The sequence below is a fragment of the Bos grunniens genome, chromosome 8 (genome assembly GCF_055505025.1).
Source record: "Bos grunniens cultivar Pamir isolate PY7600 chromosome 8, Bosgru_T2T1.0, whole genome shotgun sequence".
Lineage (NCBI taxonomy): Eukaryota > Metazoa > Chordata > Mammalia > Artiodactyla > Bovidae > Bos > Bos grunniens.
The window spans coordinates 65,394,548-65,466,636 of record NC_141172.1 but is presented as its reverse complement, the minus strand read 5'-3'; the positions used below and the strand labels follow the sequence as shown (position 1 = coordinate 65,466,636).

The 72,089-nt window shown below is 40.8% G+C and overlaps 1 protein-coding gene across 3 annotated transcripts; it reads right to left on the bottom strand.

Annotated features, from left to right (window-relative positions):
• Positions 1 to 15,161: 15,161 nt before the first annotated feature.
• LOC147367284 (spermatogenesis-associated protein 31E1-like) lies at positions 15,162 to 55,333 on the bottom strand. Of its 3 annotated transcripts, none has more exons than XM_086414392.1 (4): positions 55,203 to 55,333; positions 21,747 to 21,804; positions 21,086 to 21,146; positions 15,162 to 20,811 (listed from the first exon to the last, which is right to left on the bottom strand). In XM_086414392.1, the coding sequence occupies exons 2-4, from the start codon at positions 21,796 to 21,798 to the stop codon at positions 15,234 to 15,236; spliced, it is 5,691 nt and encodes a 1,896-aa protein (XP_086270518.1). In that variant the 5' UTR covers positions 21,799 to 21,804; positions 55,203 to 55,333; the 3' UTR covers positions 15,162 to 15,233. The 3 variants fall into 3 exon arrangements, with proteins under 3 accessions (XP_086270518.1, XP_086270519.1, XP_086270520.1); XM_086414393.1 differs by lacking the exon at positions 55,203 to 55,333 and adding an exon at positions 47,048 to 47,163; XM_086414394.1 differs by lacking the exon at positions 55,203 to 55,333 and adding an exon at positions 24,467 to 24,652.
• Between the last annotated feature and the right edge of the window lie 16,756 nt (positions 55,334 to 72,089).

Below are 72,089 nucleotides of genomic sequence, written 5' to 3'. Positions count from 1 at the left end.
GTACTCTTGCCTGGAAAATCCCATGGACGGAGGGGCCTGGTGGGCTGCAGTCCATGAGGTCGCTAGGAGTTGGACACGACTGAGCGACTTCACTTTATTTTTTCACTTTCATGCATTGGAGAAGGAAATGGCAACCCACTCCAGTGTTCTTGCCTGGAGAATCCCAGGGATGGTGGAGCCTGGTGGACTGCCATCTATGGGGTCACACAGAGTTGGACACGACTGAAGCGACTTAGCAGCAGCAGCAGAGCACAGGGATATGTGCTGAGCAAAAATTACAATCTAATACAGTGAGAGAAATGAAACAATCACACATCTGAGCAGAATCACAACAGTGATAACTACTTGACAGAAGCAATTTGATTCTAGAAGGACTTCAGGACTTGGAGGAGTGATTGGCAATATTATATTTTGAGCCCCAGATAATATTACACTAAGGAATTTGGGTTTTGTCTTTTAGACAATGAAAAACCACTGAAAATTCTGGATCAGAAGCCAAGATTAAGAAAGTAGCCTTTCTCCTGGTCAGTGTGATCTATCTAGAGTTGGAGAATCACATTATATAATACACCATGAAATTCTGGAAACAATCAGAGATGGTAACATCCTACATATGCCTCTACTATCCTGAGTTTATATTCAGTGGTCATTCAATCAAATTCTTTTTTAAAAAATGTTTCTGTTAAAATTTCAATAATTCACCCAGAACAGTATAGATACATACTGTACTTATACTATAGTGCCCTGGATAATTAATGAATTCTACCTTTGCAAATTATGTTGTTTAATTTTCTTGAATTACTATTGGGCATAACTGGTTATATTTTCTCAGGTTGACATAAAGTCAAAATGAAGAGGCATAGTAACCTTAAAAAGTATAACTTTAAAAACTACTCCCATGAATCTTATGAAACTTCTATCAAGTATTTTTATCTATTATGTTTATAACATTTTTACTGTATAGGTCCAATTTAAACACTTTCCTTAAAAGTCATTGTCAATTAACCTATATTTGTATATTTTTTTTCTAAAAGCTAGTGTTCCCACTTATTTTATATAAACCTCAAACAAATTGAAGATGTTTTCTTTATGGTAGTAAAATATACATACCATAATATTTATCATTTTAACTGTTCCGAGCTGTATAATTCAGTTCTCAATGTTGTGTAACCATCACTACTATGTCTGCTGCTGCTGCTGCTGCTAAGTTGCGTCAGTCGTGTCCGACTCTGTGTGACCCCATAGACAGCAGCCCACCAGGCTCCCCTGTCCCTGGGATTCTCCAGGCAAGAACACTGGAGCGGGTTGCCATTTCCTTCTCCAATGTATGAAAGTGAAAAGTGAAAGTGAAGTCGCTCAGTCGTGTCCAACTCTTAGTGACCCCATGGACTGCAGCCTACCAGGCTCCTCCGTCCATGGGATTTTCCAGGCAAGAGTGCTGGAGTGGGGGTTCCATTGCCTTCTCCGACTACTATATCTAAAACTTTGTAATTCCCCCCAGAAACTTTGTATCAGTTAAACAGTAATCCCTCTTCTCCTTTCCCCTCAGTTCTTAGTAACCTCTATTCTACTTTCTGTCTCTGTGAATCATCAAATGATTGTTGTTTTTTTGTCTGCACAATTTCACTTAGCCTGTTGTAGTATATATAAAAATTTCATTTCTTTTTATGGTTGAACAATATTCTTTTGTATGTTAATATCACAATTTGTTTGCACATTAATTTGCTTGTGAACTCTTAGGTTATTTATACCTTTTGGTTATTGAAAATAACGTGGCTATGAAATTGTTATACACACATATGTTCAATTCCCTGCTTTTAATTCTTTTGAATGTATACCTTGGAATGAAATTGCTGGGTCGTATAGTAGTTTCATGTTTAGTCTTCTGAAAAATTAACACTATTTTCAACAGCAGCTGCACCATTTTACATTCCCCCTAGCAATGCAGAAGAGTACCACTTTCTCTATATCCTTGTCATCTGTTTTCTTTTCTTTTAAATATCAATTTTATACATATAAAATGATATTTCATTGTAGCTATGATTTGCATTCTCCTACTGACTAATGATTGTGGAGAAGGCAATGGCACCCCACTCCAGTACTCTTGCCTGGAAAATCCTATGGACGGAGGAGTCTGGTAGGCTGCAGTCCATGGGGTCGCTAAGAGTTGGACACGACTGAATGACTTCCCTTTCACTTTTCACTTTCATGCATTGGAGAAGTAAACGGCAACCCACTCTAGTGTTCTTGCCTGGAGAATCCCAGGGACGGGGGAGCCTAGTGAGCTGCTGTCTATGGGGTCGCTATGATATTGAGCACCTTTTCATGTACTTATTCAGTTCAGTTCATTTGCTCAGTCGTGTCCAACTCTGCAATCCCATGAACTGAAGCATGCCAGGCTTCCCTATCCATCACCAACTCCCAGAGCCTGCTCAAACTCATGTCCATCAAATTGGTGATGCCATCCAACCATTTCATCCTCTGTCAGCCCCTTCTCCCCCAGCCTTCAATCTTTCCCAGCATCAGGGTCTTTTCCAATGAGTCAGTTCTTCACATCTGGTAGCCAAAGCTGAAACTGGAGTTTCAGCTTCAGCATCAGTCCTTCCAATGAACACTAGGGACTGATCTCCTTTAGGATGGACTAATTGGATCTCCTTGCAGTCCAAGGGACTCTCAAGAGTCTTCTCCAACACCAAAGTTCAAAAGCATCAATTCTTTGGCATTCATCTTTCTTTATAGTTGAACTCCCACATCCATACATGACTACTGGAAAAACCATAGCTTTGACAAGACAGACCTTTTTTGGCAAAATAAAGTCTCTGCTTTTTAATATGCTGTCTAGGTTGGTCATAACTTTTCTTCAAAGGAGCAAGATTCTTTAATAGCAATTTGTATATCTTCTTTGAGAAATGTCTATTCAAGTCTTTTGCTCATTTTTGAACTGGATTACTTGGTTTGTGGAGTTGTGGGAATTTTTTATTTTTCTGGATATTAATCCCCTATCAGACCAAACTTGCAAGTATTTTACTCCATTCTATATGCTATTAAGTAATTTTGATATTTTGATAGTATCCTTTGGTGCACAAAATTTAATTTTGATCAAATCCAGTTTATCATATTTTCTTTAGTTGCCTGTGCTTTGGTGTCATATTTCATTGTCATCACTAAATCCAATGTAATGAAGATTAAAAAAAATTTTCCCCTGAGTTTTATGTAGCTTGAGTTCTTAAATTTAGATATAAAATTTAGATCTTTGATTAATTTTGAATTGACTTTTGCGTTGAATATAAGGTAAGGGTCCAACTTCTTCTGTGTGCAGATATCCAGTTTTCCTAGCACTGCTGGTTGAAAATACTTTTTACCATTGAATAGTCTTGGCACTTTTGTCAAAAATCAATTTACCATACATGTGAGCGCTTATTTCTGAGCTCTCTGTTCTGTGCCATTGGTCTACATGCCTGTCCTCATGCAAATACCATACTGTTTTAGCTACTACAGCTTTGTAGTAAGCTTCAAAGTCAGTAAGTGTGAGACTTACAGTTTTTTCTCCTTTTTGGACTTTTTAAACCCTTCTAAAGTCCCATTTTTGTGAAAAGAACTATTTGTATTTTGATAGAGATTACATTGAATCTGTAGCTTGCTTTGGGTAGTATTAACGTCCTAACAATTAAGTCTTCCTAGCCATGGATATAAATATCTTTCCATTTATTTGTGTCTTCTTTAGTTTTTTCGACAACATTTTGTTGTTTTCAATATACAACTCTTTTACCTGCTTGGTTATAATGTACTAAAGTATTAAATACAAAATATTAAAATTTTTTACAAAGAAAATAGGGCTTCCCAGGTGGCAATAGTGGTAAAGAACCCATCTGTCAATGCAGGAGATGTGAGAGATATGGATTTGATTCCTGGATTGGGTAGATCCCCTGGAGGAGGGCATGGTAACCCACTCCAGCATTTTTGCCTGGAGAATCCCATGGACAGAGGAGCCTGGCAGGCTACAGTCCATTGAGTAACAAAGAGTTGGACAAACTGAAATGACTTAGCATGCACAAAGAAAATAAAAATCTTTACTTTCAGTTTTTATGTTTCATTTTTTTTCACTTTACTAATTTTTTTCTGAGAGAGTAAGTCTAGACTTTTTAACAGATGATACTAGAGAAAATGGATATCCACAGACTAAATAGATTCAATCCATACTTCACCCTTCTCAAACTAATTAAGTATAAAAGAAGCACACAATGAAATATAAAATAGAAGTAAGCCATAAAGAAAAACACCAATACAGTATACTAACACATATATATGGAATTTATAAAGATGGTAACTATAACCCTGTATGCAAGACAGCAAAAGAGACACAGATGTATAGAACAGTCTTTTGAACTCTGTGGGAGAGGGTGAGGGTGGGATGATTTGGGAGAATGGCATTGAAACATGTATAATATCATATGCGAAACCAATTGCCAGTCCAGGTTTGATGCATGATGCAGGATGCTTGGGGCTGGTGCACTGGGATGACCCAGAGGGATGGTATGGGGAGGGAGGTAGGAGTGGGATTCAGGATGGGGAACACGTGTACACCCGTGGTGGATTCATGTTGATGTATGGCAAAACCAATACAATATTGTAAAGTGATTAGCCTCCAATTAAAATAAATAAATAAATAAATATATATATATATATGTAAAATACTAGAAAACTTATAGAAAAAAAATTTCTGGAAGAAAAGCCTCTGGGATCTAGAGTAGGCAAATAGTTCTTATTTTTAAGCATATTTTAATGAAATTTTATTTTCAATAATTGATGTGTACCTTCACTGATTCAGAGAAAAAATGAAAAGCTATTCAATTTGCCCTTCAAGTTTGATAGGCAAATCACATGAACTGATCATTTATTTCAAACCCATAGTTACAGTAGAGCCATCCAGTGTTTTCCTAAGGAGAAAACTTTCTTTATGTTCCTGAAAGTTTGGAGGATATGGCTAGAACTAGAGGGTCAGAGGTGAGCTGGGGATGCTGCCAGAGGAGGTTCAGGGTAGACAGGGAATTCCCCAAACTCAAGGACAGGCAGACCTGTCAGAAACTGCTGGAGAGAGAGGACAGTTACTTGGGCTTCAAACCTGATGATCAACTTGTGGGCCATGTTTTGCAGAAAAATAATAGTACTTTCCAACAATAACTGGAATAGGTGATGCAAATTTAAAATCGCTAAAACACACATATGTATGTGTATGTATGTATGTGTGCATGTTCAGTTGTGTCCTACTCTTTTGTGACCCCATGGTCTGTAGCCCACCAGACTCCCCTGCCCATGGGATTCTCCAGGTAAGAATACTGGAGTGGATTGCCATTTCCTTCTGCAGGAGATCTTCCTGACCCAGGGATCGAACCTGAGTCTCCTGCATTAGCAGGCAAGTTCTCCACGCTGAGCCACCTAGGAAGCATACACAAAACAGATACGTGTGTGTGTGTGTGTGTGTGTGATAAACAACTGAGTGACTTAGCACATATGCACTGGCAATGTGGTCAGACATGCTTCACTCCTCACTCTTGCCTGCAAACAGCTTTCAGTGAAATTATAGAAACACTTCAGGATATGCAGTGTTGTCACAGAGGAAAACTGCAAAGGGGTCTAGAAACACAGCATGGGTGACCAGCCCTCATTGAAGGGGTAGAGAAGGCCTTCTGGGGTGAGCAGTGTTTAGGAAAAGGGCTGAAGAATGGGGGTCCTCTCCGTGAGATGCCAGAGTCAGCTGGTTAGGGTGAGATCATTCCAATGTCCATGTTCTCCAGCAAAAACCACCAGGAACACACCTGTGGACAAGTTTAACCTAGAACAAGTTGGGTTTATTACTCATGGCACTGAGGGAAGACACACATCATGGGGAACCCTTGGGTGTCTCAGTAAGGGGGTGTTAGAAATTAAAGCTCTATAAGATTTGGGCTTTAGCTGGTAAACTCAGGGAGGCTCTAAAAGGGATGGGTCACTTTAGATTAGATGCTGAAAGCCAAGGCAATTCTATGATTTATCTCTCAATAAATCTTACGTTTATTAGGAAGATTATAGTCAGAAAGTAAGAGTCACTCAGTTATGTCCAACTCCATGGACTGTAGCCCTCCAGGCTCTTCTGTCCATGAAATTTTCCAGGCAAGAATACTGGAGTGGGTTGACATTCCCTTCTCCAGGGGATCTTCCCAACTCAGGAATCGAACCCATGCCTCCTACATTGCAGGAAGATTCTTTACCGTCTGAGCCACCAGGGAAGCTGGAATAAAGCCATTACTGGAAACAACTTGGAAGTCACTCATTTTAACCAAGAGAATAGAATGCTTGGTATTTTGGGAAGTGGCACAATGACATTTTTCTGTACTTTGAGAAACACTGAATAATCTTCACTTTATCTCACTTTATCATGATCTCAGAGTTATCTCACTTTGTGTTGGTATTCTGTGATACTTTGGTAATATTTATGTTCAGGCTTACTTCTAGACATTAGCAGGGCTGTTGTTGTTTTTGCCTTTTTCTTCACAAGAAAAATGAAGCATGGGGGAGGTTTTAACTTCAATTGGAAGACATCATTCTAGAATTTTAGAAATCAATGGATATGTACAAGTTTTCTAGCCAAATTCATTCAATGCATGAAGGACAGATTAACAGAGGAAGTGCATTGCTAGCTTGAATGTATTTTTAAAAATTTGCTTAACTCCCGTATTCCCATGCTTTATATTTGTTATATTTTATATAGTAAAAACTTGTAAATGTTAAAATCATCAGTAAGATTTCAGTCCATCTATCCTCCCTTAAATACTGGGTTTCCCAGGTGGTGTTGGTGGTAAAGAACCCTCCTGCTAATGCAGGAGATGTAAGAGACACAAGTTCGATCCCTGGGTGGGGAAGATCCCCTAGAGGAGGACATGGAAACCCACTCCAGTATTCTTGTCTGGAGAGTCCCATGGACAGAGAAGCCTGGCAGGTTGCAGTCCATAGGGTTGCAAAGAATTGGACATAACTAAAGTGACTTAGCACACATGCATCCTTAAATCGTGTCTCATCCCGGCCATGTCGATTCCCTTTGCTTAGGATTTAAACGTGGCTCAGACGGTAAAGCGTCTGTCTACAATGCGAGCGACGAGGGTTCGATCCCTGGGTCGGGAAGATCCTCTGGAGAAGGAAATGGCAATCCACTCCAGTACTATTGCTTAGAAAATCCCATGGACAGAGGAGCCTGGTAGGCTACAGTCCATGGGATCACAAAGAGTCGGACATGACTGAGCGACTTCACTTCACTTCAATAGGCCTCCTCAGCTCTATTCAGTAGGAAGCTGGTGAAATGATATCAAGAGTCATATGACATAAAACAAAGAAGACGTCTACAAAAAAGTCTGCTCATAATTTGAATACAAAGTGTTTTAATAAACACGAATTTAATCACTGCTAAATTATCCACTTGCTGAGTAAAAGCAAAAATGTTACCCTAATGAAAAGAATGTAGACATGACAGCCTATGAAGCCAGATCAGATCAGATCAGTCGCTCAGTCGTGTCCGACTCTTTGCGACCCCATGAATTGCAGCACGCCAGGCCTCCCTGTCCATCACCAACTCCCAGAGTTTACTCAGACTCACGTCCATCGAGTCAGTGATGCCATCCAGCCATCTCATCCTCTGTCGTCCCCTTCTCCTCCTGCCCCCAATCCCTCCCAGCATCACAGTCTTTTCCAATGAGTCAACTCTTCGCATAAGGTGGCCAAATACTGGAGTTTCAGCTTTAGCATCATTCCTTCCAAAGAAATCCCAGGGCTGATCTCCTTCAGAATGGACTGGTTGGATCTCCTTGCAGTCCAAGGGACTCTCAAGAGTCTTCTCCAACACCGCAGGTCAAAAGCATCAATTCTTCAGTGCTCAGCCTTCTTCACAGTCCAACTCTCACATCCGTACATGACCACAGGAAAAACCATAGCCTTGACTTGATGAAGCTTTGTTGGCAAAGTAATGTCTCTGCTTTTGAATATGCTGTCTAGGTTGGTCATAACTTTCCTTCCAAGGAGTAAGCGTCTTTTAATTTCATGGCTGCAGTCAAGTGGCATGAAATTAAAAATAGAGTACGTCTCCAGAGACTATCAAGTAATGCTTTTTTTAAGTTTGTAATGTCCTTTTTTTTTTTACCGTTCCTTTTTGTATTGAAACATCAATCATGTCACATCATGTCACATATATTTTACATAATTCCCTTGCATATTGATACATCATTATTTCATATCATATATTATATATCATATATGTATGCATGTATGGTGAAACTGATACTCTATTATATATCAGTATTTTATCATTCCTTTGTTTGTTGATATAGTAATCATGTCATGTCATATTATATATCATTTATTATACATCATATCATGAAATGTTTCATTTAATGGTCATCTACCTGAGAGCAAATTGCAAGAATTTCATACTTTCACTGAGTCTTTCACTGACATCCAACCTGACCTTGACAAGTATATCTGACCTCTCCACTGTGGTAGAGACCACAGAGGGTGTGAAATAAGGACGATCCTACTGAAGATTACTGGGTAACATAAGCAGTGTGCAGTGGATCGACCAGTATAGACTCTTAATTCAGTCCATTTTCTACATGTAATATGTGTTCAAGTGGTTGATTTTGCCATCAAAACTGAAACAGTTCTCTTTTTCAACTTGCCATTCACACGTCACCTTCCAATGACAAGTGCTGACAATTACAGATGCTGCTTTCACCAAAACTTGATTATTGACTAAACTCCCCTCATCTTAGGTTACAACCCCTGCATTGGGAGAAAGTGTTCCAGATCTGTCATTGCTCAAACTGGATCACAGCATTTGCTTGGCCTCAAAGCTGGGACCCTTTCTAAATATGCCAGCTTGTGAGTGTGATCAGTGCTTGCTCACCCTCGGTATACTGATCTGATGTTTAATTTTGTCCAATATTTTTACTCTCTTGCTTCCTAGTCAACTCATTATATCCATAAATTTGACTTAATGAGTTCAATTTTCTTCTCTCTCTCAACTGCTTACCCGAACCAAAACACCTTCCATATGTAAAACCTGTTTTTTAAATGAGTAAATAAACTGTTGTCTTCAGAATTTTGCCTCAAAAACAACAGGATACTTCCAAACAATCTAATGTAATGTAAACCACTGCATTCTTAACTGGGAAAGCCATTCTCCTGGGTATGGTGCATACAGCTGTTCATCAATCTCTGCTAGATGCTGCCTGAGGTCCCCGTCGCTTCTACACTTGCACACACACTTCCCCTGCAGCTCTGATGGTGCTGTAAGGTCCAAGAGTTCCTGCACTCTCTTCTAACTGGATCTGTGCTGTCAGTACAGACTTGGAGTCCCTACCTGTTCACATCTGCATGTTGCTTGCAAGCGAATTGAGAGGAGTATGGACACGACTGAGCAACTGATCTGATCTGATCTGATGGTTCACTTACATCTGTGCTACCTGCCCTCAGCCTCCAAGGTGGAACTCAGGGCTGGCAGTGTCCCTCTGAGTTTCAGAGTTTGGTAAAACTGATACTTTAGAGTTTATTCACAGTTCTTGTTCTCTCTGGACAGTCCACACAATGCTTTGCCTGACAGAACCCAGAGCCCATGCTGCTTTGGAAAAGACCAGAAATCTGGATCATGTCAGTGTTCTCCAAGGTTTCTATCCTTCTCCTACTCAGTAAAAAGTTTTTTGAGCATGAAGATCCAGAGTATATATTTATGTATATGTAAATTAAAAGTATGTACTAAGATTGAAGGCAAAAGGAGGAGTGGGTGGCAAATGAGATGAGATGGTTGGTTAGCATCACCGATTCAATGGACATGAATTTGAGCAGACTCTGGGAGTTAGTGGAGGACAGGGGAGCCTGGTGTGCTGCAGTCCATGGGGTCACAAAGAGTTAGACATGATTTAGTGACTGAACAACAACATGATTCTAATGCAAATGGGGATTCTAATATTTTCTCCTGCATCTTAGTGTACTGTCTTGTCCACTCTAACTGGTGGGCTTCCCCATTGGCAAGTCTTATTGCTAGTGAACCTCCATGCCTCTCTTGTCAGTGTGTGCATGGGAAGGTGGGAGGAAAGCAGGGGTGGTATCTCCAGGACCTAGATGTTGTGTACTTTTGCTTTCAGCCTTCAAAATCTGCATGGACAACCTTGAATTCCAGGTAGATTGAAGATTTGGAGAAAGGTACGGTTCTCATGATGGCATTCCATCCAGAGAGAGAAGTGGCTCATACTACATTGCCTTATTTTTTATGTTTCCTTCTCTTGTTCTTTTCCTTTTAGACCATGCTATAATGAAAAGTAACAGACTGCTATCGAAGAAGTGTTCAGTTCAGTCGCTCAGTCGTGTCCAACTCTTTGTGACCCCATGAACCGCACTCAGCACACCAGGCCTCCCTGTCCATCACCAACTACCAGAGTCTACCCAAACCCATATCCATTGAGTTGGTGATGCCATCCAAACATCTCATCCTCTGTCGTCCCCTTCTCCTCCCACCTTCAATCTTTCCCAGAATCAGGGTCTTTTCCAATGAGTCAGCTCTTTGCATCAGGTGGCCAAAGTATTGGAGTTTCAGCTTCAACATCAGTCCTTCCAATGAACACCCAGGACTGATCTCCTTTAGGATGGACTGATTGGATCTCCTTTCAGTCCAAGGGACTCTCAAGAGTCTTCTCCAACACCACAATTCAAAAGCATCAGTTTTTTGGCGCTCAGCTTTCTTTATAGTCCAACTCTCACATCCATACCTGTATCATAGTCTAAATACTTTAAGTGGAAAAAATGACCTTTTTTTTTCTTTTGCTGAAACAGTAATATGTGCCATAACCTGGTGGTGGTGGAAATAATTTATACTGCGGACATCATCTGGATGACCAATGAAAAAGATTCTTTCACACAGGTTATATGTTGTAACATAACAGAGGAAGCATTTAGTCTGCATTGGTTGTGGAGAGCAAGTATCTGTGTGGTTTGGGAAATACCTCTCCGCCTCCAGGTCCTCATTTGTTAATTAGGTGACCAGTCTACAGAAGAGGCCACAGTCAGTTTTTGGTAATGGCTCTTCTTTATTGTCCTCCTTCTCCTGTTCCCTCCCCACTCCTGCTTCTTTCTCCTTCTCTTTTTTTCTTTCTGTCTTCATCTATTTCATCTAAAGTCCCCAGTAAATCCCTAGAAAATGAGGGCAGGCTATCGGGTGTGGGGACGGTGAAGAGCAGTGTCATCTCTGATTAAAGAATGAAGGAGAGACACCCATTGCTTTGGCCAAGTTGTGGCTTCTCCTTAAATGATGGACAAATCTTTTAGATGATGTCCTGGCTATGGGTAACAGACACTAGACCTGCCTGTGCTTCGTGATCTGCTCCCTTTCAATCCTTTCATCAAAACATCTTGGGAGAATCCTTCCTGTTTTATTAAACTAAAACTTACATAATTATTTGTGGAATAAGCATATCTCAGCTGCTAACCTGAAGGATCCATCTTTCTTTTCCCTCTGCTTGGAATGGTCAAGAAAATGTAAATTATTCTTCCAGGAAATGTTTGTGCTGGTTATTCTATTTGCCCTCATGTTCCATTATAAGAGGGTTAAGAATGACTATAGCAACTTAACTCCTAAACCACATATCCTATGTATCACTTATGTAAAAATATTCTGACTCACAAATCTTAAAAGAAAAATATTTATACAGCCAATCTACAGGATCAGCTAAAGCACACATACGAATATTTAGACCAAAGAGCCGTGTCACCCACATTTCTTGTTATCAGGATGAGATGAAGCGATCGTGTTTTCTTATGAGAGATACCAGTATTTCCTAAATCCTCATCTATTTTCTTGGGAATTACATATTTTATAGTGCCTCTTACTAGAATTTAGTTTTATGTCAAACACACAGTTTAAAAATATTGGCTTAAACTCTCAAAAAGAAAGTATCATTTTCGTGATTGTGAGATGTTGTAGGTGTGGGTATATATAGGAAAATGAGCAACTCTAGTTACTAAATACTATTCATTGGCTATTAGAGGACATCTGTGGCCATTTTCCATAGTTCTGTGATTCAGCAACATAAAATATCACAAAGGGAGCAAATCTCAAAAATTTAATAGCTATGATTTTGCAAAACGTTTTACAGCCTGAACTTTTTTCTTACTTAAAAAAATACAGAAGCCTCACATTAACTCATTCCTCTCTTTTGAGAGAAAGGACAATGACATTATCACCCCAAAGTGTGACCTGAGAGACTTAAGCAGATATATACTTGACATTTGTTCATTATTTAGATTTTACCATGTCAAGGGCAACATAATTTTTATGACTAATGAGAAACATGTAGTCTTAACTGAGTGCACAATTTGGAAAGTATTATGCTTACAGTGAGACCTCTATTATTCTTGCTATAGTAGAAATGTTTATTAAAGATATGCTTCCTTTAACAATTGTCAAAATGTCAAATCTTAAGTAATTTGATGTAATATATATTTCAAACACCAATTAAGTGACATATTTTCTAAGATTTCAAGATTCTTTTAAGCAATGCATCCTTTTCATAGCCCTATAACAAATATAAATTTCCTGATATTGGAAAATTCACATTTCTTACAATTATGTAAAATATGAATCCTTCTAAATGGTTGAGACGTTTAAGCCATCACAGATAAACACTAGGATTTTTTTCATATTCTAGAGGCGTGTGTACCATACAACTACCTGACTGTACTCCTATATTTTAAGAGTAAAATAAACAGCATCATTTAATATTAAGCAGTAAGTACAAATATACCAGAGGATGTAATAGAGATATTACCCAAAATCTCTCATTTGTGAATAAGCTTCATGTGTTTGATAAGATGGCTTGTTTCATTGAAAACTACAGCAAACCTCACAAGCCTAACACAAGCTAGTCCGTGTGAAACCACGTGCCATCTGCACAGCTAGCAAACAGGTGTCAGATGCCTCTTGGCTGGTTCATTTCATCCTGGATCCCACTTGCTGTAGGCCTCTCTACATCATGCGTCCAAAGGAAAGAAGTCACTCTGAGTTCAGGAAGTTGTCCCCAACACAACCAAGCATGTGACCCCCTGATGCCATTTGACTGAATAATAACTAAAACTGGACATGGATTCTCACTCATTAGATGCTGGAAGAGTTTTGCTTCTTTTCGAAGTTTGTCATTCTCTGAATTGTGAGTCAGTGCTCAAGCCAATGAAAACCCGTGAAGGGAAGGATTTTGCACATTTTCATGGGGAAACTCTAACTCTTTTTTCCAGTAGTAATTAAAAAATATCCAAGAAGAAAACAAATACAAAAGAATTTTCTCTGGAGGACACTGGTACTGATCTCCTCCTGCACCTTCAGTTTGCTTCATGGCTTAGGATCCACTTGGAGGGCCTGTCCCTGGCTGGCTGCTCAGGCTCCTGTGAGTGGATGTGGGGTCTCTGTTTGTGAGGGCTCTGTGGTCTGGGTGAGGCACTGGGTCCCTCTGTGTGTGGGTCTGTATGTGGGGTCAGTGTGGGTCTTTGTGTGGGGACACCAAGTGGGGGGCCCTCTATTTCTGTCTGTTCTGCACTTTGGGGCAGGAGAAGGGCTCAGGGACTTGCTACTTCTTATTTCTTGCTTTTCTGTCATTGTTCCTCTGTATCACTTCTCCCCACAGAGTGTGGGTTTCAACTCCCCTCGCCCCCAGCACTCACCTCTCAGCACCTCTAAGAGAACCAGCCGCAGCCAAGTTCAGGGTCCATGCTCTGTGTCCTCTCTCCTGAGCTCTGAAGGCCACTCTGTGGCCTGGGTCCCAGTCCTTCCCTCAGATCCTGGCTGAGCCCCTACTGCTGTGCCCACCCTGCAGGATGGGGCCCAGGCAGAACCTGGCTCCAGGAAGAACCCACAGCACAAGCAGACCTGTGCCCTCTGCCTCACACCAACCCAGTCCTGGTCTCACATATTGGGGTCTTTATAGGCATGTGGGCAGCCTGTAAGGACCTAGGACCTGATGCAATCTCCTGGATCAGGGACCTCTCCTGGACCAGGTCTCTCTACTCAGTAGTGACTATGACACAGAGCCCTGAATCACTCTAGAGAACTGCTCCTGTCTCTCTGGTTTCTTGTGTGGATGGGCCTGGGTACGAAAGCTGACAGCACCCTTCTCCACAGGCCACTTCCCACCTGCTGCGTGACACATCCTGTCTGCTGGTCTCTTCCCTCTCTGGGCTCTGGGATGAGCAAGGCTGAGAGAAGGTGAGACTTGCTATGACCCCTGCACAGTCCCTGGGCCTGTTAAGTCCCACCTGTCCACTGGGAGCCTCCTTGGGCCCTACACATGTGTAGGTAGAGGGCCCTACCTCTACCTACACATATAGGTAGAGGTCACAGACCACAGGTCTGTCCCAAGCTCCTGGTCCTGTGAAATCTGATTATTTACATTGTGGAGAAGTGAAGCTTTCCTTCTCAGAGGCTCTCCTGACTCTGGGAGCCTGGCCCTGGTGACTGCATACACAGTCACTCCCCTGCTCGTTCACCCGGCGAGGGTGGGTACTATGATCAGGGCTGTTCTCTCCTCCGGGGAAGGAGCTGAGAGTGTGGTCCTCATCCTCACATCTGCTCCAGAGCACGAGAAAGACAGGAAGGGTGACAGCCCTGGCCCATCTCAATCCCAGCTCCATCAGAGAGAGAAGGGGCTTCTAAGACAGATGTCATCTAATCCCACCAAGATGTGGGGATGAAGTTTCTCCCACCCTGGACTTGGGGCCAGCACTCCCCCCAAACTCCCCTCCTTATTCTGACATGTGAGCTTATGTCTGACACTTTCTGAGCCAGAGGGAAATTTCAGCCTCTGCAAATCCCTCCCCTACAGCCCCACAAGTTCAAGGTAGAGAGAGAGGTGAAGAGGACTGAGCTGGATCCTGAGAAGGGAGAAGTCTTTAGGTTTAGTTCACCTGAATGCTGTTGCTTGTTTCTGTAATGCTGTGATTATGGAAACATTCAAGTGCAGTGAGGGAATTGGGGTGCACATTGGGGTCACCCTCTCTCCATAGCCCCCTCCCATCTGGATGTCAAAGCAGGCAGCTGGCAAGAGTGGACCCTGAGCCCTTCCTTTCCCCCCATCAGGGCACAGATGGAGGCCACCATCTTTCATGAGAAAAAAAAAAAAAAACATTTATTTTGGGGAAATAATAAAAAAAGTTGTGGTAGGAAGGAGACTTTAGCACATAGATGATGTGTTAACATGAGAAAAAACAGGTTTTCTCTGCAGGTACTGAATTTTTTCTTGTACAAACATTTTCCTACCAGGAGAGGCATGAGGAGCACGCTCTTGTTGACCAGAGGAAACACATTTTTGAAGCCAGCATATTGAGCAATGGTGCAGGTCCCCTGGACCATGCTGGCAGGGTCTGACTGTGGACTCTGGCTCCCTGGGTGAGAAGGTCCGCCTGTCGCCCCTGTCTCTGGTATGCCTGCTCTTGCTAAGATGGCTGTGGTCCTTGGGATTGGCTTGGTGACTGTGTGCTGAAGTTTTCAACATTTTTCTCTGTTCCGAGGAACAGAGAGTCCTGTGGTGGTGGGAATGCCCACCCACTAGGGCCTGAAGCTGTTCTCTGTGGTGATTTACTTCTGAGGCGTGGGTTCCTTGTTGAAACCCCAATTTCTCTGCCAGGACCTGTCCAACAACTGTTCCAATCATCTCAGGATCAATAATCCTGCCATCTACAATGAATTTGTCTTTGATTTGTTCCTGGCACTGAGCAGCCGCTGATGCAGGCCTGCCTTTTTGAAAGGTTTCTTCTATTTGTTTGTCTTTTTTATTGGCGCTAAGACACTGCAGAAAGTGCCTCATCCTTTTTTTCAAGTAGCTTTCTGGTAAAAGTTGTTCCTTTTCTGGTGAGAACTGGAGGTATTTGCCCCCAAGAGACTCTGTTTCTCTCGCCTGAGGAGACTGGCTCATCACTCTGGTATGAGAAGCCCTTCGTCCTGAATTCCTTTCTTCATACTTTCCCAATTTGGGCCTCCAATTGCCCTTCCTCTCATCAGTTGGGGCCAACATCCTGCTTTGGCTATGCATTTCTTCATCGTCTTCTGGTTTGGGCCTCTCACAGATCTCGCCCTCATCAACTGAGGCAAACGGGCCCTTGCATGGGTCCCTAGCTTTTGTTTTCCTGGGTTTCTGTTGTCGTTGACTACATGTTTTTTCATGTTCTCCTGGTTGGAGCCTCCTAACACTCTTCCACTCCGCAGCTGGGGTTATCACCTCCCTCTGGCCCTTCACTTCTTCAGACTCTCTGGGTAGGGGCCTCTTAAAAGCCCTGCCGTCCTCAGGTGAGGTGAGCATCTCGCTCCTGCTTTTGGTTTCTTCATGTCCTTTTGGTGGAGGCTTCTTAAAACCCCTCCACTCCTCAGCTGGGGGACACACCTCGGTTTGGCTGTTCATTTCTTCATCCTCTTCTGGTTCAAGGTTCTCACAGATCTCCCCCTCATCAAGTGAGGCAAACGGGCCCTTACAAGGGTCCCTAACTTTTGGTTTCCTGGGTTTCTGTTCTTTCTGTTGTCGTCGACTACTCCCCATTTCTTGTTCTCCTGCTTGGAGCTTCCCAATACTCCTCAACTCTTCAGTTGAGGTGAGCATCTTGCTCTGACTTTTTGTTTTTTCATGATCTTCTCGTGGGGGCCGCTTAAAAGCCTTCCACTCATCAGCTGGGACGAGCATCTTGTTCTGACTATTAGTTTCTTCAGACTCTCTGGGTAGGGGCCTCTTAAAAGCCCTGCCGTCCTCAGGTGAGGTGAGCATCTTGCTCCTGCTTTTGGTTTCTTCATGTCCTTTTGGTGGAGGCTTCTTAAAACCCCTCCACTCCCCAGCTGGGGGACACACCTCGGTTTGGCTGTTCATTTCTTCACTCTCTTCTGGTTCAAGGTACTCACAGATCTCCCCTTCATCAAGTGAGGAAAATGTGCCCTTACATGAGCCCCTGACTTCTGGTTTCCTGGGTTTCTGTTGTCGTTGGCTACTCTCTGCTTTTTCATGTTCTCCTGGTTGGAGCCTCCTAATACTCTCCCACTCTTCAGTTGGGGTAAGCCTCTCCCTCTGGCTCTTCATTTCTTCAGGCTCTCCTGGTTGGAATCTCTTAAAAGCCCTACAGGCCTCAGTTGAGGTGAGTATCTTGCTCTGGCTTTCAGTTTTTTGAAGTCTTCTTGGTAGGGGTTTGTTAAAACCCCACCACTCCCCAGCTGGGGGACACATCTCAATTTGGCTGTTTATTTCTTCATCCTCTTCTGATTCGAGGTTTTCACAGATCCCCTCCTCCTGAATTGAGGGAAATGGGCCCTTACAAGGATCCCTAACATTTGGTTTCTGCTGTCTTCTTGATTGGAGCCTCCTAGCCTTCCTCCACTCATCAACTACGGCAAGCATCTCCCTCTTGCTCTTCATGTCTTCATCCTCTTCTTGTTGGAGTCTCTTACAATCCCTCCTCTCCTCAGTTGGAGCAAACATCTTGCCTTGGCTGATGATTTCTCTATCTTCTGGCTCGAGCTTCTCACAAATCTCTCCTTCATCAGCTGAGGCAAACTGGCCCTTACATGGGTCCCTCACTTTTGGTTTCCTGTGTTTCTGTTGTCTCTGGATACTCATTTCTTCATGTTCTCCTGGTTGGAAACTCTGAAAGTCCCTCCACTCTTCAGTTGGAGCAAGCATCTCTCTCTGGCTCTTAAATGCGTCCTTCAGTTTTGGTTTTTGAAATTTCTGCTGTTCCTGGGTGCTCTGTGCACTCACTTTGAGGTCATATGGCACCTGTGAAGCTGGTGTGTCCCCACTAGCATATTCCATCTGGGAACTTGACCTGTGAGAAGCCAAGATGTCTGCAGCAAGGAGCACGTCAGTGTGAGGGTCTTGAAGGAGCAGGTTGGTGGCAAAGTCCTGGAGGAGCATGCCAGTGGTATAGTCTTGAAGGAGGACATCAGTGTGAGACTGTTGCAGGAGGTCACCAGTGGCACGGCCTTGAAGCTGGTTCTCTGATTCTAACTTGCTTCCCAACTCAAATTTACTAGCCACCTGTGTTTTAAAATGTGGCTCCGCTGAATATTGGCCAACTGAGTTTGTGGGTGGTGGCAGAGTTTTCTTGGTGACTGGCTCATCTGATCTCCTCAGATTCATGTTGCTGGTTTGGGAGTTGACTGGCACAGTGGGACCCAAGAAGACTTCCCAGGCAGGGTCCTCCTTGGCCTTCTGTTTGGCCCTTGAAGATTGGGACTTTAAGCCCATGTCCAGTATTAATGCATTATGGCAGGGATATTTTGAGAGCCAACCCCAACTCTCTTCCATTTTGAGACTGGGGTTTAGGCTGCTTTTCCTGGCCCTCAGGACAGTCCCACTCTGCCGGGTTCTACCCTTGAAGTTGGGTGCAGGCATCTGACAAGGTGGCCTGCCCTTCTGTCCAGTCAGTGGGGCCTCTGAGGGCCCACAACTGTCACCAGGTGAAATCTTTCCCATGGCCCTCTGGATATCCCACCTTACAGGTATGGGAGCTGGGAGGGGACTCCCCAGGGAGGGAACTGATGCTTTTGTTATCATTTGCTTTCCCTGACGGGGCTGAGGTTTTCCCAAGAACTTAGAAACGTTGGTTTTTGACTGTGGCCCAGGTTGCCAGATGGCTGAGAGGGAAAATGTGGATGTTGGAAGGGATGAGGGTTGAGCTTCAGATGGTTTGAGATTTACAGGCTCAGAGCCCTGTTTGGATGTGTCCCACCTGTGCCTTACCCGAAACCTTATGATATGTGCTTCCAGCATTTGTTGAATGCTTGGATTGAGGAAAGAAAGCTCATGGGAGATATTTATACGGGGTTTCCAATGCTTCAGTGATGCTAGAGTTCTGGTTTCCTTGTGAAGGTGGGTCTTAGAAGCATGGGTGGCGGCAAGCCAGGATCGACGCACTGTCACAGGGAACAAACCCTGATCAATCTGCCTCAACTTTTTGTCTAAATGGGCTTTTAAGACTTTTTCTAGATGTTTCTTATCTGGGCCACCGAGTAAGTAATCTCTGGAGTCACTCTTTGATGGCCTCAGCAAATCACTCTTTGAGGGCCTCAGCAAGTATCTTTCTGACTCCTTCTCAGAGTTCGTTTGCAGAAACTTCTTGGGGAAGCTGGACCTGGAGGGATCTTTCGAGATACCCTTCAGACACGGCCTTAGACCCTCGCTAAAATCTGTTTCTAGCTGGAACTTCATCTGACTCCTTCGATGGGATCTCCTAGGGCACCTGCACCTTGTCTTCTGGGTGTTCTGGCTCCTTTTGCCTCTAAAAGCAGACAGCTGCCAGGATCCTTGCTTGCCCTGGGCCTGATAAGTCACTAGGAATTGGCACTGAGATGAACTCAGTTGTAGAGACAGGTGGATGCTGCGGAGCCGGCTCCCCTTGAGTTGATCTTCTATGGGCTTCTTTTGAAGATGTTGCTTCTGGAGATCAGATTTGATTAAGTCTCCATGAGGACCAGGGACTAACCTTTGGGCCTGGGGCTCCCCAGTGTCCTGGGGACAGTTGGGAATGAGTTGGCTAAAGACTTCCTGTGATCTCTTGTTCACAGAGGGTAAAAGCATCTCAGTTTTCAGTTGCTTCTGCAACAAGGGGTACTCCAGACTTTGAGTTTCAGTTGGGATAAAATATAGTGGGTTGTTCTGAAATGGAAGATAGTAGAGCCCACAGGTACTCATCTGGGGTGAAGAATAAGTTGGTCTGAAGAGGAGAGGCGATGGGAGATAGGGCTGGCCTTGGATCTGAACCATAGGTGGGGGCTGGTACACAGTCAAGTTTTGAGTGAAAGGCTGGGGTTGGGTCCCAGCACAGGGCAAGAGTGGGTCCTGGGAAAGACTTAAAGGTATTTCAGGTTGAATTGAGACTGGAAAGACAGTAGAGATTCCATTGAATAAAACAAAGGGTGCCTGTGATTGAGAGGAGCTCCCAGGGACAAGGGCAGCTGCCACCAGGGACTCACTGTGCAGAGAGGGGAGACCCCAAAAGAGCTGGCTGTATTTCTGCTCTATGTGATCCCTCAGACTCTCAGGATGTAAAAGCTGCTGTGGCTCAGGTAGCTGCTCTGGTTTGTCTTTCACGTTCCAGAAAGATTGAGGGGTTGTGATGTCCTGCTCAGTACCCAGTGATTTCCACATATTCCCTGAAGTGTTCAGATGGTAGTCTGGGCTCATTTGCTCTGAGAATGACCTGTCCTTTTTTCCCTCCTTACAAATCCTCAGCTCTGCTCTCTTGGTGATTAGGATCTCCAGCAGCTTTTGGACATCAGGGTTGATAAATGAGGGGCTACCAATCTCTACATGCTTGTCTATATTGCGCCCCCAGGATGGGGCCTTTGTTGGGTGGGGGGACAGGTCTTCTTTCCAGGACTTGCTCTGTGACGAGGTGGGAAAGAACAAGGCCTTGGTAGTGTCCCACCAGCAGGACAGGAAAGAAATGGGGTAGCTTGTGAAGAGGCCAAGGTTTGCCATGGCCGAGATGGTAGATGCCGAAAAAGAGTTACCTGGAGGGGAGCTTTTTGCAACAGTACTGAATGGGATTTTCTCCAAGTTGGATCTGTCTTGAGGTTCTGCTGATAAGGTGGAGGCCAAAGGCACAGGGTCCTGGGTCAGAGGAGCTGGGGATATGGTGGAAACAGCCTCCTCCAAAGGCTCCATGCTAGGCTGGTGGGCTCCAGCAGGAGCTGCTTCCTGTCCCACACCAGGAGGATCTTGCCAGGAGAGCTGATGAAAACTCTTTTTATCAAGGAGACTTCCCACATGGCTGCAGGGAACACAAGGCACAAGCTGCAGCCAGGAACCCCCAGGGCCAGGAGGGCATGTGAGGCAAGGCAGGGGTGGGCACCTGCAGCCACAGCCCTGCATGGTCCCCATGGCGACTTCACAGTGCTCCTGCTTCCCACACCCCAGGACGTTAGCCATATCCCACTCCCAAGGCTTCCCCTCCCAGCTCAGTCCCAGGCTGCCTGCAGTCCTGGGGTCACACCAGATATTTTGGGAGGAAGAGCAACCAAGGAGAGAAGATGAAGATTCTTTACCTCTGAAGAAGTAAAACCAGGTTGCGGATCCCTTCCAGCTCTTCCAGGCAATCTCTGCAAACTGAAAATCAGCAGACTGGGTCACGGTGAGGAAGCGGGGGCCCCTTCCTAGGGTTCTTACAGGAGGCTGAGTGCACCATCTCTTTAAGGGGCCACCACTGGGATATTGGAGCCCAAGCACTAGTGTCCAAGGCCACTTTATCATTCACAGTGACGGTGAAGCTCATGAAAAGGTTTCTCATTTACAAAGTGTTTCCGTATCCTTTACCCCTTGCTGCCTTCACAACCTGCAGTGTTCACCTGCCTCTGCAGGGCAGGGGTCACTGCACAGACAAATCTGTGCAAAGATAAACAATGTGTCCATGGTCAAACCTGGAGTCCCACCTCCCAATCTAGGCGCTGTTGGTCCAATGCAACCCACAGGCACCTGGTTATAAGCAGGGCCACAGTTATATCCAGGCCCTTCGCAGCTTCATTCTGTACATGGAATCTGGGTAGTATCTGGGTTCTGCTCTCCTTTCCAGAAGCCTCCCTGGGGGGTTCGGTTTCCCAAGGGAAAGACCTTCCACTGGTCTCCTCAGAACCAGAGGCTCTGGGCCCTCCGGGCTGGATGCATGGGAGCTAACATCCGGGGCACACAGAGCTGAATGGCAGAACTCACCTTTCAAAGCTCCGCTTCTCTTCCTACTCCTGCTTCTCTCTCTCAGATCCATTCGATGCTGAGAGAAAAAAATGAGAACCTGTGACCCAAATCTCAGTCTCCCGTCTCTAGACAAGCATCAGACACTCAGTGTCAATATATAATATGACTTTCTTCATTTCACTAACAGAGCTCTATGGTTTTATTTCCTTTTACTCATTTTTAAAGCAGATAAAAATATTTTCTGTTTTTCTTCTTTGAAGAGCATAAAGAAGGATTCTCCCTTTTTAAAAAGAATTGCAACACTTTTATGTATCTGGTTTATAAATATTTATATTATCTGTCCTTTCTTATTCAGCCTGTAGTTTAAAATGAAAAAAAAATCATAAATTACCTGCATAATTTCATTTGCTGGAAATTAGTCAATTTAATTTCTACCATATGCAGAATATTCTTTTCATGTGGCAGACATTAAGAATAATTTAAAAGAAAACTAGTTGAAAAGTTAATACAAAACAAAGTAGTTGAACCATATACAAAATAGACAAACAACAAGAACCCACTGTATAGTACAGGGAACTATACCGAATATCTTGTAATAACACATAACGAAAAAGAATCCAAAAGAGAATATATATGTATATCTGAAAAAGAACAATTCAGTTCAGTTCAGTCGCTCAGTCGTGTCCGACTCTTTGTGACCCCATGAATCGCAGCACGCCAGGCCTCCCTGTCCATCACCAACTCCTGGAGTTTACTCAGACTCACGTCCATCGAGTCAGTGATGCCATCCAGCCATCTCATCCTCTGTCGTCCCCTCCTCCTCCTGCTCCCAATCCCTCCCAGCATCAGAGTCTTTTCCAATGAGTCAATTCTTCGCATGAGGTGGCCAAAGTACTGGAGTTTCAGCTTTAGCATCATTCCTTCCAAAGAAATCCCAGGGCTGATCTCCTTCAGAATGGACCGGTTGGATCTCCTTGCAGTCCAAGGGACTCTCAAGAGTCTTCTCCAACACCACAGGTCAAAAGCATCAATTCTTTGGCACTCAGCTTTCTTCACAGTCCAACTCTCACATCCATACAAGACCACTGGAAAAACCATAGCCTTGACTAGATGGACCTTTGTTGGCAAAGTAATGTCTCTGCTTTTCAATATGCTATCTAGGTTCATCATAACTTTTCTTCCAAGGAGTAAGAGTCTTTTAATTTCATGGCTGCAGTCACCATCTGCAGTGATTTTAGAGCCCCCCAAAATAAAGTCTGACACTGTTTCCACTGTTTCCCCATCTATTTCCCATGAAGTGATGGGACCAGATGCCATGATCTTAGTTTTCTGAATGTTGAGTTTTAAGCCAACTTTTTCACTCTCCTCTTTCAGCTTCATCAAGAGGCTTTTTAGTTCCTCTTCACTTTCTGCCATAAGGGTGGTGTCATCTGCATATCTGAGGTTATTGATATTTCTCCCAGCAATCTTGATTCCAGCTTGTGCTTCTTCCAGCCCAGTGTTTCTCATGATGTACTCTGCATATAAGTTAAATAAGCAAGGTGACAATATACAGCCTTGATGTACTCCTTTCCCTATTTGGAACCAGTCTGTTCCATGTCCAGTTCTAACTGTTGCTTCCTGACCTGCATACAGATTTCTCAAGAGGCAGGTCAGGTAGTCTGGTATTCCCATCTGTTTCAGAATTTTCCACAGTTTCTTGTGATCCACACAGTCAAAGGTTTTGGCATAGTCAATAAAGCAGAAATAGATGTTTTTCTGGAACTCTCTTGCTTTTTCGATGATCCAGCGGATGTTGGCAATTTGGTCTCTTGTTCCTCTGACTTTTCTAAAAGCAGCTATAAATCACTTTTCTGTGCATCCAAAACTAATGCAACATTGTAGGTCAACTCTAATTCAATAATTCACAGAGATACACACACACACCCCAACAACAACATTGTTAACTAAGGGAGAAAACAGGTTTTATTGATCCTTGTGTTAGTATTCTAAAGTAAATGAAAATTTTAATGAGGGAGTCATATTCCAACACCAGGTGTTGAAGCACCAAGTGCTGAAGTCCCGATTAATATACATAAATGCGCCTATATATATTTGTGCAGATATATTTCCAGGTTTCCTCTTTGATTATTGGGAGAGCTAATTCCTAGAAAATATTTCCTAGATGTGAGAAGGATTTTCTATGTGAGACCCACCCTGGATTTCATTCGTCACTGTTCCTCTGCTGAAGAAACACGCATGTTCTCAGACGTATTGGAGAATCTTAGCTCCATTAGGTAGGTCTTGGCTTCCCAAGCCAGGGCCCCACTCTAGCCCCTGCTCTTAGGCTCAGGGCCTCAGCACTGTCCTCAGATCAGCCCTTGTGTGAGACACCCGTTCACAGCTGGGGAACTGGTTGTATTCACAGGCTTCTCCTGGCTGAGAATGAACTCAGTATCCAGTTCTTGGCTCCTGGTCACTGTGTCAGGGATTTGCCCTGGAGACCCAACCATACCTGAACTACTGACCTGAAACCTTTGGATAGAAATCCTAGTGTTCATGCTAGGATTCACAATTAGTTTTCACTGATCCCCTGTCCAGCCTAGTTTGTCCCTAGAGGGATGATGATCTATTCTTTCTTGAGAATAGATGTCCTGTTCTTTCCCATCTCAGGAGTCTCTTGAGTTGGTTCAGAAAAGTAGACATAATAATAGAAAAGAGAATCATGTGCTTGTGGGTCTGGGCCAAAGGTTCCTTACCTTCCTGCTAGTTCCACGTTTCCTAGGACGAGGAAAAGATGGATTATTCTGGTGGCAGGGAAGGAACAGGAAAAAGAGACCCAGTCCACACAGAACGGCAAGGATGATTTCAATTGTCCAGGCAGTGTAACTGGAGTTCAACCAAGTGTCAAAAGTGCTTTTTGGAGAAAAGAGAAGATACTCCATTGCCTGAACCCTACTGCTGCCTTCAGGTAACTGAGCACAGGGTTTGTACTTGGGGACTAAAGCCCCAGGCCTGGCATCACAGAGCCTGCAGCCTTGTCACAAAGGGCTCCTGTGGGTGGGGGAGGGGACAGGAGAGGAGAAGGCTAGGCCACAGCCCCTCCCCCACCATCCAGCACCACAACTCTACCCCTTCACCCTCAAGGGCCTTCTAGACATTAGTCAATTTTCTATTCATCCCACCAGGAGACCAGATATTTCCTGTTTCCTAAGATCTGTTGGAGATCTTGGCTTGAACCAACCAATTTCATGGCTTTTGAAACTCAAATTCTCCCAGTATTTTGGTTGTTTTCCAAGGATTTACACTCTTCGAATCTCCTCTGTCCACAATCTCATCATTTTTTTTTCATCTCATATATTTACATTGAAGTTGTACTTCCTCAGCAAATTTCAGTCATACAATATAGTGCTATCAACTCTAGTCACCATTAGATCCTGAGACCTTTGTCTCATAGCAAAAGGTCAAAACCCTGTTACCCGCCTCTCCCTATTTCCCTCAACCCCAGCCCCTGCCAACCGCTTCTCTTTTTCTATAAGTTTGACTTCTTTTGTAGATTCTGCACATAATTGATAAGAAGAAATATATGCCTTTCTCTGTCTGGCTTTCACTTAACATGATGTCCACTAGATTCATTCCCATTGTTTCACGTTACCACTATTTTCCCCATATGATAAGTCTTTTACTTTCATTAACCCAGAAATAGACATTTATTTTATATTTAATTTTGCATAAATAATCTGTTGTAGTTTCCATTCACCTTTGCCAGCTTCACTCAGAGTAATTGATATAAAAATTCAAATTAGTGATTATTTAAAATTTATAAAACTTAAGTATAATAAAAAGGTAAGTAATTGAATCTCTAAATGATATGTTTTGTGCTAGTAGCATTTATAGTAATGAAGTTGGAAAAAAATTCACAAAAATCTATGGGCCATGCTGTATACACACACACACACACACACACACATGCACACACACTTTTGACAGATCAATATTTCCAAATCCAAAACATGTTCTTATTTTCTTTAAATTTTTTGTATAATTTCTTGATCACATTGCTTTTTACTCTGCCCAAAATAGACAGTCTCCATTTTCCAGAGTTTAGAAACATGTGTGGAACAGCCTGAAGCCAAGAATGGGCTGGGTGAGCTTAAGCCATAATCTTTAGAGTGGATGTTGGGACTGGGGAGCCAAGGCCTGAGTTAAAGTCATCTTATAGTGATAGTGATAGCGATAGTGAAGTCGCTCAGTCGTGTCCGACTCTCTGAGACCCCATGGACAGTAGCCAACCAAGCTCCTCCGTCCATGGGATTTTTCCAGGCAAGAATACTGGAGTGGGTTGCCATTTCCTTCTCCAGGGGATCTTCCCAACCCAGGGATCGAACTTGTGTCTCCCGCATTGTAGGCAGACGCTTTACTGTCTGAGCCACCAGGAAAGGCCAAAGTCATCTTAAGTAGCCTATTATCATATTCCTGTGTGTTCTATACATATTCTCTTTTTCAGTGTACACTTGCTTGCCCCCTCCTACCCCTTCCAGATCCCTGGAGCTTTGAGTCTTTCCTGTACCTTATAGAGAAGGCACTTTTGAGCCTTATAGTAAAATCCCTTGTGACATCATTGGACATCCTTTTTGGCAGATGGAATTGGATATTCACTTAGGGAATTGTATTTTTTAATCACTACCTGGTTAATTTTTCTTAATATATGAAATATGTATTTGGTTATACTGTCATGAATGTACATGTTCAAGAACGTATCTTTGGCATCTGTTGTTGCTTTTATTACAGCCTCTTCACTCTTTATGATATTGTCACTGGGGTATGACAGTCCACAGTGTGAACAATTAAGGTACCTGAGGAGCATGGAGGGTCCTAACTTGGAATCAGTGGAAGTCATGGTGGGTCCTGATTTCTGCTTCTTTGCAGGGGGACTTTTGACTGAGATGTAAGTTTCATCATGACCTGGAAAATCAGGCTTGGGCACCTTCTAATATGATTCTGTGAGAGAGTGAAAAATATATATTGATCTCTGCCACCAGTGCCTGAGAGTTAGCTACTGAAACCTTGTAATTTCCCTTTAATTATCACTCTGGGTGTCAGGAGTGTCTTTTGTTCTCATAATATGACTTTGGGTGGGCCCCTAGATACCTCCTGGGTGAGGGCTGGCCCCCAGAAAGACCAAGCCATGATGAAGGCTTGATGTTTTTAGCTCCACTCCACCATTCTCTTGAGAAGGAAGAAGAGCTGAAAGTGGAGTTAATGACTGATCATGCCTATATGAGGTAGTCTCCATAAAAATCCCCAAAGTATAGAATTCAGAGAGTTTCCAGGTGTCCAAATGGACAGAATTCCCTGAACTTGAGACCCTATCAGATATCAACCTATGTATCGCTTCATCAGGATGTTCATATGTATATATATATATATATATCTTTTTTCATACTGCTACTGTTGCTAGTGCTAAGTTGCTTTAGTTGTGTCAGACTCTTTGTGACCCCATGGCTATAGCCCACCAGGCTCCTCTGTCCATGGGGATTCTTCAAGCAAGAGTACTGGAAGGGGTTGCTGTGCCCACCTCCAGGGGATCTTCCTTACCCAGGAATCGAACCCGTGTCTCTTATGTCTCCAGCACTGGCAGGCAGGTCCTGGGAAGCCCATCTTTTATCATATTCTTCAATAAAGTGGTGGAAATAACTATTTTCCTGAATTCTGCAAGCCTCTTTAGCAAGATAATGAAACCTGAAGAGGGGGTCTTAAGCATCATTTCTTGAGTACAAATTATTAATTCTATGAACCCTTTGGTACAAATGAAAGAAAGAAAGTGAAGTCACTTAGTCATGTCCGACTCTTGGAACCCCATGGACTGTAGCCTACCAGGCTACTCTGTCCATGGGATTTTCCAGGCAAGAATACTGGAATGGGTTGCCATCTCCTTCTCCAGGAGATCTTCCCGACCCAGGGACTGAACCTGCATCTCCCACCTTGAAAGTAGACGCTTTACTGTCTGAGCCACCAGGGAAGTCATGGTGCACATGAGTCCTTAGATATTCAACTTTGTAGTTACTGGGAAATTTTACATACTACACATATAGATAATCTTCTACCTGATTAAAAGATGATCTTAGTTATACCCAAAGAAGTCATTTGTAAGTTGCTCTTATTACCTCAAGCTAACATAGGTAGCTGGCATGTTGCAGTCCATGGGGTTGCAAAGACATGCCTGAGTAACTGAATAGCAACAGCATATTTATTTCCAATTTATGCATATTTTTGATCACAGAATAACTTGCTGCCTAGTTAACTCTCTTCATAGTCACCAAAGTCATGTTTAATGTCTTCCTCAACAAATAAGACTACTTTATGCTTAACAAGTCAAACAAAGGCCTTTTTCTGGGGCTGGGACTCAAATTCAAGTCTGCTAGTTTATTGACATCATCAAACGATTAGGAACAAATTAAGAAATATATGGAAGACTATCAAATAAGGTGGTGGACATACTGTGAAGTTATTTTATTTACTTTCAATTTAAAAACAGTTATGCAACAAAGTGTCAGGCATGATTTGATTTAAAAGACTGACCATTTAATAGTTTAATAGCTCATATGTGTCCTAAATATCTGTGAGCTCTGACACACACACAAAAAGAGCATCATAAGCAGGTCTGAAAATAGAATTACTGTTAGCAATGAGCCAAGCCATAACTCTGCACTTTGTCAAGGTGTTCTTACTAGCAAATTCCCAGCATATCACCTCTCACCTAAACATTTTGCAGGTTCACCACTTCTGATGTTCTGCATTTCAAGACTGCTTTGCTATTTTGGTAAAGGGTTTCCTACTCTCTGCATTTTTCCAACAGTACTGTAACATCTTAAACATGATTCAAAGTATAGTTCTATGAAAGCCTCCTTTAAGAGAATTTTAGATTCCTTCCATCACACACAAGCACTGACTCCTTGACCTTCATACCTGCTAAAAATCAGTGGTTCTGGACCTCCTTCCACTATAAATAAAGAGACTTCTGCTTGTATCTCCACCCTGATCCTGGACTACTGTTTTCAGCTGAATGTGTGTGTTAGTCATTCAGTCACATCCTGCTCTTTGTGATCCAGTGAACTGTAACCCACCAGGCTCTTCTGTCTGAATACTGGAGTGAGTTGCCATTCCCTTCTACAGGGGATCTTCCCAACCCAGGGATCAAACCTGGGTCTCCTGCCCTGCAAGAAGATTCTTTCCTGTCTGCATCACTAGGAAAGTCCCTATCAGGTGAATAGTGGCCCTTCAAATATGTCCTAATCCCCAGCCCCTTTGTTACATTATATGGCAGAAGGAACATTATTGATATGATTAAACTAAGGTTCTAGAAATGGGGAGATAATCCTGCATCATCCATATGGGCTCAATGTAATTGTAAAGGTCCTGATGAGAGAGAGGCAGGAGGATCACAGTCAAGAAGGGAGAAGGCAGTGAAAGTGGAGACTGGAGTGATGAGGCCAAGGGAAGTCAGCAGCCTCAAGCTGAAAACAGCAAGGAAATGGATTATCCACTCAGAGACTCTAGAAAAAAATCTGCCCTTCTGACACTTTGACTTCATCCCACTGAACCTCATTTCAGACTTCTGACCTCCAAAACTATAGAGGAATATAGTTTTGAGTCTCTTAAGAAAAGAGAATTTTCAAAAATCCTGCAGATTTTCAATTTCTCCACATGTATCATTCTACTTCTTTCAAACCAGTTAGTATTTGCTTGATAGCAGATTTATCTATGGATATGTTTGGCTTTTCTCCTAGATAGCAAATTTCTGGAAAGTAGGAACCATTTGGGGCAGATTCAAGGTAATATGTCTAGTTTGTGGCAGAGATAGGTCTATCATGCAGTCCCTTGACCAAGTCCTTCTTTATATCACAGAGCTTGAGCCAATTCTGACCTGATTGTCTTTGCATAATGAGGGTGGCCTTCAAATAAACCAATAAGGAGATATTGGGCATTAAAATATGCCTAGCATAGCAGCTTGGGACTAAAGAGAAAATAAGAGACAACTAATAAGAATCATCATGTATTTATCATTATGCCACCAAATAGAATTTTCTAGCTTCATCCTTATAATAAAGTAGAAGTTTGGGGAAATACCCCACTACTTTTACTCATTTATGCATTGCAATGATATGGATTGTCATTGGATTGGAAGACAGGGTGTATGTTTACATTAGTATCATAAATCTTTTCATCTTCACTGTGCTATATTTTGCTTATGATTTGTTTATGAATTATGCATCTATGTTTATGAAGGAGATTGTGGTTTTTCCTGAAATGCAAGGTTTTTGGTTTTGTCAACAGCTATGCCATGACATCCACCATAGTCTTCTAGTTTATCTGTTTCTTTGATCTCATAATTCTATCAGACAGTGCTGATGTCTGGATTGCAATGCATGTGAATTTCAGCAAAGTAGTGGGCATACTGAGAAGTTATTTACTTTGTATTTAAAAAGAGTTATATAACACTTTTGAAGGGTCAGATACGATTCCATCTAAAATACTGAAGAATTTAGCATAATCCAATGAGCGCCGAAGAATTGATGCTTTTGAACTGTGGTGTTGGAGAAGACTCTTGAGAGTCCCTTGGACTGCAAGGAGATCCTACCAGTCCATTCTGAAGGAGATCAGCCCTGGGATTTCTTTGGAAGGAATGATGCTAAAGCTGAAACTCCAGTACTTTGGCCACCTCATGCAAAGAGTTAACTCATTGGAAAAGACTCTGATGCTGGGAGGAGTTGGGGGCAGGAGGAGAAGGGGACGACAGAGGATGAGATGGCTGGATGGCATCACTGACTCAATGGATGTGAATCTGGGTGAACTCTGGGAGTTGGTGATGGACAGGGAGGCCTGGCGTGCTGCGATTCATGGGGTCGCAAAGAGTCGGACACGACTGAGCGACTGAACTGAACTGAATATATTTTTCAAAGACATTTTATTTTATATTGAAGTATAGATGATTAACAATGTTCTAACAGTTTCAATATGTCAGCAAATTTGGAAAACTCAGCAGTGACCACAGGACTGGAAAAGGTCAGTTTTCATTTCAATTCCCAAAGAAAGGCAATGCCAAAGAATGCTCAAACTACCATGCAATTGTACTCATCTCACATGCTAATAAAGTAATGCTCAAAATTCTCCAAGCCAGGCTTCAGCAATATGTGAACCATGAACTTCCAGATGTTCAAGATGGTTTTAGAAAAGGCAGAGGAACCAGAGATAAAATTGCCAACATCCATCAGATCATTGAAAAAGCAGGAGAGTTCCAAAAAAACATCTATTTCTGCTTTCTTGACTATGTCAAAGCCTTTGTATGGATCACAATAAACTGTGGAAAGTTCTGAAAGAGATGGGAATACCAGACCACCTGATCTGCCTCTTGAGAAACCTGTATGCAGGTCAGGAAGCAACAGTTAGAACTGGACATAGAACAACAGACCGGTTCCAAATAGGAAAAGGAGTATATCAAGGCTGTATATTGTCACCTTGCTTATTTAACTTATATGCAGAATACATCATGAGAAACCCTGGGCTGGAAGAAGCACAAGCTGGAATCAAGATTGCCGGGAGAAATATCAATAACCTCAGATATGCAGATGACACCACCCTTATGGCAGAAGTGAAGAAGAACTCAAGAGCCTCTTGATGAAAGTGAAAGAGGAGAGTGAAAACATTGGCTTAAAGCTCAACATTCAGAAAACTAAAATCATGGCATCTGGTCCTATCACTTCATGGCAAATAGATAGGGAAACAGTAGAAACAGTGGCTGCCTTTATTTTTGGGGGCTCCAGAATCACTGAAGAAGGTGACTGCAGCCATGAAATTAAAAGACTCTTACTCCTTGGAAGGAAAATTGTGGCCAACCTAGACAGCATATTAAAACCAGAGACATTACTTTATCAACAAAGGTCTATCTAGTGAAGGCTATGGTTTTTCCAGTAGTCATGTATGGATGTGAGAGTTGGACTATAAAGAAAGCTGAGCGCCAAAGAATTGATGTGTTTGAACTGTGGTGTTGGAGAAGACTCTTGAGAGTCCCTTGGACTGCAAGGAAATCCAACCAGTCCATCCTAAAGATCAGTCCTGGGTGTTCATTGGAAGCACTGATGTTGAAGCTGAAGCTCCAATATTTTGGCCACCTGATGCGAAGAGCTGACTCATTTGAAAAGACCCTGATGCTGGGAAAGATTGAGGGCAGGAGGAGAAGGGGATGACAGAGGATGAGATGGTTGGATGGCATCACTGACTTAATGGGCATGAGTTTGGGTAAACTCTGGGAGTTGGTGATGGACACTAGCATGCTGCGGTTAATGGCGTTGCAAAGAGTTGGACATGAATGAGCTACTGAACTGAGCTGAACTGAACAGTTCCAGGTGGATTGCAAAGGGACTCAGCCACACATATACATGTATCCATTCTCCGCCAAACTCCCCTCCTATCCAGGCTACTACATAACATTGAGCAGAGTTGCCTGTGCTGTATAGTCAGACTTTGTTGGTTATCTATTTTAAATATGGCAGTATGCACCTGTCCATCCTATATTCTGTAACTATTCCTCGCCCTCATCCTTTGGCAATCATTAATTTACTCTCTTAAGTCTGTGAATCTGTTTTTGTTTCATAAATATGTTCATTTGCATAATTTGTTTTTAGATTCCACATATAAATGAGGTCATATGATATTTTTACTTTTCTGTCTGATATAATCCAGTATCCTAAAGGACTTGTTTTTCTATTGCATCACTTTCTTGACAACCCTAATTTTGTTTCTTGTGTTTAACAAACTCTAAAACCTAATCCTGCTCAGTGCTTATTTTAGGCTGATAATGTCCATTTCTTACGAAATCCTTAAGGCACATATTTTAATGTAAATCAATAAGAAAGCTCTTTCAGAAAATCTAATCTCACTAGAATAGTGTGCACAGAGAAGAACCCGAGTATTAAATACAGACCCTTCCTGTAAAAAATTAATCAATATTACATTGGATTATTTCCTTGACATATATCATGATCTCTATCTCTGTAATGAAAGAAGGCATAAGTATGGAAAGTGCCTGCTCCTCAGTTATTAAGGCAAATTTCAGAAAGATCCCCTTTCTCTCCTATTGAGTCATTATTTATTTCAGTAGAATCTGGAGAAGTATTAATAATAGGAAGGCCACTAATATACATCACATCTGTAGCTTTCCTTACCAGTTCTAGTGATTCTGGAGTCATCCTTTAATGTTGTGCTAATATTCAACTGAGAAACTTAATTTTTCTGTTTTCTGACAAATAATTTGAGTACTCAGCAACCAAAAGTTTTAACTAATTCAAGTGGTATACAGATTCTCTCATTCATTTAGATAAGACCTTCTGTAGGCATGGATCTCTTTCTAATTAATGTTTTCTGGAGAGGAAGATGAAAACAGCTTTTCACAATTTAAATGTCATTGGTCTCCCATAGGAATACATTTTTATAGTGTTTTATCGTAGATGGTACATTTACATACTACTTCCTCAGCATCTGTCAAGTATATTAAAGTAGTGGATTTTTCCTCAAGTAATTTCAAATCTATAATACAGTATTAGATCTACTCCCTCTGATCTGTTTTGACCTTTAAACCTCTTTGAGTCCTAGATGCATGTTGCATTTCTTTCTTAGATCCTGGGAACTATGGCCATTTGAAAATCTTTTTTTTTTTTTTTATCACCACTGATATTTACTGTTGTACCTCTCTGTGAGGGCTGACTGATAGGGGTGTTACATGAACATTCCCCCTGCTTGTTTTCTATGCTTTATGGGAGTAATGTGAGCTTTCTGTTTTAGATAATTTATTGTGTTCTACAGTGCGGACAAAGCAGGGAGTGAACATATTGCTGTAAGGCAAGAAAGCATGATTGATATGGTGGGTATAAAACAAGCCAAGAGTCATGGTCCTCACGGTGTAATAGGTATGTCAAGTGAGATCCAAATGGAAGTTATACAATGAGAGAGAATGGAAATGAAAACTAAGAAATAATCTCTCTATTTTTATTTTCTTTAATGTCACCAACCTGGATCAAAAGACTTCAAACCACATAGAACCAAAGAGCCAAAAATTATATTGTAATTATACACCCATTATTTTCATGTGAATCTTTGGATCATGTTTTACAGGACATTTTCCTAAGACATTTTTATGAATACATGGAAAGGTGTTCCTGGCAGATATGAACATTTTACAACTGACTTCCATGATACAGAGAGCTGTAAAGTATGTTGCTGCAATTTAATGACTTTTTTCAAACCTTTCTGAACAATGACGTTACAGGACAAACAACCAACAGCAACTCCAGCAAGTGACATGCACCCCGCAGCAACTTGACATTCATTTACTTAAAACAGACAGGCTGAATAAATTATAAGCCCAAACAAAGATTAAACCAGACACTTTTAACAAAATGAGCAACAAAGCAAACAATCAAATACTGGATTATAAGCCAAAGTATAAAATAAATGTCCATGAGTCCATATGAATATAAAGAACCTATTGACCATAAAAATAAATTTCAGAAAAATTACAAAAAATATATGAAGAAATAGATAAATTTCTGCCTACAAGAGGTGAAGTTTGATTTCCCTCTCCTTGAGCATACACTGGATTTAGTGATTGATTTCTAGCTAACAGATACTTGAGAGAGAAAAGGAGTAACTTCACAGTGGAGAAAACTGGCAGGTACTGCCCATCCTCAATTGTAAGTTATATTGATATCATATATCCTCTGATATGGTGCATAAAAAAGCACTCACCTCTGAACTATGTTTTCCCCAAACCCATGATTCTGAAGTTGCTCAGTCGTGTCCGAATCTTTGCAACCAGGCTCCTCCGTCCATGGGATTTTCCAGGCAAGAGTACTGGAATGGGTTGCCATTTCCTTCTCCAGAGGATCTTCCCAACCCAGAGATTGATCCCGGGTCTCCCGTGTTGTAGGCAGATGCTTTACCGTCTGAGCCACCAGGGAAGTATTCCTCTTTGCATCACATTTATTCAGAAGGTAGATATAACTAAGATTTCTGGATGGCAATGCCAGAAAGTCTGGGGTGGGGCTAAGAAATTGCATTTCTAAGCATTTCCAACTGCTGTTGATGCTGCTAGAACAGACACCATACTAAATCCTGGGGCCCAAGTCTAATCACGAGAAAACATCAGAGAAAAACTAAATGAGAGATCTTCAAATCTGAAAAAATCATGAAAAATAAGAAAAGTTTAAGAAGTTATCACAGATTGTGGATGACTAGGCTGTTACATGGGCTTTCCTGGTGACTCAGACAGTAAAGAACCTGCCTGCAATGCGGGAGACCTGGGTTTGATCCCTGGGTTGGGAGGATCCCCTAGAGGAGGGCATAGCAACCCACTCCAGTATTCTTGCCTGGAGAATCCCCATAGACAGACCAGTCTGGCGGGCTACAGTCAGTGAGGTCACAAAGAGTTGGACACAACTGACTAAGCACAAGGCTGATATACAACTAAATGCAGTATTTTATTCTCATCTGGATCTGGAACAGACAAAGGACATTAATGGAAAAGCTGGTGAAATTAGAATGAATTCTGCAGTTAATAGTGTATTGTATGCTCAGTCACTCAGTTGTGTCTGACTCTTTGCAATCCCATGGACTGGATTTCCCAGACAAGAGTACTGGAGTGGGTTGCCATTTTCTCCTCCAGGAGATCTTCCCGACCCAGGAATCAAATTTGTGTCTCCTGCGTCTCCTACGTTGGCAGGCAGATTCTTTGCCACTGTACCACCCGGGAAGCCCTAATCATGTAGGACCAATATTAATTTCTTAGTAGTAACAGCTGTACTATGATTATATAAGATGCTAACATTAAGAGAAGCAATTTCCAGAAGTCATCATGTCTATCCTTAAAAAAATAAAAATCTGGAAAAACTGGAAATAAATAACTTTTTTTTAGACTCAACAAAGACCTAAAGTTGCAAGACTAATTGTCAGCACAAAATTTGTAGAGACAGGCATATCCAGAGAGTTACAGTAGCCAAGATCCACTTACTTGCAGCAGGAGCCCTAGACTAGCAGGATGACTTAAATGGTAATTTTCACAAATTGCTAGAAGCCAAGCATGACTAGTTGAAAGGGGGAAAAATCCCAGGAATCACAGCCTTCGGGGCTTGCCCCCCAGGTTCTCAGAGTAAGGATGGAGAAAGTTACCCTGGGGGCTCTGGAAGGGGTGGTGAGAGGAGGTGGCAGTGGGGGCCGGGGGCGGGGGAGTGGATATAAACTGTCTTGAAATGTGTCCAGAGCTTTTTATGTAGCAGAATCTTACCCTTTAGAGAAAAAACTTGGCCAGAGTACAATTCTGAAATCCCATCCCAACGGAGGAAATAAATTCCCCCCTGATCCAGCTTTCTGCCTCTTTCCTTTCTCATGTGATGGGATGAATGGGTAGGGAGACATATCAACAAGGGATGGGCTTCAAGGATACAGATTGGATGCTGCAGCCAAGAAAAGAAATGGAGGCAGGGTAAAGAGTTATATCACAGGGGAGAGTCAGAAACACTTGTGGAGTTCACAACCTCAAACAGAGGCCCAGTAGAGACTGGGGTTTACTGAAAGATTATAGAATGTTTTCCTGCCCCCAAAGCTCACCATCACAGTCATGTGTGTGCATGCCAAGTTGCTTCAGTCATGTCTGACTCTTTGAGACCCCATGGACTGTAGCCCACTAAGCTTTTCTGTTCATGGGATTTTCTAGGCAAGAATACTGGAGTGGGTTGCCATGCCTTCCTCTTCTTGAGCCAGGGATCCAACCTGCATCTCTTATGTCTCCTGCATTGACAGGTGGGTTCTTTACCACTAGCACCACCTGGGAAGCAGGTTTCCAGTATGGTAAAAGGAGATCACAGGGCAAACAACTGCAAGATACAGGCTCTCTCTGAGGAATAGTATGTAGGGAAGCCCCAAAATCAAGAGGAGAGACAAACAAGAACATTAGAAGAATTTGAGTCATTTGGCACTTACATTACCATCAACAATAAACTGACGGAACAACTGACAAAGATCAGAAAGTTTGATCTAAGTAATGGAGGAGCTTCCTAGCAGAAATGAATGAAGATAAAATGAAATCCTTTGGTTTTCTTATTCTTAAGCAATATAAAAAGAACTCTTTGATGTGATAATAATAATGTGTTAAGGAATTATGGCACATGGATAAGTGAAATTATTGACAGCCGTATCACAAGGATAGGAAAAAGGAATTGGGAATACTTCTTTTTAAAGTTCCTGCAAAATTTGTCTTCCCTGGTGGTCCAGTGGTCAAGACTCTGTGTTCCCAATGCAGGAAAACTGGGTTTGATCCCTGGTGGGGGAACTAGATCCCACGTGCTGCAACTAAGAGTTTCCATGGATATGCTTAGAGATGCAATAAAATAACAACTAATTTTTAGTATTTTATCTTATTTTGAAATGATATAGGTAGCTAAAGACAACTATTATTTAACTCAATTTAGCATGAGTCCAAGATTTTAAGTTACCTAAAGAGGAAACTGTCTTCATACTAATCATAAGAATTTTTGTGATAAGATTGGCTTGAGTAATGGTTCATTTTGATTAAACACAAAGTATATTTTTCATAATCTGAAACATCTGAAACATATACAATTTCACAATTTCACAATTGCTGCTTTATTCAATTGGAAAACGTATATAAGTTGAGGAAGGGTAGCATTGTATATGGAGAAGGCAATGGCAACCCACTCCAGTACTCTTGCCTGGAAAATCCCAGGGGCAGAGGAGCCTGGTAGGCTGCAGTCCATGGGGTCGCGAAGAGTTGGACATGACTGAGCGACTTCACTTTCACTCATTGGAGAAGGAAATGGCAACCCACTCCGGTGTTCTTGCCTGGAGAATCCCAGGGACAGGGGAGCCTGGTGGGCTGCCGTCTATGGGGTCACACAGAGTCGGACATGACTGAAGTGACTTAGTAGCAGCAGCAGCATTGTATATGAGCATTGTATCTGAATAGAATAAAAACATATAGTGTTGAAAATATAACTGTTTTTATTAGATCGATACTATTATTAGTTTTCTGACAAAGTCTTGTCTTAATTATGTAAACTTGAATTTTAAAACTTTTGAGTTAATTTCTATAGGAACAGGCCTCCCTGATAGCTCAACTGGTAAAGAATCTGCCTACATTTCAGGAGACCCCAGTTTGATTCCTGGGTTGGGAATATCCCCTGTAGAAAGGATAGGCTACTCACTCTAGGATTCTTGGGCTTCCCTAGTGGCTCAGCTGGTACAAAATCCACCTGCAATGTGAAAGACCTGGGTTTGATCCCTGGATTGGAAAGATCTCCTGGAGGAGGACATTGCAACCCACTCCAGTATTCTTGCCTGGAGAATGACCATGGACAGAGGAGCCTGGCTGGCTACAGTCAATGGGGTTGCAAATACTTTTTAAAGCGTATAAAAACATCATAAATTCAATTTTCTTAATTTCTGGGTATTTTAGAACTATTCAATTTGAATATCTTTATCTCTAAGCTAATCAAAATAGAGGTCCCTTTAAGAAATTTCATAGTGTAATTTTGTAACACTGTCCCAAGGTAGAAAATTATTACACATTCACAGACAGAAAAAAACATACATACAGACACAAATCAAGAGTTTTAATTTAAACTTTATCCATTTATCTTTATCCACAGAAGTACAAATACATGATCTCTGGGCCATATAATAATAGAGCTAAGTCTCATCATCCTGTCTCTCCAATACCTGTAAAAGAGATTTTCAAGATTTCTTTTGTTCCGATCTGTAATTTTATGGAGACTGTGGACTAGATTTTGGGCAAGAAACCAAGAGATCAAGTGGCTGTCAGAGTATCTCCAAAATCCATCTGAGTGGCAAAACATCCAGATTGTTTCCAGTGAGATCTTTTCAGCCTCAGGTGTTAGCTGGCTGTTGTGTCTAAGGTTCTGCAAGTTTAGGTTTCCATCTCTTAAGAAGATTAACCAAGGGGAAGTATGTGGGTCGTTGAATTTTCTTGGAAAGCAGTTAACATATTTGTCAGTCAGGGGATTTCCTTGGCTTTGGTTGGTCTGGCTTCCAGTGTGAACAATGATTTGCAGAATACTTAATTATTTGGTTTGCAGTAAGTCTTCTGATAGGGCTTTCCTGGTGGCTTAATGGTAGAGAATCTGCCTGCCAATTCAGGAGACGAGGGTTTGATCCCAGGTTCGGAAAGATCCTTCAGAGAAGGAAATTGCTACCTACTCCAGTATTCTTGTCTGGAGGATCCCAAGGATGAAGGAGCCTAGGGGGCTAAAGTTCAGTTCAGTTGCTCAGTCATGTCTCTTTGTGACCCCATGAACTGTGGCACGTCAGGCCTCCCTGTCCATTGCCAACTTGCAGAGTTTACTCAAACTCGTGTCCATTGAGTCGGTGATGCCATCGAACATCTCATCCTCTGCCATCCCCTTCTCCTCCTGCCTTCAATCTTTTCCAGCATCAGGGTCTTTTCAAATGAGTCAGCTCTTCGCATCAGGTGGCCAAAATATTGGAGTTTCAGTTTCAGCATCAGTCCTCCCAATGAATATTAAGGACTGATTTCCTTTAGGATGGACTGGTTGGATCTCCTTGCAGTCCAAGGGATGCTCAAGAATCTTCAACACCACAGTTCAAAAGCATCAATTATTTGGCACTCAACTTTATTTATAGTCCAAATCTCACATCCATACATGACTACTGGAAAAACCACAGCCTTGACTAGATGGACCTTTGTGGCAAAGCAATGTGTCTGCTTTTTAATATGCTGTCTAGATTGGTCACAACTTTTTTCCCAAGGAGCAAGTGTCTTTTAATTTCATGACTGCAGTCACCAACTGCAGTGATTTTGGAGCCCCAGAAAATAAAGTCTATCACTGTTCCCATTGTTTCTCCATCCATTTGAAATGAAGTGGTGAGACCAGATGCCATGATCTTAATCTTCTGAATGTTGAGCTTTAAGCCAATGTTTTAACTTTCCTCTTTCACGTTCATCAAGAGGCTCTTTAGTTCTTCTTCACTTTCTGCCATAAGGCTGGTGTCATCTGCACATCTGAGGTTATTGGTATTTCTCCCAGCAATCTTGATTCCAGCTTGTGCTTCACCCAGCCCAGCATTTCTCATGATGTTCTCTGCACATAAATTAAATAATCAGGGTGACAATATACAGCCTTGACATACTCCTTTCCTGATTTGATGCCAGTCTGTTGTTCCATGTCCAGTTCTAACTGTTGCTTCCTGACCTGCATATAGATTTCTCAGGAGGCAGGTCAGGTGGTCTGATATTCCCATCTCTTGAAGAATTTTCCAGAGTTTGTTGTGGTTCACACAGTCAAAGGCTTTGGCATAGTCAATAAAGCAGAAGTAGATATTTCTCTAGGACTCTCTTGCTTTGTCAGTGATCCAATGGATGTTGGCAATTTGATCTCTGGTTCTTCTGACTTTTCTAAATCCAGCTTGAACATCTGGAAGTTCACAGTCATACTGTTGAAGCCTGGCTTGGAGAATTTTGAGAATTACTTTACTAGTTTGTGAGATGAGTGCGATTTTATGGTAGTTTGAGCATTCTTTGGCATTGCCTTTCTTTGGGATTGGAATGAAAACTGACCTTTTCCAGTCCTGTGGCCACTGCTGAGTTTTCCAAATTTGCTGGCATATTGAGTGCAGCACTTTCACAGCATCATCTTTCAGGATTTGAAATAGCTCAACTGGAATTCCATCACCTCCACTAGCTTTGTCCGTAGTGACGCTTTCTAAGGCCCACTTGACTTCACATTCCAGGATGTCTGGCTCTAGGTTGGTGATCACACCATTGTGATTATCTGGGTCATGAAGATCTTTTTTTGTATAGTTCTCCTGTGTATTCTTGCCACCTCTTCTTAATATCTTCTGCTTCTGTTAGGTCCATACCATTTTTGTCCTTAATTGTGCCCATCTTTGCATGAAATGTTCCTTTGGTATCTCTAATTTTCTTGAAGAGATCTCTAGACTTTCCCATTCTGTTGTTTTCCTCTATTTCTTTTCATTGATCACTGAGGAAGGCTCATCTCTCCTTGCTATTCTTCGGAAGTCTGCATTCAAATGGGTATATCTTTCCTTTTCTCCTTTGCTTTTTGCTTCTGTTCTTTTCACAGCTATTTGTAAGGCCTCCTCAGACAGCCATTTTGCTTTTTTGCTTTCCTTTTCCTTGGGGATCATCTGGACCCCTGTGTCCTGTACAGTGTCACAAACCCCCATCCATCACTTCCATTGCATAGTCGTAAGTGATTTGATTTAGGTCATACCCTATTTATCTAGTGGTTTTCCCTACTTTCTTCAATTTAAGTCTGAATTTGGCAATAAGGTATTCATGGTCTCTGTCACAGTCAGCTCCCAGTCTTGTTTTTGATAACTGTATAGAACTTCTCCATCTTTGGCTGCTGAGAATATAATCAATCTGATTTTGATATTGACCACCTGGTGATGTCCATGTGTAGAATCTTCTCTTGTGTTGTTGGAAGAGGGTATTTGCTATGTTTTCCCTGTTTCATTCTGTGCTCCAAGGCCAAATTTGCCTGTTACTCCACATATTTCTTGACTTCCTACTTTTGTATTCCAGTCCCCTATAATGAAAAAGACATCTTTCTGGGGTGTTAGTTCTAGAAGGTCTTGTAGGTCTTCATAGAACCGTTCATTGTCAGCTTCTTTAGCATTACTGGTCAGGGCATAGACTTGGATTCCTGTGATGTTGAGTGATTTGCCTTGGAAATGAACAGAGATCATTCTGTTGTTTTTGAGATCGCATCCAAAATGGACTCTTTTGTTGACTCCGGCATTTCAGACTCTTTTGTTGACTATGATGGCTACTCTATTTCTTCCAAGGGATTCTTGCCCACGGTAGTAGATATAATGGTCATCTGAGTTAAATTTGCCCATTGCAGTCCATTTTAGTTCGCTGATTCCTAAAATGTCAATGTTCACTGTTAGCATCTCCTGTTTGACCATTGACATTTACAGGATCTCCAGGCAGCCCAGAGTCACTCCTGAAACTATGAGCCATGCTGTGTAGGGCCACCCAACATGGATGGGTCATGGTGGAGTGTTCTGACAAAACATGGTCCACTGGAGAAGGGAATGGCAAGCCACTTCAGTATTCTTGTCTTGAGAAGCCCATGAACAGTATGAAAAGGCAAAAAGATAGGACACTGAAAGATGAACTCCCCAGGTCGGTAGGTTCCCAGTATGCTACTGGAGATCAGTGGAGAAATAACTCTAGAAAGAATGAAGAGGCAGAGCCAAAGCAAAAACAACACCCGTTTGTGGATGTGACTGGTGATGGAAGTAAAGTCTGATGCTGTAAAGAGCAATATTGCATAGGAACCTGGAACGTTAGGTCCATGAATTAAGGGCTACAGTTCATGGGGTTGCAAAAGAATTAAATACTTAATGACTAAACAACAACAACAAAGTCCTCTAATAGTTCAGTGACTTGTGTTCAGTGACAGTGTTGTGTTCCATTTTTGATGGGTATTCCCACAGCAGCTGTCATTGAACATTTTTTGTTTCCATTAAAGAGGGCTTAGGACTCTTGATAGAAGCAAGGAAAATTAGGTGATCAGTTAGAGCAATTCAAAGGCAAAAATGCCTAGGTGGAGTCAGGGTCCCAGAATGTGAGGCCATTGGGAAAGCAAAAAATACTGATTTTCATCTGGAAAGTTACTCTCTTCCCAGATTTACTGCAATTGTGGGGCTAATTCTGCATAAATCATGCCAGCTAGTAAGAAGTTCCACTGAGACAGAAAGAGGTATAAACACAGGCAGATCACATGATGGACAGCACGAATGTATGTCAACTTCCAGGGTTCTCAGCACCTTCTTGGGTTGTGTGGCCTCATTTAGAGAGACCTCCTGCAGAAGTGCAGCTTTCTCTTCTCCTGCACAGATGGCCAACCTGATACTGCATGCTGTACCCTTGCTCTAATTGGCTAATTCATTTTATTCTCCACTTCTGCTTTTAGTAAGTGAGCCTATTCACCCCTTTTCCTATTGTAAATTTGATAAACCAAACATTAAAAACAAAGAGATGTTGAAGACAAAGTTTCTTCATTAAACTTGGCCTCTTTTATGTGTATGTGGTGGTTGTGTTTTTCCACTTTAATGGGATGTGGTATTAATAGGAATAAAGTCAATGAGGCAAGCAAGTCTGAGAGTTCTGAATATCGTGTAATAAACACTGAAGGAAGACTGCTTTCCATAGTCCTATGTCAGCATCACTAACCACAGAATATTCTAGAGATAGATGAGTGGTTTGGGAACACTGGGTCAGGGACAGTAATTATTGTGTATGAAATTCCAAATAAATAATTAGTATGGGTTTATGCAGAAGAAACTGTATTCACAATAAACCAGTTAAGGGTGCCTGAGGATAAGAACGGAGAAGGTGATGGCACCCCACTCCAGTACTCTTGCCTGGAAAATCCCATGGACAGAGGAGCCTGGTGGGCTGCAGTCCATGGGGTCGCTAAGAGTCGGACACGACTGAGTGACTTCACTTTCACTTTTCACTTTTATGCATTGGAGAAGGAAATGGCAACCCACTCCAGTGTTCTTGCCTGGAGAATCCCAGGGACGGGGGAGCCTGGTGGGCTGCCGTCTATGGGGTCGCACAGAGTCGGACACGACTGAAGCGACTTAGCAGCAGCAGCAGCAGCAGAGGATAAGAACACAAAAGAGAATCCCTGAAAAAGAAGACTACAGAATATGTCTCTACGTTGGTCTAATTTGTAAGCTGAAAAAAAATATTGTGAGGTTTTAATTTGTTTGTAAACAAAGCAAAGTCCTTTAAAATGATTCCTTGAACCAAACAATTTTTATTTCTTTTCAATATCATTAGGAAAACAAGGAGATATTATTTTTTAAATATTTATCTATTTATGTGGCTGTGTCAGGTCTTCGTGGTGGTGCACAGGTTTAGTTGTCCTGCAGCATGTGGGACTTTAGTTCCCCAACCGGGGATTGAACCTGTGTCCCCTTCATTGCAAGGCTGATTCTTAACCACTGAACCACCAGGGAAGTCCCAAGTGACATATTCTTATCCATTATGACTGATAGGTCAGCATATTGACTAGAAGCCCAGATGTATTTATCATATTTCATTGTTCTGCAGACATTAAAGACTGTAAGCATCTTGATATACCCAATTTTATAGATTTTATTTCTAAGTGAAGTAGCTAAGGAGGGACATTTTTCAATTCTCCCTTCAAGATCCAAAAGTCTACAAGCAATAAATGCTGGAGAGGGTGTGGAGAAAAGGGAACCCTCTTACACTCTTGGTGGGAATGCAAACTAGTACAGCCACTATGGAGAACAGTGTGGAGATTCCTTAAGAAACTAGAAATAGAACTGCCTTATGACCCAGCAATCCCACTGTTGGGCATACACACTGAGGAAACCAGAAGGGAAAGAGACACGTGTACCCCAATGTTCTTCGCAGCACTGTTTATAATAGCCAGGACATGGAAGCAACCTAGATGTCCATCAGCAGATGAATGGATAAGAAAGCTGTGGTACATATACACAATGGAGTATTACTCAGCCATTGAAAAGAATACATTTGAATCAGTTCTAATGAGGTGGATGAAAACTGGAGCCTATTATACAGAGTGAAGTAAGCCAGAAAGAAAAACACCAATACAGTATACTAATGCATATATATGGAATTTAGAAAGATGGTAACAATAACGTTGTGTACGAGACAGCCAAAGAGACACTGATGTATAGAACAGTCTTATGGACTCTGTGGGAGAGGGAGAGGGTGGGGAGATTTGGGAGAATGGCATTGAAACATGTATAATATCATGTATGAAACGAGTCGCCAGTCCAGGTTCGATGCATGATACTGGATGCTTGGGGCTGGTGCACTGGGACGACCCAGCGGGATGGTATGGGGAGGGAGGAGGGAGGAGAGTTCAGGATGGGGAACACATGTATGCCTGTGGCGGATTCATTTCGATATTTGGCAAAACTAATACAATACTGTAAAGTTTAAAAATTAAAAAAAAAAAAACCTATTGTGAGGAGGGTGAGAAAGTGACAGCCTCTAGCTGCTGTGCCTCCAGAACTTTGGTATCACCACACAACGTTTATGCTGATGCTCTCCCCAGTATGCTCCCAGCCAATGTTTACATAATGCATCAGGGCCTCTCTGCCCTGTGTGGGATTCCCAAAGCTGGCAGACTTTGCCCCTGGGCTCCCTGTACACCTAGCCAAGACTTCTCAGAGCTGCACTGAAATCTGAGGCTCTTCCTCCACAACCCTCCTTATTTCCTTGTCTCCCTTTGCAGGTGTCAGATCTGCAAAGCAGTGTGAATGCTTTTCCCTCCTCTTCCTGCTCCATCACTTTTTTATCCTTTGTAGGCATTTCCCTGGCAAATAACTTACATGTCTGATTTCATCTTGGCATCTGGTTGCAAGAGTGCACCAAGTGATCCACTAAGGAAAATTAGAAAAGTTTCCTTTAGAAAGGAAAATGCCTCTAGACTTCATTGATCAATAACGAATGAATCCTTTTCCTGGATGAATGACAACATTCAACTCAGCTTATCATTCCAGACAGCTTAACATTCATTTATTTTTCAGTCCAGAAAATGAATGATTCAATGGGATGACAGATAATAAAACTTGAGGAATAACAGGCATCTCCGAAGGACTGGAAATGCTTCATCCAGATTTAACACAACGAAGGCATTGTCCTACAAAACCACACAGGTCTTAAATTTAATAGATCAAAGTTTGTTTCAATTCCATACATCTAGAAAGATCTTAATTGTTCTTTTAAGCTTAAAATATTTGCATAATTCATGACAGGTTAATTCTTCTCAAGGATTTTTAAAAATTTGTTTTCACAAGTGATTTTCTTATAATGCAAAGTAATTCAGACTCTAATTAAGAGAATAAATAGGCACCATGTATGGCTCCTACCATCTCCCTTTTCATACCCAAAGCTCTGTTTCCTCTTCAACAGCATCTGTTTAAATCTCGCAGTCTAGCTGAGATCCTTCTGGCCTGTTCACTAACTCATCAACTAAAAATATTTAGTTTCAGTATTTGAAAGAACGTTTTGCCTCTTCCTAGAGCCAGAACCCCTCAATCTGCCCTTCAGACCCCTGTCCCCACCCTACTTATCTGGCTCACCCCATCTTAACACTTCTTTCCTTTTTTTTAATTTATTTTTTTTTATTGAAGGATAATTATTTTACAGAATTTTGTTGTTTTCTGTCAAACCTCAACATGAATCAGCCATAGATATACATATATCCCCTCCCTTCTGAACCTCCCTTTCATCTCCCTCCCCATCCCACCCTCACTTATTTCTAACACTGACAATCCTCCATGGGGAGACCTCTCCCTCAATCCTTCTTCCAAAGATGGCAGCCCTTGCCATCTTTCTCCTTGGCTTATTCATTTTTCATGGCATTTATTACTAACTAAAATTATTTCTCTTTGTGTGCTGCCTCAGTAATTAAGAAACTGTAGATTAAATACAACAAGATATCATTTCCCAAACACCAACTTTAACACATTCAAAAAGGGTGACATTGTCTTTAAACTGCTTGTGGGCATGCAAATTGTTACAATCACCTTGGAAAACAGTTTTTCATAATTTAGTAGATATAAAGGTGTAAACCTTTTGACACAGCAATTACACTATATATAACCTAGAGAAATTTCAACTCCCTTATGGAGAAACCTTATCTGATAATATTCATAGCTGTTTCTATTGTATTGTTGAAAATGGAGGAAAAACAATCAATAAGAATGGATGCATTTGCTTAAAATAATTTTATAAGGGATGCTATAAAACAATGACAATAGACTGCAGCAAAATTTTCATGAGAATGAATATTATAACACTTAGGAAAAAAGCAGGTTGCAGAACACATACAGTTTAATTCCATGTATTTAAAATTCAAAAACATGTAAGTCAAAACAATATCTCATTTAACAGTATATTGAAACTGTAAAGAAAAGCAGAAGTAACAAACAAGTTAAAAGGAACAGCAGAGGCCTTCAAAGATAAGGGTAAGTGTTCTTTTTAGAAAGAGCAGTTACATTTATTTTTATTATTTATATCTTCTACAAACTTTTGAAACAGTGATTCTCTCTTCCCTCCCTGCTACCATCCTTACAAAGTGAATTCAAGTGAAATACTTCTGACAACTTTAAAGTCTAAGTTGCAACATAAATTCTATTCCTTCTTTGATGCAAAATGGAATACTACTTCTTCTTTGGCACAGGCCACTTACCTCTTTCTTTGAAGTTGGACTATAGTTGTTTCATGGATGTGGGTTCTTATGCCATGATGTGAGCACACCAGATCTCTGCTGTGCTACTGCAATGCCCCTTTGGGTTTGGAGACCCTCACAAATGGAAAAAAGGAATTCACTTTAGCCAAAAGGCAATGGGATGTCAGAGCAAATATGTAAGACATGCTAGTGGCTTTCTGGGTTAGCAGACCCGGCGGTTGGTATATACTCAGTATCCCTAGAAGGTACTTTTAAGGAGATGAAATGTACACTACTGAAAAAGATAAAAATTAAAATATACAACTGTTTTCATAGAAATTTGGATATAATTTTTACACATAGATTGTTTTGTTTATATAGTTGTAGAAGAATTGATGCTTTTGAACTGTGGTATTGGAGAAGACTCTTGAGAGTCCCTTGGACTGCAAGGAGATCCAACCAACTAAAGGAAATCAGTCCTGAATATTCATTGGAAGGACTGATGCTGAAGCTGAAACTTCAATACTTTGGCCACCTGATGTGAAAAACTGGCTCATTTGAAAAGACCCTGATGCTGGGAAAGTGAAGGCAGTAGGAGAAGGGGATGACAGATGCTGAGATGGTTGGATAGCATCACCAATTTGATGGACATGAGTTTGAGTAAGCTCCGAGAGTTGGTGATGGACAGGGAGGCCTGGCATGCTGCAGTCCATTGGATCACAAAGAGTCAGATATGACTGAGCGACTGAACTGAACTGAACTGAACTGAACAAAGTAATCCTGAATATGCATATGAATAACATGTTCTGTTTTGTAAGACATCTGTGAAGCTTATAGGTATTTATATTGAGTAGTCAGAATGATAGCATTTTACGACTGGCTTTGAAATCCCTCACCTTACACACTGGATGAAGAAACTGATGATCAGAGAGGTAAGTAATTTTTTTTCAGTTAGACCCTGAGCTTGGAAAAGAAACTGAATTCTTCTAACACGGGGATGGTTCCTCCTTTTTGCCATAGACCCCTGTCTGAAAAGTCTTAGGGTCCATGGCAATATCATGCAGTGTATCTCTCACTATCTTGTTCTCTGTGATTAACACTATTATTTATGGAGTTTATTCAAAGGTGCAGGATTTTTAAATGGGAGAGATGCAACTTCCCATAATCTATAAGTGCTTCTATATCATGTACCCACATCCAAAAGGTGAGAAACCAAGGACCTTCCCCAAGCTCTGGACTATAGTAGTAGATATCCCAGGCAGTAAAACATGTTTTGGAATAAAGAAATGATGATTTATACCAGACTTCTGTAGCCCTGTGGATTCCCTACAACTTTATGTTTCATATTCTTTTTTGGCCTATATTCTCAAGTATTTTGTTTCATTATTGTTATGTTTCCTTTTTAAAAAAGCTTAACAATGTATTTTTAAAATTTATTTTATATTAGAGTGTAGTCGATTTACAATGTTGTGTTAGTTTCAGGTGTACAGCAAAGTGACTCAGTTATAGGAGTTTGGGATGAACATAAACATACCGCTGTATATAAAGCCAATAATCAATAAATTTCATATTCTTAATGCAAGACTCTGCAAAACAGTTTAGAAATCAATGCGAAGATTTTGTAAATTAAGACAGCACTTTTGTTTTCTCCCATTTCCTACTTATTGAATGTTCTTTCTGCAAATACATCAGGCCTCTTTATCTCCCTATGAAATATCAGTGCTACGTAAGAATGTTGGAATCAGATGATTCCAACATGTCTGACATCTTGTTGTTGGTGTCCATTGAATGTCTTTTCTCATATATGTTGTGATTGTCTTGGTTCTTAGTGATGAGTGATTTTCAATAAAAACCTAAATGTTTTGAGTATTACATTTTGAGATTCTGGAGCTTTTATAAATCTTCTGTTCGACCTGAAACCACTCTCACAGGGGAAGACAAGCCACGTCATTACTGACTGGTAAAAGTGGGGATCCAGGTTATGGTCTCTAGGTCTTGAATTTGTTTTTGTTCACACCCAGGGGGGTAAGGATTTCCCTGTTACTGCTCAGTGCGATTGAGAGTTCTGGATCTCACTGGACCTTCACTGATACCTCCTGCTGGGAGGGGCATGGGTGCCTTGTTCCTGCTTCTCCTTTTGCCTAACCTGACACCATGGGAAGACCCATTACTTTTGAATGGTGGTGAGCATCCTGACTCTGAAACCACCTCAGCAGTGAGGAGTCAGAGTGCTTTGCTCTTGTAGGGTGGAGGTGAAGTCCAGGGTCTCTGTGGTCTTCAGGGACACTGCTGAGACTGACACTCAATACCACCAGCACTCATAACAACTGCTAAAGATGAATATTCTGGCTCCTTATATTGTCAAACTAAGTCATATGGACCTTGTTCAGGCCTAGCTCAGTGGAGGCTCTCTGCTTCAGCAGGGGAGGATTCTTTTTTGAGTAAGCAAATAATGAAACCGAAGCTGAGATCAAAACAGCACAAGCTTTGGTTGGTTGGCCAAAGAATGAAGAAGCTGGAACTAACCATGCCCCTCCCATACCCCTCCCTCACAGATCAACTTCTTGCCCACCTGGTGAGAGGAATTTAATTGTAAAGAATAAAGACAAAGAGAGGAAGAGTGAGGTGGATGATGGGGAGTCATATGCACTAGTCCACAAGGGAAGGGAAGGGCTTTTTCCAAGGAAGTGTGCCACCTCCTTTTTATCCATTTTTGGTCCTTAATTTCTGGTCCTGACCACCCATAGGTGTGCCATTTAATATGCTAAAGTGGTGAAATCAACATATAATGAGACTCAAGGTCTATTGGAAGCTAGATTTGTCACCATCTTTGTTTCAGCTTGTTCCATCTGTGTGTGTGTGTGTGTGTGTGTATAGCTTCCTGTCTTAACTCTGAACCCTTTACCTTAAAGATTTATGTTCTCTCCCACTAAACGCCTTCCCTTATAGCTCAGTCAGTAAAGAATCTGGCTGAAATGCAGAAGACCGGGGTTTGATCCCTGGGTCAGGAAGATACCCTGGAGAAGAGAATGGTAACCCACTTCAGTATTCTTGCTTGGAGAATCCCATGGACAGAGGAGCCTGGCAGGCTATAGTCCATGGGGTTGCAGAGTTGGACATGATTCAGCGACTAAACCACCACCACTGCTAAAGGTGGCAGAGGTGTGGAGAGATGTTCAAAGTTGTGAGCAAAAACTTGGAGCAGCTCCAGCAACACTTACTCAAGCCTTCTCTGACCCCCAGGGGTTGGAGGAGTCAGCTGCATTGCCTCATTACATCTGGCAAGGATGAAAATCTACATTCCCAACTTTTCCTTTGCTGGTGGAATTGGGGAAGAGGCTGAGATTTCTTCCCTTACTGAGAGTAAGGCAGTTATTAATGATATGGAGCAGAGCCCAGTGGGGTTCTTGGCCACAAAGCCTTTCTGTGTCTCTCATTTCTTTGACTACAAGAAATAAGCTTCATTCAGCATCCCTGACCTTCCCTGAGTTCCAGTTGACAGATTCAAGTAGTTATTAATTAGGGAAGGGAGGGGATGTGAGAGCAGGGAAAAACAAACAGTCAACACAAACAGTAATGCATCCTTGGGCCAAGGTCCTGATTCCCCTTACACAACTATATCTATGAGCCATTTATAGATACTTAAACCCCCTCCAAGTGGAAGAAATTTACATGGTATGCTGCCCACAAGCATGTAGAATAAAGGGAATGAGTATGAAGAAAGAGCCAGATGTCTTATCCTAGAAATCCATGAGAAAGGGATAATAACACAAGGAGGATTGAAATTTGGGGAGAAGAGAGAGGTTGGATTAAAGGTGTCTTGAGTTGAAGGGGAGAGAAAAATTCCCAGGTCAGGGTATATGGAACATCTTCGTTAGAGGCCATGGAAAACTCTTCCATGACTGAATTGAAAGATATTAAACATGGCAGGTATTAATAGACATGATGATGTCAGGCTGATTCTGGGAAGAGCACTCTGTGCATACCCCCTTCCCATTTACCCTCTTCTACTTTGATTTTCATGTTTCCATTTCACAGTTGCTAGAAAAAGTTACTCTTGCTGCATAGGTTAAAAAAAAGACAAAACCAAAATGCTTTCAGAAATGCGAAGAAGAACTTTTCAGAGAGACTCACAGCCTCACAGGAGAAGAAGGGAAAATTTGTTTCAATCCTTCTTTTCCTTCCAGAAACTCCTCACATAGTCTTCTCTGAGTCCTGATCCATCAGACTTGCTCCTCTCCTGAATCCCCTGCCCCATCCCCACACAAGGCACTGCCCTCCACATCCTCGAACACAAGGTGGTGATATGTGAACCCCCATCCTTATTCCCTCTGACCTCAAATCCTCCAAAACCTGGGGACCAGGAAAGGTCCCAAACAGTATGACTTCTTTCAATGGGGCACAGAAATGTTAACAGAAAGAAAGAAAGGAAGGAAAGAAAGAAGGAAGGAAGAAACAAAAAAAAGAAAAATAAATGAGTTTTGAATCTCCCATCCAAACTACTTCAGTCTCTTCTTCCAGAAAATCTTTTTGTAAAAGGAAAATATCGTAAAAGCCTGACATTGCCTTTTCTATTAGATGCATTATATCACTGTTAATTATGTCTAATAAGTCCAGTACTACTTTCCAAATCTGGTTTTTCAGTCAGCAGCACATTTAACTAGTCCAATGGTATATCCTGATGATGCATTGGTAACCAAATGTCATTCTTGAAAAAAACATGGAATTTTTTACTATTTTCTAATGCAGGAGTTTTGCAATCAGATATCTAAAATACATAGTGAAATTAATTTCATCATTAAACTTGAGCAATTGGTCTTAAGTTATGAACATAAATTATGAATAATCATTAATTAGTCCAGCTTAGTTTACTAATGGAGAAGGCAATGGCACCCCACTCCAGTACTCTTGCCTGGAAAATCCCATGGATGGAGGAGCCTGGTGGGCTGCAGTCCACTGGGTTGCTATGAGTCAGACTCGACTGAGAAACTTCACTTTCACTTTTCACTTCATGCACTGCAGGAGGAAATGGCAACCCACTCCAGTATTCTTGCCTGGAGAATCCCAGGGACGAGGGAGCCTGGTGGGCTGCTGTCTATGGGGTCGCACAGAGTCAGACATGACTGAAGCAACATAACAGCAGCAGCAGCAGCAGTTTACTAACATGTAATCCTCAATGGAGTGTAAAAAAAAGAATGTAGAATTGCATATTATATTACCTAGCCTTGGAGACTCTCTGGTTTCAGGACAAGGTCACATTTGGAAAACAATTTCTTTAGTGTTTCTCAAACTTTATTCAGTTTAGTTGCTCAGTCATGTCAGACTCTTTGTGACCCCATGGACTGCAGCATGCCAGGCCTCCCTGTCCATCACCAGCCCCTGGAGTTTACCCAAACTCATGTCCATTGAGTCAGTGATGCCATCCAACCATCTCATCCTCTGTCATCCCCTTCTCCTTGCACCTTCAATCATTCCCAGCATCAGGATCTTTTCAAATGAGCCAGCTCTCTGCATCAGGTGGCCAAAGTATTGGAGTTTTAGCTTCAGCATCAGTCCTTCCAATGAATATTCAAGACTAATTTCCTTTAGGATGGACTGGTTGGATCTCCTTGCAGTCCAAGGGACTCTCAAGAGTCTTCTCCAACACCACAGTTCAAAAGCATCAGTTCTTGGCACTCAACTTTCTTTATAGTCCAACTCTCACATACATACATGACTACTGGAAAAACCATAGCTGTGACTATACAAACCTTTTTGGCAAAGTAATGTCTCTGTTTTTTAATATGCTGTATAAGTTAGTTATAACTTTTCTTCCAAGAAGCAAGTGTCTTTTAATTTAATGGCTGCAGTCACCATCTGCTGTGATTTTGGAGCCCCCCAAAATAAAGTCTTTCACTGTTTCCCCATCTATTTGCCACAAAGTGATGGGACCAGATGCCATGATCTTAGTTTTCTAAATGTTGAGTTTTAAGCCAGAGGACATAGTAATTACTGGGAGGACCCCCAGCCTCAGAGATTCTGATCCAGTAGTTTGAGGCTGGTATAGGGAATCTGCTTTTCTAATGAAAGATGCTACTGATACTGCAGGCCATCTGTACACCTTGAGCAGTGCTGTCTTAAAGCATTTCCTGTTTATTTTCATTTTCATTATTGCTATGTTCTCCGTATCTAGTTATTAGAATCATTCACTATATTATAATCATTCACTATAACTAAAGAGAAGTAAGAAATTTGCTCCCTTTAATTGTTTGATCTTGAATTATGTCCTTTGCTAAGCTACCACTGAACACAGGAATATAAAATAAATCCCTTACTTTTAATAGTTAGAATATCAAGTATTAAGAATGTGCAGTTTCACTTAGTAGTGTTTTTTACTTAAAATAATGTTTTCTCGTGTTTATCTTTCCTGATGGACACAGACAGGGCCTGTGACATAGCAGTTTCTGGCACATGAATCTGCTGAAGGGACACACTCTTGTCTTCCCAGACCTTGAGAATGAGCAGGCATTGTCAATTAAGTAAGGATTACACTTATTATGATAAACAGAGTCCAAGCTCTACTGAGGGTAGTGACAATATCTACTTTGTTTATTGCTATATTCTCCGTTTAAAGCATGCTGAAGTCATTCAATAAATGTTTGTTGAATAAATGAAAAAAAAATAATGTGCAGTTTGAATGAGCAAGATATCCTTGGTCCTTCAGTGCAGCCCTCAAGTGAAAAAAAATGCTAGGAACTGTTTCAGTTATGATGTCATCATGCCAGTCAAGCTTACTCTTCCTACAGATAGTGTGGTGGTATTGGCTGCTGGTGGCATTTTTCTCATTAGTCCTTACTTGGAGCATTTTCCTCATTAGCTTGGAGCTCTTCCTTGGAGCATTTTTCTCATTAGCCCTTGCTTGGAGAATAGAAGGATATTTAAATTGAACTCACCCTGTCTTGGTTTGACCAGTGTCCATTTAATTGGAATAATTAGCTTTTCCAAAAGTTGTATTGATTTTAAGGATATTTTTACTTTTCTGAAGGTTTGAAAACCTCATCGATGAGGATCACTTGAGAGACATGACCACTCCCCAAGGCCAGTGACTGATACTTCCCAGCCACAAGACTTTTCTGGCTGTTGGCAAGAGGCACGAGTGTCTAGCATGTGGGCCTGTCCATAGTGCAGCTTATACCATGAACATGGCTTATTCCAGAGCAAGTGAATGTGAGAGGCAGAGCAAGCCATTTTGTCACTTCATCTTGGAAGTGCTATGCTTATGTATGCTTCTGCTATATTCTATTTGTTCAGAGGCAAGTCATACATCTAGTCTGTATTTGTGGGAAGGGAGATTATACAACAGTTGGAATGCAAGTGTATAGCAGTCTTTGGGGGTTATCTTAGAGGTTGCCTTCCATAAGAACATTTTTGAAATGCTTTCTAAATATATAAAATGAGCCAGGCTCCACAATTTATTTGTCGTAAAATTTCTCTGGTCAGTTTTAACATCAAAACAGTATACACAGTGATTAGTCTTAATTATTGACAAATCACAACAGGCAATTTTTCTAATTTGGTAATACAGTTGAAATTTCTGATCACTCCAAATTTAATAATTTGTCTCCTGTTTTCCACATAAAATTTGTTCTTTAAAGTTTATTTTTCTCTTGAAGTATAACTGATTTACAATGTTGTATTATAAAATTTGTTTCAGATAGAAAATTTTTTTTAAAGTTCAGAGGCCAATTTCGAGCTTAAATAAATACTTTTACAGGTCTTAAAATCAAAGAAAATACTTTTCAATTTTAGGGTGATTAAATGATCCTTAGAAACTTATACTATGTATTTGCTTATAGAACATTTCAAGTTTGAGTACAACTTTCAAATAATAACAAATTCATACAAAATATTATTTCATCAGTATCCAACATGGACCTCACAGTTCATACACTCAGGAGGCCCACCTGAGACTGGGAAGTTATGATACAATTAAAATTTTTGATCACTCCAAATTTAATAATGTGTCCCCCAGTTTTCATATAATATTTGTTTTTTTCTGTTCCTCCCTCTTCAGTGAGGACCACAGCTCAGCCAGTAAGACAGGGCTGACTAACCAGTTCACACTCTAAAAGTAGACTTGTATTACCTCATTCAAACTCCCTGGTAAAAAAAACTGTATTCCAGGCATTTTTCTTACCTTTATCCCAAAGGTGCACTGAAGAAACTAGAAGACAATTTTCTCAGAAGACACATCTGGTTCTTCTGTGTGAACTTCAGTCACTCTAAATGACTGTTTTCTGTAAAAATTTTCAGCTTGTAAAAATCCTGGCACAGTATCAGACTTCACTTGAATTCTACTCTGGTAGCAGTGGGTGGAGAGGAAAGTCATGTAAGGACAATATCTTACACAAGAACACAGTCTTGCACTTAAGTGTCTCCTTGGTCACATTAAGCCTGTTTCCTCTATAGTAAAAATAATGTGAAAGAGTGACCTTGGGTTAGGCAAAGTCTTAGATACAACATCAAAAGCACAAGTGATTAAATAAAGATAAGTTGGTCTTCAAACATTTTGAACTTCAAAAGATACCATTAATAAATGAAAAAAAAAACAAGCCACAGATTGGGGAAAAAAAATTCAAAGCATATATGTGATAAAAGACTTCTATGTAAAATATACTTTAAAATCATATTCAATTACCAGAAGATAAAAATGAAATTTTTGAATAGAAATTTCATCAGAGACAACATATATAGGACTGGCCAATAAGTACTTCCTTGCATGACTCTCAATATTATTAGCCATCAGAGGAATACAAACAAAAAACACAGTGAGATACTAAGTCACAGTCACTAGGATGACTACAATAAAAACTCTGGACAATAATAAGTGCTGGAGATGACGTAGAGAAATTTGAACCATCATTCATTCCTCATGGAAATAGAAAAAGATGCTATTTTCACTTATTTAAAAATTAACACATAAATTTTCTATATGATCCAGTAATTACTTTGCTGAGTATCCATCCAAGAGAAATGAAAATATGTGTCTATACAAAGATTTGTATATAAATATTCAAGCAGTATCATAACAAAAAGTGTAAAAAGTACAAATGCCTGTCCATGCTACAACATAGACAAACCTCAAATATGTTACAAGTACATTTTAAAAAGCATAGATTATAAAATTCCACTCATATGAAATGTCTACAAAAGAGAAACCTATAGAGACAGAAAGTGAGTTAGTGACCATTCACAATTTGAGTGGGAATGAAGAGTGACTGCAGATGAACACAAGAGATCTTTTTGTGGTGATGGGAACTACAAATTTACTATAAAGTGTTGAATTTTACACCTAAATATGGCTACATATATATATATGGAGTATGTATGTGATACAGTGGAGAAGGAAATGGCAAACCACTCCAGTATTCTTGCTTGGGAAATCCCATGGACAGAGGAACCTGGGGGGCTACAGTCCATGGGGTCACAAAAGAGTCAGACACAACTTAGAAACTAAAACAAGCAACTAACAAAGCAAATGATATATATATACATATATATGATATATATATATATATATCATATATATATACACACGAAAAAAATGGTAAAAATGAAGTAAAATAGTAACTTTCAGAGTTACAGTAAAAAGTGGGTGATACAGGGGATAGTTGATGAATGACAGCTATTAATATCACAAGAAGATTCTAATTCTTATTTATAAACATTTCAACTGCTATGTAAGATTATTATCCTAAGAGATCAAATTTGTATGTATACTTAAAAAGTGGAGTGATAACTCAGCTTCCCCCCACATTCTTGTGCCATTTAGTTAAAAACAGAAAATGAAGAATATGTGAATATCACCTACAGATGGAATTATGTCCATAATTTAATTAGGCTTTATCAGCATTTGAAATTGTTTTCCTTAAATTCTAATCCTTGAAATAAAAGCACAATCATTTCTTTTAGAAATCTTCACTTCAAAGTGAAACCAAATTATTTAATTGTATTTGCATCAGCTGAATCTTAGGAAGCCGTTTTTATTTTTAAACATTTGGTAATTTTCTTTTATAGCTCTTGAAAAGTAGAAAAAAATCCTTTTAGCTTATAGTCTATAATTAGAGATATAGAGAAAAAAAGAGAATGAAAACTGAAATCCTGGTAATAGAATGAATTTTATAGGACAGTAGAAACTTTGAGAGCCACAAATTTAAATTAACACTTTATGTTTGCAAGCTGTTAGAGCCATTGCATTTTGCTGCCCTTCTATCTGAAAGACGCATATTTTAAATACTGAGTGTATGAATTGGACATTTTTATAAATGACAAATCAAGAGAAACAGGCAGGAAGGGTGGTGGTGGTGGTGGCTGTTCAGTGGCTAAGTTGTGTTTGACTCTTTGCCACGCCACAGACTGTACCTGCCAGGATCCTCTGTCCTTCACCATCTTCTGGAGTTTGCTGAAATTCATGAAGCATGGGGAATCCATTTTAGTGAGGGATCCAGTCATACCAGCACCACATAACTAAGAAAAATAGTGCACAACCATCCTATAATCCACCAATGGAGACCAATAGAGGGAGAAACTCATTTCACATGCTAACAAGGTCATGCTCAAAATCCTCCAAGCTAGGCTTCAACAGTACGTGAACTGAGATCTTCCAGATGTACAAGCTGGATTTAGAAAAGGCAGAGGAACCAGAGACCAAATTGCCAACATCCATTGGATCATGGAAAAAGCAAGAGAATTCCAGAACAACAACTACTTCTGCTTCATTGACAACACTTAAGTCTTTGACTATGTGGATCACAACAGACTGTGGAAAATTCTTAAAGAGATGGGAATACCAGACCACATAGCTCAGTTGGTAAAGAATCCACCTGCAATGCAGGAGACCCCTATTCAATTCCTGGGTCAGGAAGATCCACTGGAGAAGGGATAAGCTTCCCACTTCAGTATTCTTGGGCTTCCTTTGTGGTTCAGCTGGTAAAGAATCCACCTGCAATGCAGGAGACCTGGGTTCAATCCCTGGGTTGGTAAGATCCCCTGTAGAAAGGAAAAGTTACCTACCCCCATATTCTGGCCTGGAGAATTCCGTGGACTCTATAGACCATGGTGTCCCAAAGAGTCAGACACAACTGAGCAACTTTCACTTTCACTTTTACCTGCCTCTTGAGAAGCCTGTATGCAGGTCAAGAAGCAACAGTTAGAACTGAACATGGAACAACAGACTGGTTCAAAATTGGGAAAGGAGTACATCAAGGTTGTATATTGTTACCCTGCTTATTTAACTTCTATGCAGAGTACATCATGTGAAATGCTGAGCTGGATGGAGCACAAGCTGGAATCAAGATTGCCAAGAGAAATATCAATAACCTCAGATATGCAGATGACACCACCCTTATGGCAGAAAGCAAAGAAGAACTAAAGAGCCTTTTTATGAAAGTGGAAGAGGAGAGTGAAAAAGCTGGCTTAAAACTCAGCATTCAAAAAACTAAGATCATGGCATCCGGTCCAATCACTTCATGGAATACAGATGGGAAAACAATGGAAACAGTGATAGACTTTATTTTCTTGGGCTCCAAAATCACTGTGGATGGTGACTGCAGTCATGAAATGAAAAGACGCTTGCTCCTTAGAAGAAAAGCTATTACCAACCTAGACAGGATATTAAAAAACAGAGGCATTACTTTGCTGATAAAAGTCCATCTAATCAAAGCTATGGTTTTTCCAGTAGTCATGTATGGATGTGAGAGTTGGACTATAAGTAAGCTGAGCACCGAACAATGGATGCTTTTGAGCTGTGGTGTTGGAGAAGACTCTTGAGAGTCCCTTGGACTGCAAGGAGATCCAACCAGTCCATCCTAAAGGAAATCAGTCCTGGATATTCATTGAAAGGACTGATGCTGAAGCTGAAACTCCAATACTTTGGCCACCTGATGCGAAGAGCCAATTCATTGGAAAAAATCCTGATACTGGGAAAGATAGAAGGCAGGAGGAGAAGGGGATGCCAGAGGACCAGATGGTTGGATGACATCACTGACTCAATGGACATGAGTTTGAGCAAACTCCAGGAGATGGTGTAGAACAGGGAAGCCAGTCATGCTGCACTCCATGGAGTCACAAAGAGTCAGATGCAACTGAACAACAGCAAGAGGAAGAAACAGAGTTTATCCATCAATGGAAATGCAACAAATTGGTAGAATAAACCAGAGTATGCAAAACCAGAGTATGTGAAAATATGAATGAAACATACTGTTAAGATTCCTTGGAAAATCACAGAATCCCCTTAGGGGGCCTTAAGCCCTGATGTATTAAACAGCATCTATCTGCTCAAAGTACCAAAACAAATTGTGAACTTATCGCTTCAGAAGTCAGTCAGATCAAAAAGAAAATTCAATACCAGGAGCATAATGAGATAGAAAGCCTAATTTACTTGACAGAAAAGTAGGATCAATTTAAAACATCATGTGGGTAACAGAACTTTAAAATGAGCCAAACAGCCTAGACAAGAACATTTCAACAGAAGAAAAATGCCCTAATACATTATCTTATCCATCTGTTATGGGAAAGTTTGGAACACTTTTTAAAAATAATACTTTTTCTTTAAATATAACTAACTTTAGTGTGCTGAATAGTGTCCCCTCAAAATTCATGTCTTTCCAGAACCTCAGAATGTGACCTTACTTGGCAATAGGGCATTTGCAAATGTAATGAAGGGAAGGATTATGATGAAATTTTATTAAATTAGTGTGGGCTCAAATCAAAATAGGTTGCCCTTATAAGAAACAGAAAAGAACACATGCACAGACACAAGGAATGGAGTCAGAGATTGGAGTGATCAACCCAGCAAATGCCAAGGACTGCCAGTAACCATCAGAAACTAGGAGAGAGGAGATCACACCTGCTAAGTCGCTTCAGTCGTGTCTGACTCTGTATGACCCCATAGACAGTGGCCCACCAGGTTCTCCCGTCCCTGGGATTCTCCAGACAAGAACACTGGAGTGGGTTGCCATTTCCTTCTCCAATGTATGAAAGGGAAAAGTGAAAGTGAAGTCGCTTAGTCATGTCCGACTCTTCACGACCCCATGGTCTGCAGCCTACCAGGCTCCTCTGTCCATGGGATTTTCCAGGAAAGAGTACTGGATTGGGGTGCCATTGCCTTCTCCAGTCAATCCTAAAGGAGATTAGTCCCGAATATTCATTGGAAGGACTGTAGCTGATGCTGAAGCTCCAATACTGTGGCCACCTGATGTGAACAGCTGATTCATTGGAAAAGGCCCTGTTGCTGAAAAAGATTGAGGGCAAAAGGAGAAGTGGGCAGCAGATTAGATCACATCTGAGATGGTTAGATAGGCATCACAGACTCAGTGGACATGAATTTGAGCAAGCTCTTGGAGATACTAGAAGACAGAGGAACCTGATGGGCTATAGTCCATGGGGTCACAAAGATCAGACATGATTTAGTAACTAAATAACAACAACAAATGGAACAGATAGTCCCTCAGAGCTTCCAGAAGGAATTAACCGTGTCCAGACCTTTATCTTTGGACATCTGGCTTCCAAAATGGTAGAGAGAAAATATTTCTGTTGTTTTAAGCCAACAGGTTTGTGCAAATTTGTTTTGGCAGCCCTAGGAAACTAATACAGATCCTGGTACTGGGAATCAGAGTGAAGTAGGAATAGGTACCTAAAGATGTGGACATTGCTTTAAACTTGGGTAATGAGAAAAGGCTAGAAGAATTTAGAGGGTGATGATAGAATATCTCAGATTGTCTTGATGATAAGGTAGAAATAGGACATTAAAGATGATTCTGGTGAAGCTCAGAGAGGAGTCAAAAGTATTGTAAATAGTGCCTAATCATTGACCTCCTGCTATTTATGAACAGAATCTTGAGAAAAATATTAATTTTTAAGGTCTCTCTGTGTGTGCTTGCTCAGCTGTGTCTGACCCCATGGACTATAGCCTGCCAGGCTCCTCTGTCCATGGGATTCTCCAGGCAAGAATACTGGAGTGGGTTGCCATTTCCTTCTCCAGGAAGTAATGAAGGGAGGCTATTAAACTCCTGAGATTCTACAAGCAAGAAGTGGACTGGTAGAACTACTTGGCTGTACCATGGGATGCCCATAAGGAAAAAGGATGAATGACTCCAAAGATTGAGCTGTGGAAACGGAGGTAAAACACAGAGACACAGACCAAAGGCCAGGGGCCAACACGGCCACCACCATGAGCCCAAAGGACAGGGCATCAGGCCTCAGAAAATCTTCTTTGAAACCTAATGGGATTTGCCCTGCTGGGCTTAGAACTGCTTTGTGTCTCCTTACCATTCCTAGATGGAAATGAGAATGTCTATCTCACACAGTGTAAAAAGAGAAGAGACATAACTTTGCCTACAAAGTTCTGTATAGTCAAAGCTATGGTTTTTCCAGTAGTCATGAACAGATATGAGAGATGAACCAAAATTCTGAGCTCTGAAGAACTGATGCTTTCAAACTGTGGTGCTGGAGAATACTCTTGAGTATCATCTCTTGGACAGCAAGGAGATCAAACCAGTCAATCCTAGAGGAAATAACCCTGAATATTCATTGGAAGGACTGATGTTGAAGCTGAAGCTCTAATATTTTGGCCACCTGATGTGAAGAGCTGACTCATTGGAAGAGACCCTGATGCCAAGAAAGACTGGGGGCATGAGGAGAAGGGGGTGACAGAGGATGAGATGGTTAGATGGCATCACTGACTCAATAGACATGAGTTTCAGCAAGCTCTGGGAGACAGTGAAGGACAGGGAAGCCTGTCATGCTGCAGTCCATGGAGTCATAAAGAGTCCGACACAATTTAGTGACTGAAGAGCAACATCCTATACCTGTACAATAACTCTGTCCTGGAGGGGTAATTGTTACTGAGTCTAAGCTCATACTGCTCGCTAAGCTGACAGGCCAATAATCAAGAAACAAGTTGTTGGGACAAGGAATAATGACTTTATTTGGAAAGCCAGCAAACTGAGTAGATGGTGGATTGTGTCCCAAAGAGTCAGGCTTCTTTTATACTAAAAGGGGAAAGAGTGAAATCAAACTTTTTCTGGTTTCCATCAACCTCTGGAGGAGATGTGTTGATTTCTTCTTCCCACAGTCATTCACAGATAGCTAGTCAGGATGTTTCCTGTGAACTAAAGAAAGGTATTTTAGCTTAATGCTCATTACCTATGAGACAGGGTTCCCAGAGATGGACCATTATTTATAATCTAAGCTTATAGGCAACATCCCTTTAGTGATTAACTTGTAATAGAATACAAAAGATTCTTCCTTATTCCAAAAGGTTGTTTTCTAGTTTCATAGGTCCACAGATGGGGAGACAGTTTTCCTATGCATGGACCATATACAAAGTCTCATTGCTGCCTGATTTAGATGATGAGATTTGGGACTTTTTGTGTTGATGATATTTAGGTGAGTTTGAGCTTAGAATTGATGCTGGAAAGGGTTAAATTTTTGAGATTTTGATGGGACGAATATATTGGGCACCTGAGAGGAACAGCTCCGGAGCTGTTACTCTTCATTGCTCTTTTATTCAGAGTTTTACAAACAAATTTCTTTTATTTTTCATATGAATTTTAGAATTGGCTTGACTAAAGCACCTCACCACTCACCAAAACAAAATGAAAACCAAAACTGTTGTTATTTTATTTGGGATCACATTAACTGCATAAATTAACTTAGGAAAGCTAATGTCTTAAGGATACTATCTGTCTAGTTAAAACCCATTGTTTGAGACATAGTTACCTGGCTAATTTATCACTAATTCCCTCTTCTCTTCTACCCATATTTCTTGAAATTCTTCTTTATTTATATGTCAAGTCTGCTCACTTATTATCTCAGTCCTAGATATTCTAAAAGATACAAAGTAGAATCATATTCTGCTTTCAAGCTGTCTGTAATTTCATAATGAAGATATGATATTTGTATTTATTGAGTTAAAAATAGTAAATATCTCAAAAAACAGAAAACTTCTTTTAGTGGAAAATAAATATTTCCACTTCACTTTCTAATTTACTGAGCAGTGTACCAAAGGCTAGTAGAAAATGGATATGATGAACTTTGGAACAGGCACACCTGAATTAATTGCCTAGGGGCAGGGCCTAGGTAAGGAAACTTGATTCAAATTTTGGGACCAGTTTTCTTGCTTTCATAATGACATATATCTTCTTTTTAGAGCTATTATGAAGATGAAAAGAAATATTTTGTAAAATATCTATTAAATAATATATTCCCTTTAAATCATACTGTCCCTTCTGATACATTTCTTGTCTAAAGTTCAATGAGCCCATTCAATTGATACAATCTATCAAGAAAAAAACATTTAATTGAGAACTGTATATCTTATGTGTCACTTGTATATCTTGCTTTAAAGTTATTTTGAAAAATCACTTGAATTTCAAACCACTGAAATTCATGACTAAAAATAAGTCAAATAAATAGAACAAAAAAGACTATCTTCTATCAAATGTAAGTTTTCTTCATGTAGGTTTTGTACAGTAAACATTCATCATAGTTTCGATTTTTTGTTATTGTTCTTATTATGCAAATTAGGTAGTTTCTTCCCTGTATCTTCTCAATGGTGGTTGATTACAAATGTATCTTTTTATAGGGCAATTCTGTCTAGAATAGGATTCTGCAAAGCAGGCAAAAGTGACACAATTATAAATGAAAATGTTCTTCTGCAACTCAGTCTAAGTTAATGTGGATTATTAATCCATAGCTTCTTATCAGAAGTACATTAAGGGAGTATATATCCAGGATATAATTATACTGCATGTCTGTTGGTGATTGTAAAACTATTGATGTCCCTTCATTCATCTGATTTTATCTGCTTAAATTTTTACAGATTTAACTGTAAATCCAAAAGAGAAATTATTGCTGTCAGTGTTGGGGCTGCATAGTAACTATATAATAAGTTGTTCCTAGGAACCACAAAATTCTTGAGACTTGATTTGCTGGAAGGATAGCATCTGTTTTAAATATAACCTGTTACTGGGAGAGTCAAGGTCAAAGCCACAATGTCCATTGTAGATAGGGGGTGCTCTTTTTAACAGCTCTATTGAGATATAATTCCTGGAGAAGGAAATGGCAGTCCACTCCAGCACTCTTGCCTGGAAAATCCCATGGACGGAGGAGCCTGATAGGCTACAGTCCATGGGGTCACAAAGAGTCGGACACAACTGAGAGACTTCACTTTTTAACAGCTCTATTGAGATATAATTCACACAGCATAAAATTCACCCATTTATTCAGTGTTTTTCAAGTACAGTAACAGAGGGTGCCAACATCATGATGAACTAGTTTTAAAACATTTTTATCACTCTCCCAAAGAAACCTATAGTCACCATTGGGTATTCTTTACTACTTCCCACCCCACTCTATCACTGGGCTGTGCTGTGCTTAGTTGCTCAGTTGAGTCCAACTCTTTGCGACCCTATGTTCTGTAACCCACCAGGCTCCTCTGTCCATAGGATTCCCCAGGCAAGAATACTGGAGTGGGTTGCCATTTCCCTCTCCAGGGGATCTTCCCGACCCAGGGACTGAACTTCCATTTCCAGCATCTCCTGCATTGGCAGTGGATTCTTTACCACTGAGCCACCTGAGAAGCCCACTACTAATTAGTAGCTATGAATATATTGGGTTGACCAAAAGGTTTGTTTGAGTTTTTCCATAACATCTTGCAGAAAAACCTGAATAAACTTTTTGGCCAGCCCAATACTTTCTGTTTCTAGATATTTGTCTCTTCTGGAAATTTAATATACATAGAATATCCTGTGTCCTTTTCTGACTGGACTCTTTTGCTTAGCATAATGATTTTAAAAGTTCATTCATGTTGTAGACTATATCAGTACTTCCTTATTATGCTGATTATTTCATTGTATGATATACCACATTTATATATCCATTCATCAGTTGATGGACATGTGGTTGTTTCCATTTTTTTTTCTTGGCTCTGATGAATAATGCTGATAGTGTTCACACATAAGTTTTTCTATGGACATATTTTCTAACTTTTCTTGCATATGTATTTATGAGTGTAATTGCTGGAACTCTGTGTTTAACTCTTTGAGGAACTGCCAAGCTTTTTTCTAAAGCAGATACATCATTTCATATTCTCATCAGCAATATATGAGGATTCCAATTTCTTCACATCCTTCCCAACATCTGCTTTTGTCTGCCTCTTTTATTTTAGCCATCCTAATGGGTGAAAAGTGGTATCTCATTATGGTTTGGATTTGCATTTTCCTAATGACTGATGATTTTAAGCATTCTTTTGTGCTTGTTGCCATTTTTATATTTTCTTTGGAGATATGTCTACAAATACTTGGTCCATTTTTAACATGAGTTATTTATTTTACTACTGAGTAGTATAAGATCTTTATGCATTCTGAATATACCTCCCATCATGCTGTGTAAACATTTTCTTCTACTGTGTAGCTTATCTCTCTATTTTTTTACATCATTAATTATTTGATAGATAGCAGCACAAAGGCTTTTAATTTTGATGAAGTCTAATTTATTTTTTTCTTTTTCACTTTTTTTGTAGTGTTCCATGTAAGAAGTCATTTCCTGACCCAATCATAAAGATCTATTTTCATGTTTTCTTCCAGGATAGAAAGATGTTTGGCAAAGAAAAAGAGAAAATATTCTGTTATATACAAGTAGTAAAATAAACAGAATTTAAATTTAACTTGAAATTTTCTCAAGTAGGAATTTGAAGGTTACAGTTACTGGCTTAATATTTAATGGAGCAAAAGAAAATCCTCCATACTTAACTTCTTTAAAATGGTCCAAGCTTTCTGATAAATCTAAAATGTGAAGTTATTCTTCTTGATAAAGTAGACTAGTGAATTATTGATGAATGAAGGGCAATAGGAATCATGTTTCATGTACTAAGTTACTCTGCTTTGTAAAAGTCATTATAAAGAAGTCGAATTTGTGAAGTACTCTGGAAACATTACTCAGATCTCTTGAAACCTGTGTAAAGCAAATGTCTCTCGTGTCTGTCATTGCTTTGACTTGAATGCTAAGGAAAGGAGTCTAAACAACACACACAAAAGTATAGTGAGTCTACCTTTTAGAAATCAAGAGTGTCAGCCCTATATTGGTCAATGAGTGCTGACCACAAGAAAGCTTTCATTCTTAGAATTGATAAATTTTGATTCACTAAGTAGAGAATCAGTTGAATGAATATAAATGAGGCTCCTTGCATTGTGTGTCCTTGGATACAGGTTTACCATAGAGAGGGGGCTTCCAGAAGGAGAGAATCAACCCTGGGGTAGGGAGCAGCATCAGTGCAGGGCTGGGGGTGGGAGGAAGCCCTCTTTGGTGATGGGAGCAGAGGCAGGGGTGAGGAGAAAGGTAGAGAAGATGATGACCAGGCTGGGCCCGTGTCAGAACCACCATCAAATACCATCTTAAATTTTATGAGGGAGGGATTTGAAAGCTACATTTACTGACTCATCATGTATTGAGCAACCTGAAACTTCCCTGTTAGAATAAGGTGCTGTGACCCAACTTGATAGTTTTCAATAGGCAACTGAGGCAGGAGGATTAGAAGTTTCACATCTGTGGCAGAAAGTGTCCACCCAGGGGAAACACAGAGTGTGGGAACCAGGAGCACAAGCATATGGTACTTTCTTGCCCCTCACTGCCCACTGGGTGCTCAGTACAAAATATCCTCAGTGAGCGCCACGAACCTGTCCTTAACATAGGTGCTCAAGCAAAGGAGGAGTGGGAGTGATGATCTCCTGAGATCCCTTGATTCCTCCAGTGAACACAGAGGCCCACCTGCACGAAATCAAATCACTATCATGCTGAGACTTTGGTGGTATTGATTACAAATATGCATGCCTGCTAAGTTGCTTCAGTTATGTCTGACTCTGCAACCCTGTGGACTGTAGCTTGCCTGGCTCCTCTGTTCATGGAATTCTTCAGGCAAGAATACTGGAGTAGGTTGTCACTCCCTTCTCTAGGGGATCTTCCTGACCCAGGGATTGAGCCCAGGTCTCCTGTTTTGGAGGCAGATCCTTTACTGTCTGAGCCACCAGGGAAGCCCCTGATTATGAATATATCCAATGTAAAAAGCTACACTAAAATGGTAAGAAAATGAACTGGAAGCATTTAGGAAGTAAATATACTAAAAAAATAACCTCATTTGTGAAAGTTAGGCTTTCAAAGGACTATGTTTCTTTTTTTGTATTTTCCCATTTTGCATTTTTCAAAATTTTTTAATAAGCATTAATTACTTTTACGATTAGAAAAATTAGTTTAATAGTTTAAGAATTATTGTAATATAGGTGGGACAAATAATTTTGGAGAGAAAAATGAGGTGGTTGGGATTAGCATAAACACATTTACTGTGTATAAAATAGATTATAAATAGAAATCTACTGCATAGCACAGGGAACTCTACTCAGTGCTTGGTAATAACCTATATGGAAAAAGAATCTGAAAAAGAATAGATACATGTATATGTATAACTGAATTGCATTCCTGAAAATCTGAAACTAACACAACATTTAAATCAACTATACTTCAAAATAAAATAAAAATGTTTTAATTATTATAATTTAGTAGTTACATTTAGGGCTTCCCAGGTGGCACACTGGTAAAGAATCTGCTTGCCAACGCAGGAGACTCAAGAGAGACAGGTTCAATCCCTGCATTGGGAAAGTCCCCTGGAGTAGGAAATGGCAACTTGGTCCAGTATTCTTGCCTGGAAAATTCCATGGACAGAGGAGTCTGGAGGGTTACAGCCCATGGGATCACAGAGTCAGACATGACTAAGCACACACAGCAAGCAGCAGTAGATTTAGTTTATAATTAGTATGGTTAAAAATACAATTAGTATAAGTTAGAAAAGGTCTGCTTTTAAAATAAATAGACAAGCAAACTCTATGTTATTTCAAATTTCCATGTGAATGAGTTCCCAAGAGTGTGTGCTTGGTTTCTCAGTCGTCTGCGACTCTTTGCGATCCTTTAAACTATAGCCTGCCAGGCTCCTCTGAGCATGGGATTTTCTAGGCAAGAATACTGGAAAATAAGCTCCCATCCATGGCTGAATTAGGCCCATATTCTGATGTTTGCAGCATTTCATCGCTAGTAGTCCCAGACTCTACATTGTCCAAGATATCATCATTTGTGAACTGCAAAACTAGAAATGAACCCCATCTTCTGATTCCAGATCTTGTGTGATATGCTTTTCTGAGTCAGTATTTGTATCCTGATTCAAATATGTTTTATTCATCTGTTGAAATAGGCTGAATAAAATTGCTGCTGGTGATGGGGATTTATTGTCACCTAGCAATATGACCACAGGCATTATCAAGTCAGGAATAACTGAAAGTCAGGTGATGTTAGTATTATATGAAGAATATAAAAGTGTAAGGAAATTATTGATTGCACCTTGAGGAGACACAACCCGCTTCACTATTTCAAATCTCATTCATGTTTGCTGTTGCTGAAACAAGGCTCCAGTTGATTAGTGTCCTACTGCTTGCTAGATTTCTTTTAACCAGGGAACTATTCAAGCATCTCACAGACAGGACTCCCCTCCGCTGAGGTTTTAAATAATGAACACACAAATGGCTTTATCTTTGCATTTGCCAAAGATTGTCTTCCTTATAGTAAATATGAAGGCTTTTTATTTTTTACACTTAATAGTTTAAATATGTTAGTATAGACAAGATGTTGTTATTGATCCCAATTTTGTTATTTATGATATTTGCTTTTTAAGCTAGCAATCCTTTATGAATCAATATATATGGTACATAAAATAGATAAACTATTTTGGCTTATATTATCTTCTCTATCACTTTAATAGAGAAAATTGGAGTTGTAAATAACTCTTATTTTTAATATACCATTTTTTTCTCACTTTGATAATCTAATTTCCAATTATTTAACTAATTTAGAGAATTTTCTATGCCATTTTTCAAAATGCATTAATAAACAAATGTTAATCACTTTTCCCATCAGCCAGTATTTTCCATTAAATGGGATTTCTGAATACTACAGTGCCAACTGAGATACTACATAAAGCAAAGAATATTTGTTGTATGAATGAATAAGTATATTAATTATTCTGAGGTACTAGAGTGCTATCTGAATAATAAATTTTTCAAAATTATTTTCTTTTGAAAACATATTAAATATTTTTTCAAATTATTTTCTTGGGGGAGGAGCCAAGATGGCGGGAGGAGTAGGACAGGGAGAACACTTTCTCCCCCATAAATTCATCAAAAGAGCATTTAAACGTCGAGTAAATTCCACAAAACAACTTCTGAATGCCAGCAGAGGACATCAGGCACCCAGAAAAGCAACCCAACTCTTCGAAAGGAGGTAGGAAAAAATATAAAAGACAAAAAAAGACACAAAAGAGGGAGGGACGGAGTTCCGTCCCAAGAAGGGAGTCTTAAAAAGAGAGAAGTTTCCAAACACCAGGAAACCTTCTCACTGCCGAATCTGTGCCGAGCTTTGGAAGCACAGAGGGCAACATAACAGGGAGAAAAAATAAACAAACAATTAAAACTCGCAGATTGCGAGCCCTACGGTAACTCCCCCAGCGGAGAAGCAGCGCAGACGCCTGCATCCGCCATTAGCAAGAGGGGGCTGGGCAGGGAGGTGCAGTGTGGGCTGCATCGCTGAGAGTAAGAATCTGGCCTGAATACCCTGAGCGCTATCTGAGCGAAATAATTTGGGCTAGCAAACCAGACTGTGGGCTATCTACCACAGGAAAAGCCAGCCCTAATCTAAGACACCGCCAGGCCCGCGCACGGAACAAAAGACTAAACAGAGATAGGCGGCTACAGACCATCCCCCTCCCGTGACAGGCAGCCAGAGCCAGAAGGGGGCAATCGCAGCCCCAGAGAGACATTATCTATAAAACTGTAAGCAGGCTTCTTTGCTATCTAAAACTTACTGGGGGTCTGGACGGTCAACATCTGCCTGAGAAGGTGCGCCGGTCTTATACCCAGATAACCGAGTGGCAGGGAGGCGATAAGTCGCAGCATTGGCGCTCGCCAAACACCTCATCACCTGAGCTGCTCGGACCTGGGAAGAGCACAAAACGCAAGCCCAACTGATTCTGCGCCTCTGAGGACTACCCGAGTGCCTGAACCTGAGCGGCTTGGACCTGGGAGGTGCATGCAGCCCAGGGCCGGCCTCGGATTGTTCCCGGCGGAACAACCTAGAGCCCGAGCAGTGTGGGCAAGGAGGCTACACGTGCCGTGAGTGGGGGCAGACCCAATGTGGCTGAGGCACTGCGAGCGCACGCCAGTGTTATTCGTTTGCAGCATCCCTCCCTCCCTCCCCACAGCGCGACTGAACAAGTGAGCCTAAAAAAAAAAAAAAAAAAAAAGTGTCCTCCACCATCCCCTTTGTGTCAGGGTGGAAACCAGACCCTGAAGAGACCAGCAAACAGAAGAAGTTATAACAGAGGGAAACGCCTTGGAAGCTACAGGCAATAGATTAAAACCCCGTAGTTACTATGGAATACACAGGAAGGGGCCTATAGATCTTGAGAAATATAAGTCGGACCAAGGAACTAGCCAAAAATGAACTGAACCCACAATACTCACAACAAAACCAAAGAAAGTCCTAGATACATTTTTACGATCATTCTTTTTTTTAATTTTTAAAATTTTTTAAAAATTTTAAGTCTTCTATTGTTCCTTTAATTTTCACTTTTATAACCCATTACTTTGCAAAAAAAAAAAAAAAAGACCCTATTTTTTTCTTCTTCAGCAAACTTCATATATATATATTTTATAATTTTTTGACCTTTTTTTTTTTTTCTTCTTTTCTTTAACATTGTATTTTTGAAATTCCAAACTCTACTCTAGATTTTTAATTTTAGCTTTTTGGTATATGTTATCAATTTTGTACCTATAGTTTTTTCTATAATTGCTGTGACTTTTTTTTTTTCTCTGTTTCTTTCTCTTCTTCTTTTATATAACATTGTATATCTGAAATTCCAAACTCTACTCTAGAGTTTTAATTTATGCTTTTTGGTATTTGATATCAATTTTGTACCTGTATTTTCTTTATAATTTTTGTGACATTGTTTTTGTTTGTTTGTTTGTTTTCTCTCTTTATCTTTCTTCTTCTTTTTTTTTTAACATTGTATTTTTGAAATTCCAAACTCTACTCTAGATTTTTAATTTTTTCTTTTTGGTATTAGTTATCAATTTTGTACCTGTATTTTCTTTATAATTTTCACGACCTTGTTTGTTTTTGTTTGTTCGTTTTTTCTCTCTTTCTTTTCCTTCTTCTTTTCTTTAACATCGTATTTTTGAAATTCCAAACTCTACTCTAGATTTTTAATTTTTGCTTTTATGTATGTGTTACCAATTTTGTACCTTTAAGAACCCAATCTTCAGGACCCATTTTTCACTAGGGAGCGAGATTACTGGCTTGACTGCTCTCCCTCCCTTTGGAGTCTCCTTTTTCTCCACTAGGTCGCCCGTGTCTCCTCCCTAATCCCTCTCTACTCTACCCAACTCTGTGAATTTCTGTGTGTTCCAGACGGTGGAGAACACTTAGGGAACTGATTACTGGCTGGATCTGTCTCCTTCCTTTTCATTCCCCCCTTTTATCCTTCTGGCCACCTCTGTCACCTTCCTCCTTCTTCTCTTCTCTGTATAACTTCGTGAACATCTCTGAGTGGTCCAGTTGTGGAGTGCACATAAGGAAGTGACTACTGGCTAGCACACTCTCTCCACTACTGATTCCACCTCATCTCATTTGGGTCACCTCTAACTCCCTCCTCCCTCTTCTCTTCTCCATGTAATGCTGTGAACCTCTCTGAGTGACCCTCACAGTAGAGAAACTTTTCATCTTTAACGTAGATGTTTTATTAATGGTGCTGTATAGAAGGAGAAGTTTTGAAACTACTGTAAAAATAAGACTGATAACTGGAAGCAGGAGGCTTAAGTCCAAACCCTGACTCCAGGGAACTCCTGACTCCAAGGAACATTAATTGACAGGAGCTCATCAAATGCCTCCATACCGACACTGAAACCAAGCACCACACAAGGGCCAACAA

Coding starts and splice junctions, on each gene's coding strand:
- LOC147367284 (XM_086414394.1), bottom strand. CDS start 24,652: ATGGAGTATCTTCTCTTTTCTCCAAAAAGCACTTTTGACACTTGGTTG. Junction 21,147..21,746: donor GAGAAGCGGAGCTTTGAAAG/GTGAGTTCTGCC, acceptor GCTGATTTTCAG/TTTGCAGAGATTGCCTGGAA. Junction 20,812..21,085: donor CTGGTTTTACTTCTTCAGAG/GTAAAGAATCTT, acceptor TGTTCCCTGCAG/CCATGTGGGAAGTCTCCTTG.